Genomic DNA, 72,089 nt, shown 5'->3' on the forward strand with positions numbered 1-72,089 from the left:
GTGTAGACATGAAGAGACAACAGGTGGGTCATGTGTTTATTTCAATAAACCAAAGAATAAAAGCAGTAATGTGAGTCATTTTAATGGTGAAATAATGTAGATGCCTGACGTAGGTGGGGTCACGTAGGTCAAACTTATAAAGAAAAAATACATTTGGCCAAAAAAAGTATTTGTAAAAACATACTGAGTGGTCTTATATTTGCAATCTTGTAAATAAATAAATTATATTTACATTCAGTGTTACCGACCAAAACACATTGTGTTCTAACAAATGTGTTGAATGCATTTCCTTCCTCATAAAACATTTACAAAGTAGAGCTTTTAAATGTATTAAATCTACACCGTATTAACTTTCTGGCAGTTTTCTTCTTCACTGCCTTTGTTGGCACATTGCTGCACTTCTTGGTGCATTACCGCCACCGACTGTCCATCTGTGGAACAGCATGAAACAGCCAGATGTGCCTCTATAAGTTTACCTTTGATTTCATGCCAAACTGTGTGTCTTGACAGATCAATCACATGTGTTTGGGCATGTCAGTGTTTCATGTTTGCATGTACTGTGCACATGCTTGATGATTTCTGTGCACCAACATGTGTATCTAAATCAAATCATCTTCTGACATGTAATAATGTGAGAGTAAGTGTGATTCTGTCTTGTGTTGTGATCTGACAGCAGGCTGACGCTGTTCTCTGCGTGGAGGATTTTATTTTCTTCACTGTGGGACGCTTCTTTGTTCTTATATTCCCACAGAGAGCGAGTGATACCGAGGTGAGTGTGTTTGATTGAAAAGAAGCGTTGTACGAATCACCTCCTTTATTGGAAAATTATCTTTCAGCTCAGTATGATTCTGGAGATTTAGTTTGAGCTACGTTTCAAATAGAAAATTGACTTTTGGGTCTAACATTTTCATTTTCCAGCTTACTTATCTTGCTATGACTTAATAAACCGGTGACTCTGATCCTAGCTGTGCCTGGATCAGAGTCCAGGCCACATTCAGGCCTTTACTCTGAATATGAGAGCTCAAAATAATTCTACAATACCTGCAGATAGTCTGTGTGAGATTTATTTGATCTATCACCACATCTGCTCCTCACAGCTTTTCCCTCAGTGTGTCAGTGGTTCCCTGTTTGTCACTAAAACAAATGAAGGTTAATGGACGGCTTTCCTCCATACTGCTGTTTTTACATGTTTTAGCCCTTTACCTTCAAATTTTATTGCATCACTGCCAAACATTCCCCAAAGCATATATGCCTTTTATGATTTATTTATTATTTTCATGAGTTTTTAATTCATGGTGACTGCCTCTCAAATCTAAAATGAGCAAGCTTAAAAAGAGTGTGGGCTAAAGAAAGAGAGAAAATGCAGTTACGTAGGCAGGAAGCAGAAAGGTAGTAGGTGTAAGCAGAAAATTGACCTGAAAACATTCATCTTGAACTAGTTTGAGTACAAGAAACTATCAAATCTGGCCTTTTTAGTCTTGATTTTCCACCTCTGCACATCTCCTTTCCAAAGGTTGCAGCTGTAATATTTCTGGTAATTTAGGATGTTTAATAAGCTGAGGAGGATTTTACATTCTACAGTTATGCACATATTACACATTTTGTAAGAGTGATTGATACTTACGTTACACCAAATATCTTAAAATTATTTTTGAAGAGGAGACAGATTTACAGAAATTATAACTGAAGCGGTGGCTAAATGAAAAAATAAAATGTGAATAAATGTTTTAAACACTTTTTGGTGGCAAGTCAAATTTCTGATAAGGATGGGAATACACTGGGAGGACTTTTTTTTATTTATTATAAAAATCCTGGCTATGGTCCTGTTTCAAAGATGACAATGTTGTCTTGTTGTGTGCAATATTTTCATATTGAATGCTGGCACTTTCTAACCCATTAGATCTTCTTCATGGTTTTTCAGATGTGTTGGAAACGTGAATACAAATGGGCAAAAGGGACTTTAAAGCAAGACTATATCACTTTTGAAAGAAGAAATAACACAGCCTTTCACTTATAAATAAAAAGTTGAATTCTTAAGCAATAAAAACACACCCTTACTCGATTCAAGTTTTGCTGCTTTAGCCTTACTTGGTCTGGTATGACCACTAGTTTAAAGGTAGCTAACGTTAGCTAACATTAGCAAACTCTAAATGAATATTGCCATACTGTAAGTTACATTTTGAATCAATATGCTGACTTTGGGCTCCTTCTTATTAGATATGTTTTGGATTGACTTCAAAGTAGTGATACACAAGACAACTTTTGGCCAACTCCAATTAGCAACAACTCCAATTAGCGACAATACCCAGGAACCTGCATCCGCATATTCACATTCACTATGCTGCCATATTCATTCACCATATATATATATATATATATATATATATATATTTCTAACTTGCCTCACTTTCCCCTTATTAGCAGAGTCCATGCATTCACAATTCCCATTATTGGTAACAGAGTCTTTTTGTGTGTGTGTGCTAACGGGGCCCTTTCAATCCATTAAATCAAATGAAAACAAAACACCAGTAATGTCCAATCATTTGCCTGCCATCATTCATTCTCATTTTGGATCCCCAAACATACACACATGCTCACAGAAATAACCATTAATCCAACATTATGCGACCTGCAATCTGTTCCAACCTTTCTGAGGTCCAGACAGTTAAGAAACAAATCTCCAGACAGAAGCAGCTCAAAATAAATTGATTTTACAAATCCACAGTCGCTCATCGAGCACCTCTCCTCCAGCACTAACTAAAGTGACTCTTTGACAGCTTTTGTGAACTGAAAAGACGGGGATTATTTATTGCAAAACTACAAATTGGATCTCATGATGATTTTGAAACTGCATCTTCAACCCCAGCTTCAGACAGACGGTGGATCTTATTACAGAATACAAATGTGTGCCTTCTGGTCTTGGGCTCTCGTGGACTTCAATCATACTGTGAAGTGCTCACCACAATCACATCAAGTCCGCAAAGTCTGGTGGGCGGCAAGGGGATAAATTGTGCTTTGAAATGGGGTGTCTGACCTCAGTCATTGCCATGGATGTGAGCAATGCCTAGATGTTCATCCTGTAATCCTCTTGAATATTTTCCAGAACGGTTCTGAGTGGAAATCACGGAAACGTATTGGTAATCTGTAGTCATTTTTCTTCCTCGGCTTCTTCATTGTCCTCCTCTTCCCCACATCATCACTTTCATATTGGCTGTGAGCAATCTTCTGAACTAAGAGTAGTGAAGTCTGCACTCGGGACGGACTCTCAGGAAGTGCACAGAAAGTGAGTTTGAGCCCCTTATTGACGACTTTGATCCATTTGTGGACTTCAGGATTCGACTAGCAGATCGCCAGATAAGAACATCTGCAGTATATCGTCCAATGTCAATATTTTTCACAATTCTGCTTTCGTACCTGCATATGGCAACTATGTGGTAAAAGTTATGGAAAGATCAGGATTATGTAAAATAAACTACAGTGGCACCATTAAGGTTAGTCAACAAAAACACTTGGTTATTAAAATAACTTTACAATCAACACACAGCAGTTTTTATGCTTGTTTGCATTTTAGGAACTCTAAATTACTACAAAATTAATTTTTATGGTTCAAACAAAATTTGAATTTATTAAGTTAATGTAAAAAATAGTTGACTCTGCTAGAAAGTACATTAGAGTGTTATTAGTCTCAGTTATTGTGATAATATTGCAGACATTGTTATGCTAAATTATTACTTTTATAGTATTTGCCAACTTGTTTAGTGTTTTATATTGTCCCATCTAGGATACATTTTGGTCCTGTGGTTAACAGCATGAAGGGGAGAGCAGAATTATATTCAACTGGCACAATACACATTCCCTCCATGTATGTATATTCCAATTATAATTAGAAAACTTCCTGTTATAACCGAACACTGTTAGAGTTATTATGTAATGGTTGGGAGTTCTGCTTTTCCACAGTGGAAAAAAAAAGATGCCAAAATCTGATCTTTTAATTAGCTGAAAAACACTTTAATTTGTTCTTCCTGCTAGTTTCAGTGTTACTACATTTAGCTTTTTACCAATACATGAGGTTAATACCGCAGGGCTGCTAAGTACTTTGTACAGAGGGTGGTGGGTTGTGGTTCTCCAAGAATTCAAAACATGAAGTACTTTACTCCCACGACTCTTTACACAGAGCCAAAGATGGTATTAATTAACCAAGTATTAAATGCTCAAACCCATTGAGCAGCTATCTCTACATGTGGCCTGTGTTTGGTGCACTAAAGATGCTTTTGCAGCTGTATATATACACACACCACTGAAAAAATAGTTATGAATTAAAAAAGCCCTCTCCATTTTTTTAACAGCCATTTTTGGTAATTGGCTGTAAAATACTTGATACTGTTGTTGTTGGCAAATTAATTCTATTGTTGGAATGAATGCGGAAACAGAAATTGATTAATTATGTATTAAAGTAACGTACCTGTGACTGCTTCACTCATCTCCACACAGAAATAACAGTAGTATAAATTAATTTGGCCTCTACAAATCCTGACCCCTAGGGGCAAGTGTCCCATTAAAGTTTTATGGCTTTATTTAAGTCTCTCTGTCTTTCTCAGGCTCGTTTTTTTCCTATTTGGCAGTGCAGTTTTTACATCACATTTTAGGGATTAAATTGTGGGATTTCAGGATTGCGCTGATATTAACAAGACTAGGTCAAAACCTAGTATATGGCTGTACAGTGTATGGTTGATGTATTAAATTGTGGCCAGTTTGTTACAGGGATGCTCAGTGGTAGTGTGTATAATGTGAATTCCTGGATATTAAACATTCATCTGCAGTTTTCTGTAGTTGTCCCAGTAATATTTGTTGTTAAAGTGTACTGAAGTAGCATCACATGACATGGTTAAGCTAGTTTTTTTAATTTAAAAAAAAAGGTTATAAATGCAGTTGCAAGAACAAAACTTTCCACTCATATCTTAAGATGTTTGATTTGAAGGAGAATTTATTTTAATTCTAATTATAACTATTCTAATTATCTGTGCTCTTTCATCTCTTTCTGTCTTCAGATGTCTCTTGTTTTTCTCCATTGAGTATTTTGTCAGAGTGATGGTTATTTGTAGTGTTTTAACTGTGCGCTCTACCTCATGTCTCTATAGGCCTTTTTTCTGCCTCTTTCCCAGTCGATGATCATGGAGGCTGCGGTGGAAATTAATAAATTAAAGTTTTGACAGCATTTTGGGTGCAAATTCAGGAGGCTTATCTCCGCCTGGTCACCGCAGTTACAGTCAAATCAAGTGCACCTGCAGTTACCCCAAACTAAACTGATGTAACAGCTACATGAGTCGCATGTTTTAGCTGCAAGACTCATGTTTTAATGCTGTTGTTCATCGTTTGTGATGTGACAACGAAATAAAAAGCTTGCATCCTGGTATTAGTTCAGTTATAAAATCCAAACACGCAGCGTCTCTGGTTGAGACGCTGGTACGCATCTGTTTAAACAGGACTTTAGCCAACTTCACTGCATTTAACACTGCAGCTGAGAGCATCAGAGGTCGGAGCGGGAAATACAATCACTCTGCACTGTGCAGCTGTCCACCACTTCCATCATCTCGCACCTGTTCATATTGAAAGAGCAACGGCCGATGAGGAAACTCCAACGCTTGGCCGGTTGACAATGGTGGAACTTCATCAGTCAGTCAGTCACTCACTTAAGGACAACTGCGGTTAAAGGGCTGGTCCGTGGCTTCTCCAGCCAAAAATGATGATATCCATCTTACTATACCAGGAAAATTAATCTGGTGAGAAGAAGAGGGAAGAAATGAAGTCAGCATGAGTGTGTGTGAGTGAGTAAGAGTGCTGGGAAGTGATGAAGTGATTAGCTGTTAAGGCGCCAAAAAGACACTTAGCAGGGTCTCCAAAAAAAAAGTTGCAAATGGCTTCCCTCTTTCACACTGAACTGTTGAGACTGTGAGACTGTTACACACATATTTACACACTCATACATGCACAAGCGGATCAGCTTATCAGTTAATGGCTGAATATGAAATTATTATAACACTCATGTAAACAAATTATGTTCACAACCACTCAGGCAACTGTTACAACCTCATCACATTGTTTTTTATAGTCATTGTAAATTCATGAGTGTGCAAGTCGCCTTGTTTCCATTGTTCATATCGAAAATACTGTGTCCTTATTCTCCCCGGTGCAATTTTAGCACTACTCACTTGGTGTCTTGTTTGTGTTATTTCAGATAACAAATTTCCTGCTACATTATTGAGAGTGGGAATAGAAAATGGATTTTTAAGACATTTTATGGGTTTTTTTTAGTGCATTTCATGAGCCAGAGCAAGCACAGATAAAAACAACATCATTGATTATCAAACGGTAATAGAGTCTGGGACGTTGTTGTCTCTTAAGATGTGAAATTGAAGGAATGGAAATTGGCAAATATATTATAATAAAAACATAATATTGACTAGAGTTGAATTGAAAAGTCTGTCCTGTCCTGTGCAAAAATAAATGTCAGTCGGTCTTGACCCTTTGAGCATGAATTTGCTCAGTGAATATTATGGCAATTTGCCCCTTAGATCTGAAATGATCTTGAATGAAAAGTGAACACGTTGGCCTGAGATTGGTGCAAGAGGGAAGATTGTGGACTGGCTAGAACTGGAAAGGGTTCATCCTCAGGGGAGCATGAATATACTCGATTTCTTGCCTGGTGGAACCAAAAACATGAGGATACAGTCGCTGGGGAGTGTGGTCAAACGTTGACATTGCATAGAAATCAGAAGGGATCACCCAAAATATGAGAGTCATCCTCTTTGTGCCATAAATAGTCAATCTTAATGTCATGGAAGCAGATGTTGAGATGAGGTGCGACTGTAAAACTATTGTGATGTATTTTCAAAACAAAATGGAAATCCAGGAGCAAAACATTCAAACGCTGTACGTAAAGTTATAATCAATATTCTATATGAACCACAGATCAGTGAACATTGGACTCACATTCGTTAGTGACACAGAACTCCAAATGAATGCTAATGTTGCTCCGTCTGCTTGATGTTTAAATAAGTAACCAACACGTTCGCCATATAAAAAAAAGGTGATAATATGTCAATTTTCAGTTTTAAAGCTTGTTTCTGCTGCCCTCAAGTGGCCAAAAAGAGAAAAACAAACAAACAAAACAGTTAATGCAGGTCTAAAGCTCCACTAATACTCTCTAATGCTGTAATATCCACTCAAACCAGCAAACACTTAATCTAATCAGATGTTTGGGTTGGAAGAGATGTTTTTCTTTTGTTTGATTCACATTAGTTTTATGTTGCTCTTTGGATGTTTTGATGTGTTTTTTTAACCACTGTTTTCATTATTATTTGCATGAAACCCCTTTTGACACTTTTTGGTTAGTGTGACATTAACTACTCAACCAATTATCATCACTTTACTGTAAAAAGGCCCCCATGTCAAACAATGATTGGACATATTCAGACTCTTCATAATTTAGCTCAAGAAAGCAAATGCTAATTTTCTCAATTACTTTTTCTGGTTTAGACATTTTAAAATCAGCTCCTTTTTTTTTTAAACACTGCTCAGGTTAGGATGTCATGTTAAGTGCTGAAGGGATGTACAGTATGTATGTCACATGGTGAATTATACACAGGAATAGCGTCCCATTAAAAACAGACTGTTCTCATTAGTGAAGACCGTAGCTGTAGCAGCTTGAACTGTTCCCAGTACATGTCTCCCCTAAAGTTGAAATGAAAATTACACCCTGGCAAGACCGAGCGGAGCAAAACAGCAGGGGGTGCTCAGAGAAGCGCTGGCACTAAAATGATCAGAGAGAGGTGTACTGTATGCACCCGGGCCACGTCCAAATAAACGTTTGAAATAGTGTCTTGCGGTCTCCTAAGCGCCGGTTTGACTTGATCTTTGTAAAGCCTGTGAATCTATAGCTGATGGAGAAGAGGAAAGGTTAAAACACTCCTGAGTTGACAGCTGTGAGCTTGTATTATCCAGTTATTTCTACTTTTTTTTTTACCACTCTGAGTGGCATTCAGGCGCTGCCTTTCTCCTCTGTTTGACATTTTATCACTAAATTGTCTCAATTCATCCCAAGAGTCTAAACAAAAAGCTTAGATATTGTACAACACAGAGATTCAGGATTACAGTAATACAAAGTCAAGTCACTATTTCCAGCTGCAGAGCCCATAGATTTCCCTTTAAGGAGTTAAAATGTTCTTCTTCTGAATAATTTATTACTTCTTGCTACTTCCTGTTATAAAGAGTCCGGGCAGTAGTCAAGGCTACTGTGTAGAAAACTTCCAAGTATGGCTTCTGTAAATCACATTAAATCTCACAGTTATATCCCAGACGTCAGCGGTTTCAGCTGATTTATAATCTATAGGCTTTAGAAAGTCAGAGTTTATGGGTGCACTTATTGAATCACATGCATGAAATTTTAAGTTTTACGCGCATAAATAAAACGATTGGCAGAAGAGAGCAGAAGAAAAAATCTATTGCTTGCTCCCAACAGCACTGAGATCCTGTCATGTTTTCAATGCCCCAAACACTCAAATTTAAAACACGCAATATTTAAGATTTGAGCAAAAGATGTTCAAACATATTTCAGTGGAGGAGCCAAGGCCAGCGTGTCCCACAAGACACAATCAGCTGAAACTAAAACTAAGTATGTGTGGACTCGGTTACCCTGGGTGATTTTCTGAGGATATGAAAGAGCTCAGATGTTCTAAGCTACTATGCTTCCCTGCACAATGATGAAATTAATCCCATTTGTGTGCAAAAAGTTTTTTTTTATTTTTCAAAATGTAAGCTTCTTATTCATCGCTGTTGGAACAAGCCCAGAGAGATTCCTTCTGCCTGATCTGTGTACGTTCCCAGAGTGTATTCTGCATATTCAGGATATGAAAATACTCCTAATTACCTGAATATTAGTTCTATGCATGTAAACACAACATACCATACCCTCATTTTTTCCTTTTCTCATGTACAACCTCTATCAATATTCTCTGTATGAAAAACAAAAGCATAAAATTGCAGCTCACATTTATCATGGACCAATTATTTCATATTGTTCATGGTTTACGATGGCTACGTTCAAATCCACACCAGTTATTCAATCATGTGATTAAGGCTGCAGGAGAGGAAGTTGGATCCCAAATAATCACAATATTCTGATGATTATGGTATTTTTATCATGCGCAGGGCAGACAGAGTTCTGCATTTTAGTCATGTAAGTATCTTAATCAACATGTGAATTATGTCCATACTAGATGCATCTCACAAATTACGTCAGTGCCAGCGTTGGGTGCCAGTGCCAGAAGTAGTGCACCCTACTTGTAGTCATGCAGGAAGTCAGAGTGTGGAGGTCGGGGTGGTGGATGGGTATTTGGTGAGTCTGACTTTAATGCAAGAGAGCCAAGTTTGCGACCAGTCATAGACCTGGAATTAATGTTTGTCTTTTTATTAACTGTAAACACAATGTTCCCCTAATCTCAAGCTTATTGTTTCTATGTGCAGATATAGTAGAAAGCAAGAATTTTACAAAACCTCCCCTGTTATCCAAGGTTTTGCAGATTTGGCCAATAGCAATTTTCCTGTCTGGTGATACTCTGAAAAGACCTTTATACAGTATGTTGAAGGTAACACAAGCAGAATAAAGACAGAATGTGGTTTGGGTTTTAAAGGACCAGTGTGTAGAATTTAGTGGCATCTAGTGGAAGAGACTTGGCGGAAATAAGTATTTATTCATAAGTATGTTTTCATTAGAGTATAATCAACTCAAAATAAGAATCATTGTGTTTTCATTATGTTAGAACAAGCCCTTTATATCATAGAGAGCAGGTCCCCTTACATGGAGGCTGCCATGTTTCTACAGTAGCCCAGAACGGACAGTTTTGTGGCTAAAATGTGAGGTGAATGTTTGTAAAATTGACACTTTCAGGTCAAAAGCTAGGGATTCAGCCTGCTCTCAACCCTCCGTTTGCAATGGCACCTCTACTTCTCCACCGAACTGATGTCAGATCGTTCACACATGCCCACAAATGGCTGTCCGTTTCTAAATCTTTGTTGCAAAGGTTGTTCCACGAGTTGTTCATGTTGTATTTCTGATTGGATTTTGGCTCAAACATTGAAGAAGTTGACATTTTTGAGTAGAGAACAAGAGAAATAAGTGAAATCCAACTACTATTGTTTGAAGTCCGCTGATGGGCAGCTTCTGGAAACTAACCAATCAGAACAGAGTAGGCTTATCAGGAGGGCGGGCCTTAAAGAGACAGGAGCTAAAACGGCCTGTTTCAGACAGAGGCTGAACTGAGTGGCTGCATAAAGGACCAGAATAAGATAAAAAAATGATTCTTTTGAACTGTAAATCATGCAAAGATATTTCAGTAGAGCCCCAGAATATAAATATAGACCTGGAAATGTGCAGAATATGTCCTCTTTAATATTTGAAGAAACAGTGACATTGAAACTTGGACTTCAGGCATCAAATGGGCCATGCTCTGTATCATGGACACAGGAGTACAATTATAGAACTCAAGTACACATCATATATACATATATTTATGTGGATGTTAACGTAGCTACAAGACAACAACGCCTCTTCCAAAAATTATCTCATTTTTTATTTGTGTTTATAAAATCTGTTAATGCTTGTCTCATTCCTCAGTTCAATCCTCGGCTTAAAATGGCAATATATGGAAGATACTGTAATTTTATTTATACAGGTCTTACTTCAAGGGTGGAAGTAACTTATTCCATTTACTCCTGTGACATTTCTCAAAGCCTGTGATTTAATGGCACTTTTTTTTTACCATTTTCACCCTATGATATTGAAATCGCATCGATTAGTAAGCAGCTGTGGAGCTTTGGAGAAATGTAAATGCTGAAATGTTGAGGAGTGAAGAACTGGATGTGTTCCAGTTGGTATGTATGTATGCATCCATCCCAGTTTAACAGTTTTTTGGTTTTTATATATTTAAACAGAGGGCAGATGTGTGTGATAATAATGACGCACACACACAAACACACACACATGGATATCTGCGCTGTGACATCTGTGATGAGTGGGCAACTTCTTTAAACTTAACAAGCACAGGGGATTTCGTTTACCCCTTTGTCACAGTTTACCTTTGTGGTTCACTTTTCTCTTTCAGGGAAGTTTTGCTGAGTAAGGACAACGTAACTCTGTGATGCTCCGCTTCACATTCACACTGTCGGACTGATTCACATCTGTCAGCTGCTGTGTAAGTACAGTCTGTACCACACTCAGCAGATACAGTACAGAAGTTGAAAGTTGCCCGTCCTGCTCAAAGGCACCAACTTTTAGATATATTCTGTTTTATTTTCAAGGTAACACAAGGATCCCTAAAGCACTGGATTTTTTTTTTTTTTTTTGGCATAAGCTGATATTTCAGATGTGCCCTCCAGTGACTTTTACCATTTAGTTCTTCTCTTTAATCTGGTTTATAAGATTCAGCTCTGAGGGGAGAAGGAAGATGATATCTGTATTACAGGAGCCGCATTTTTTTCCCCAAATAAAAACCACTTTCTGACATCTGCTATTACAGCCTGTAACAGCAAATGTCATACCTGTAATTTACAGGTATAGGCTGAACACACAATCTGGCAAACTGAGAACCACCCTCAATAGTGTATACTGGGAATAGCAAAGTACAGCTGAGCAAGCAGGTGAACAAAATCAGGTGATCAACTTGTTTTTAACAGGCTACTAAAAATCTGACTTCAGGTGATGATTCTACAATTTTACCAGCTGCAGCATTAACCTAATCCATCACCAGATCTGCAAATCTTTAAAAAAGATGAATCTGGATGTTTATTTATGTTGCACAGCTGTAGATCGCAGCTGGAATAAACTAATAACTCTACAATAGTCTCTTTCTGCATGATAGAAACAACAGATAACGTAAAAAAAAAAAAAAAACGTGACAGAACAAAGAAGCAGATCATTTCCTTTCAAAATAACAGTTCATTTTCATTTGTATTGACCAGGAGACCTTAAATCACTGTCTTGCTTCTTATTCTCCACTCAGCCAAACACACGTTGAGACAGTAGGATCCCCAAATTCTAAAGTGTTCCTTTATTTACACGTTTAGTCAAAGATAGAAATGCAGCTGAGATCCATGATTGTGAAAAGTCAGTCATGATTTTACTTTATTTTACTCAAAACTGGGTTGATCCATATTTTTTTTGTCTGGGTCTGTTTTTCCTGGTTTATTCCTGGCTGTTTATTGGGATAGGTCTGTTAATTCCAGTTAAGGAAAACCAGTAGTACTACAGTGTACTTTGTGCTACCAACTTTGTGGCAAGAGTTTGAGGAAAGCCTTTTCCTGTTTCAATATGAAAATGTCTCTGTGCACCAATAAAGAAATGGTTTCTCCAGTTAGGTGTGAAGACCACTTGACTGACCTGCAAGGAGCCCTGACCTCGATCCCATCCAACACCTTTGGGATGAACTGGAATGCCTCATTACTGCTTTTGTGCCTGAGTGGGAGTAAATCAATGCAGCCATGACTCCCAAATCTTGTGAAAAACCTTCGCAGAGGAGTGGAAGCTGCTGTACCAGCAAGTTAATGCACATGGTTTTGGAATGAGATGTTTAACTATCACATATAGGTATAATATTCAGGTGTTTTTGTAGTTGTTCACATACTTTCGGCCATGTGTTGTAATCTTTACCTGCCCTATTTTGATTTTATACAAAAAGAAAATGAGAGTACAGGCCTTATAGAGGTTGTCATGGGTTTTTCTGGGATAGCACAGGGAAAACAGCAAGACATTTAACTTTGTGTGTGTGTGTGTGTTTATCAAATCAAAAACAAGGCCAAAAGATGAATACAATTCTGTTTAGTTGCTAGAGGCAATGATTTTCTTTTACATGATGAACAAAATGTCCCCAAACTGTGCTGAAACGCTTGAATGTTTAAATCTAGTGTGAATAATTGTGCAGCAAGAGATTAATTATTTCAAATCCTGTCATGTGTTTGTGACCATCAATGGAAATTAAAAAAGGAACAAAAAGAAGAATAAGAACTAACAATATTGGACAGGATCCTCACTCACTGACAGTATGGTTTTGATTCCTCTCTTCTGGTTTGTACAGTAGAAATCTGTCTATCCTGCAGGGTTTGTTAAATAACATGGGATGTATCGCTCTCTCAGTGATTACAGCTCTGCACTGAGATCTGGGCTGATAAGACAGGTGTATTTTTACATACGTTACAAAAAAAAAAAAATCTTGCCTGGAGCACATTTTAATTCAGTGCATGCAAATGAAACATCACAAGTGTGTGTCCGAGAGGAGGAGGAGAAGAGAGAGAGAGAGAGAGAGAGAGGTGAGTGATAGTGAGATGAGATGAGATGTGAAGGAGATACAGGTGCAGAAATGCCTCACTCTGATCTCTAATTCAGACACTCCAGTCCAAAAGCGGAGAGCATGCCAAGCTCGGGAGGAACAAAGCCCCAAAACTTGAGATGAATTTGCAGCCGTTTTACCTGCCAGATATGAAAACGGGACAGTTGCTCAAAGTCAAAGAAGTACCGGCTTGATATCAAAGCCGTGGCAGCAGGTGAAGAGAGAAATGTGTAAATAAGCTGAAAGATAAAATATGTTAAAACAGACTGACCATAATTACACATATGTACATTTACATAAGGATACAACATTTGGTGTACATTTTAACCGCTTTCAGCACCATAATTGTGCTGAAAGCTCATAATTGTGACTACAGACTGACTCTGGAAGGAATATTTATATCATAAAAATGAATTTATCACTAAAAAACAGTGGTAGGTTTGTGGAAATCACGAGACTCATCTTTCAAGTGAATCAATTAGTTCATCAATCAACTTTGCTGACATCACTTCATAATCAAAAGAACAGCTGTACATTTTATTCACTGTCTTGCTAAGTTAGATGAGAAGATTGATACCTTTCAGAGATACAGTACAGTTAGCAGCTGGTTAGCTTAGCTTAGCTTAGCTTAGCTTAGCACAATGACTGGAACCAGGAGGAAACAGCTAGCCTGGCTCTGTCTAAAGTCAAAAAATATGCCTCCCAGAATCTGTATGGCTCACCAAGCAACCCTTTTATATCTTGTTTTGTTGAATTTGAACAATGAAACCAATGCTTAACTCTCGCTTTTTTTACAAAAGAAACAAAGGAGATATAAATTGCTTATTAGTTTGCTTTAGTGTTTCCAGTCTTTACGCATTGCTGAGCTAACTTCTTAGCCTGTAGCTTCATTTAACATTGAACAGACAAACATGAAAGTGGGAATCTTCTAATTGAATTCTTGGCATGAAAACAAATAAGAGTAGTTCCTAAAATGTGGAACTATTCCTTAACTATGTAAGTCTTGAATACCCTTTGCACCATTAGTTGAATAAAGCAAGCAACATAAAGGCTTCACCTTGGGTTCTTGAACATTCTGGGCATTTTTTCTGACATTTTATAGTCTAGACATCTTTCCCATGCAACCTACACCCCTTAAAATAAATCAATTTCTGCTTGTTACCCGTCATCAGATAATAGCCTTGGACATGAGTTGCGAACAGTTCAACCAAAGTGATTTTTTCCGTCTCAGATTGTTTAGTTTGAAGGAAATTTAGAGACCCCAGATGTGAGTATTGACTATTTCACAGGCCAAGGTGACATACTTCATATACTTTTCAAATTATCTTGTTACATCTCGTCCTGACCTTCAGGTTGGGAAACACTGGTCTAATAGTGGACACATTAATCAAAAATGAAAATGGTCATTAGTTGCACTCTTTCTTCAGTGCATCCATATTCGTCGACCTTTCTGAGCATATGTGTCTTCAAAAGGTCTCAGGCAGAGGTCATGCAAGTATGTCGCTTCATAATTGGAGGCAGACGGTCTTTGGCACTGTGGAAAGCAGATTTTAGTCGGTCAAAAGGTTGGTAAATGAACTGCTGGGACGGTTTAAATCAGTCAGGTGCAGCTGGCTGAGGGAAGCAGGTGCGGAGGCTGATTGAGGCAGCAACTGAAGGTTATGAGAAATGTAGTTGCATATATGCGTATTATTTTGTTGTATATATACACCAGTGCACCATCTCTTTTCCCATATTGTCCAGATTTGATGCTGAATGTTTACATTTCAAATCCAGTGTTGAACCAAGATAATTAAAACTTTTTTTTTTCTTTTTTCACATCGTTTTGGTCTTACCATCCATCACTTGGCTGTTTTGGTTCAGTCTCGCCGCTCTCGTCGGCTCCGTTTTCAGTTGCAGCAGGCAGGTGTTTTCAGCTGATAAACCTACTTTACACTCTACCTGTTCAGCACCAAACAGCAAACAGACAAACTTACTGTCTGCTGGATGTGTAAATGAGCAACATTGCCATAGACATTTGTTAAGTGGTAATATGTCAACGATGTGTTTTGTTGCACTGCTCCCAAGTGGCCGAAAAAAAATCTATTAATGCAGGCTTAAAAATACAAAGTCTATACGACTTTAGTCAAGCTTGACAAATATTTTAATATAAAATAGGTTGTCCTGGACTCCTGGATCCCTTAAGGAGTTTCACAGAGAGTTTGATTCTATGCTTTGACTAATAATTTATGTCTGTTTGGTGTTTTTCCTCAGAAAAAAGGACAAATACCTTGTTTAAATCCTTAAAATTACATCTCCTTCTCCCTCAATAAAATCCAGAATCTATGAAAATGTAAACATTGTTCATTTCATTTTAACTGCTGGACACAAGATGCCTCCCTCTTCACTGTAATAGTCCACTCTCATTGTTTGTGCACAGGAGGCTTCAAGTTTCAACGCCACACTTGTGTAAATTGTATACTGGCCAATGATTGGCCACAAACTAGCTGTGATGTCACAAATCATGCTGGTAGATACATGTCTTGAACTCAGATTTAAGATGAGCACAGAGGAACTTTCTACTTGGGGAATGCCTTCTAGTGTCAAACTCTACACATACTGTATTGTACTGTATTTATTGGGACAATGTAGAGTTTTAAAACATAAATGTGAACATTTGATGCACTGCACCAGAGTGAGCTTGAAGCTAATTTCATCTGCAGTCTCTTACAATTACTGTACATCATTCTGCACAGTGAAGGAACATGAAGAAAAACACATCTTTGAGTGGAGGGAGACTTTAAAGCAAGACTATGTAACATCTGCTGAGCAGCAGCAACAGCGGCCTCTGCTGCCTCAAGTGGTAATTACAGGAAGCTGGTGCATTTAATTCTGTTGATAACAAGGAGACCAAAAATCTGTCAAGTGCGACTAAACATTTTTATTGGTCGCACTGATGCGCCTGAAATTTGCACTTTCAGATATCAGCCTTATTTTACTGTTTCCTGATCACTTTCAGCCGTATCAGATCTGTGTTAAATTACTGCTGATGAAAACATTTTTATGAGTACTTGTGGATGGGTCTTCAGCTAATAAGCAACGGCTGACTTGCCTGATGAGCCCACCAATATGTAACTACTGTATATCATTATCAACAGAATTAAGATACATACTAGCAGCCACCAGACTGTATTTTCCACAGTGTGTGGAGATGATGTGGATCATAATAACACAAGTCAGTCAGTATAACGCTAGCTACATTAGCAACTACATTTTAACACACAGCTGCTGTGGTTTCAGATGTTAACGATCACAGAAATAAGATCAGCCAGAAGCACAGCGAGGGATGTCACAACAGTAAGTGCTGAAGTCTGTTCCCCTTTCAATAGTGTTCCCTTGTGTAACAATAGAGTGGTACCCTCACTACAAGGTAAAATAAGTTGTTAAGGCTGTTGGAGATGTGCTGTTTGCTGAAGGTGTACTAAGAGCCTGTTGTCTGCAGCTCTTTATCAAACTGTGCCTGTTTCTACTTGTACTCTTCCTCTCTGTATTATTTCTAACTGCCACGCTGAACAAATAGCTCCAAATATCTCTAAATCTTGTTGTGTCGTCTTGTTTTTATTGAAGAATAGCACCACAAACTCAAGCGGTAAACACATTTCATGTCCTTTAAACTCTTCACAAGTTTAGTTTGTCAGTGGAAAGCTTTTAATATGAAGCGGCAGCAGCAGCAGGAACTGGGGACATGCAGGTAACTACTATTTATCCTGCTCAATCCAAGTCACGTAGTGCAAGATCAGGCGTTCGGGGTGCAGAGTGGGAATGAAAGAGCTGCCATTCTCCTAATTACATGTCAGCGTACCATTAAAATGATTTTAAAGCTGTTATTTTAATGTAAAATAGTTGCATAATGTTGCTTTAAGTTAAATAAACATTAATCTAGTTAGTTTTGACTAATTTTCAAATCCCTTTTTTCCATTTTCACAACATTCTTACAAGATTACCAAACTCTGCCTGTGAGGTAAGCTACTGGTGAATTCATGTCTCTGGTTTGCTCATAAATAGGCCACAAGAGGCTTTAAGGGACAAACCAGCAAAATGTAACAAGTTAAACTTTTCCATTTTGGTTTGAACTGAAGAAAACTGTAAGTGTGATTAGATCATTATTTTGTCTTTTTTTGTAGATCACAATGTTTCACAGTATCAGTGTGTGTGTTTTTTTTAGCTGTGGGTATTTTTTTATTTCTTTAGAGAATGTAATGGTTCAGCAGATAAACACGCATGTCAGATAGCTTATCGAAGCAAAAAACTCTGTCTACTGTAATTGAGATAAGCTCACCCCCCGCCGCAGATATTCCCTCCAGTCATACAAACCACCAAACACGCCTGAATGAAAACAGCTTGCAAGGGTGCACACAAAAGACATGCAGACATAAACACAAACACATATATACAGGGTTATGAAGCGGTTTTATACCACCCAGAGCGATTGTGGTCTGCAGTTGATTAAATGCAGCACTGAAGTGACTGGAGTGATTCCTGGCCCACTTAGCTCTATTTTAACGCCAGCAGCCATCTGTTTGTATGTGTGTGTGTGTGTGTGTGTGTGTGTGTGTGTGTGTGTGTGTGTGTTAAATGGCACAAGAAGAGAAAGGTATTAAAGATCCTCCAAGTGGAGTCCCCTGCTCCTGCCTGAGGGTGTTAAGGTGCATTGCCGTTCCTTGAGCTCTGCTGACAGAGTTTGCTTCGTTAATCCGTTAAAACAAAATCTTGAACCCTGAAGACAATGTGCTTTTTTTTAAAGTCATGGTAGAATAAGTACAAAAGCTCAGTTTTAAGCCCCTTTACACAGAGATTTTGGACTATCTTAGATAAAAGTTGATAATCATGTCTTGGGATCTTGGGTCCACCAATGGCGGATTTGGAGCTTTGACGACCAAAGACAGATTGTGACTGTTGCTACAAACCAACTTTTACAAACCAATCAATAAGAATACAACATGAAATAACCCAGAATACACTGGTGAGTACGCCTAATACCACTGCTAAAAAAATATTTACCTCAAACTTACTTTGCAAAAATCAGTATTTCATGTAGCCGTCTTCTCTGACTGCAAATTTCTTCACATTCTCCTTTTTTTAAGTTTTTCGAAGCCATAGCTGGTTCATTATTTCACTACATTTGCAGAAGATGAGAGTGGTGCAGCTGGATGACACTAGCTTATGATGTGTAAACATTTTATTGCAATAAATCAATAGGAGTTCATTATACCATCTGACACAGATTGGGACCAAGTCTTTATTAGACCTGTCTCGCAAGGCGTGACATGTAATGAACTTGTAAGATTGCTGATATCACACTATAGCCACCTAACGCTACGGTTAGACAGCAAATGACACAAACACACAAAGTTTTTGTTCAATAATCTCCTTTTGTGTCATCCACCATTGCTACTTCTTTGAAATTTTGGACATAACTAATAATACGGTAAAATGCTCTACATGTCTGCCAAGTTTCAACGCTGTTTCTTGGCCCAGATTCTACATCAAAAATGCTTTACATCCAGTTAAATGTTGGCACCAAATGTTTGAAGACATTGTAATCCAGAGTTTTGCACAATCGCTTAAAATAAACATTCTGTTTGGCAAGTTGTCTCCATTTGCCTGACAGAATTGTCAACTCGTTACAACTCAACTTGATGGAGTGGGTGGATTCAAAGGTCTGGACCCAGGCAAGATTTCCATCTCTGCATGCAAAACAGTTCCGCACAAATAAGTAAATCAGATCCAGTACTTTTGGAGGCACCCAACTGCGTTACTGCCAGCACTTCGCTTAGTAAGTACAGCCCTCTGTGTTGGATCAAAGCTAATGAAGTGCCAAAAAGTGATGTCTGATTTCATTCCAAGTGCTGGAAGCCAAAATCTTACAGTATCCATCAATCAGTGCACCCACCCATTCATGGTAAGTTTTTAATGGTAGGTATAAATAATTACAGAAGACATCATACAAGCATCCGTTTTCACTTTTTCCCAACTGAGTATTTCAAATTTTTCTTGGATTTCAGAGGTTTTGTCTCTCAACACCACAATACATTGGCATAATTTGATTATATTACCGCAAATACATTTTTTATCCAAAGCAACTGTAATTTGTCGCCAACATCAGGAGCCATCTGGCACTTAGTGGCTTGCTCACTGACATTTTGATGTATTGTCAAAAAAAAAAAAAAAGAGGTGGGCATCCATAAAACAACCCTTATGATTAATGGATGTCTCACTTTAGAAAATGACGTACAGCTGGTGACCGTTGAGACGCGGCTTTCACTTTCAAAGATCAGCTGTCAGTCCTAAACTAAATCACCAGCGCTGCATTCACAGCTCTCTGGTTTGTCAGCAATGTTCTGTATTGTTAAGTGTGCAATTTCTTCTTATCTGTTCTTATTTATGTAGATTTATTTGTCCACTTCATGTGGAAACCAGCAGCCGTTTTGCAAGAGTAGATGACCACCGAAATGGTGAATATTACAAGCTTATCTTTCTCTGCCTCGGTGTCTGTTGTTTCCCCAGCATCTCTATTCTTGAGTGTGTGTGTGTCAGTTCAAGCCATATCTAACAGTACCCATGGGGCAACATTGCTGCACACTGAAGGCAGCTAAAGGCATTTTCACCTTAAATCATTTAAGACATAAAAACAATTTCAAGTTTCCCTTGTCTGGTGTATCACCGGATCAACCGAGGTTGGTGATTTGGAGCAGAGAGAGAGAAAAAAGGGGGAAGTATGAAGGGTTAAAACATCTTAAAAACAGAGGGAAAGGAGGAGGGAAGCAGACAGACAGAAAGACAAAAGAAAGAAGGTAATACAGACAGCGATGGAGACGAGGGGAAAGCAAAAAGAGCAGAAAAATGAGGTTGGAGAGAGTGAGATGTTCTCAAAAAAAAAAAGGTAGAAAGAGAATGACTCAGACAGGGATGATTAGAGGGAGAGAGAGGAGAAAGAGGGAGAGCAGGAGGATGAGGGAGACGGGGGAGGAAGAGTGCGGAAAAACATCTTCCATGCCTGCTTTGTCTGTGTTTGAAAATGGGCATAGGATGTAAAATATAAAGTCTGAAATAACCATGAGAGCTGCAAAAAGGTAAAGTTTCTCCAACAGCAGGTCCACTTCACTTATTTAGTATGTTCTGGTGCTTTTAAGATCTATAATGTTAAAGGAAATGTTAAGATATTGTATAAAAGACTGAAGATAACAGCAGGAGAAAAAAAAAAAAGAAATTGCATTTTTTCAATTCCCAGCTCCTGTGATGTTGTAGCGATTAAAAAGGAAAACATGACACAAATAAAATTAATCATCACATCTCGCTGTCGACAAGAACATTAGGATTAACGCACCAAAATAAATTCTGAAGCTTATAATATCTTAAATCTATAAATCTTATCCTATAATAAAAAAAGATAATTCCAGTTTATCACAACTTGGGTCTAATTTCTGATAATTGAATGAGATCTGTGAGACATTGTAAAACAAATAGTAAGCACACTCTTTTTAATGATGTCACCTCATATGAGATATCATTGACAGCAGCTGTGAAAACTGTACAAATTGGACAAATGGTTCGCTGGCAGAATTACAGGACTATTTTTAAAAACACAGAGGAAGCCACAGACAACATCCACGAGTACACAGAGACTGTTAGTTCCTACATTAACTGGTGCACCTCCACGTTTGTACCCCTCAAGAACATCCGCGTGTTTCAAAACCAGAAGCCACAGCTCAACAAAGACATTCATAACAGGATCAAAGAACAGAACACAGCTTTCAGATCTGAGGATGAAAAAAAAAAAAAAAAAACAGTATAGCCTGGCCCGTTATGCACTACAGAAATCCTTCAAAGTAGCAAAACTTCTCTCAAGAACTGGGAAAGTGTTACCTTGGCAACAACACTCGCTGTATGTGGCAGGGTATCCAGGCTGTCACAAACAACAGAGGTAACCGGTCCCCATGCAACAAGATGGACACCAACCTCTTTTGCTGTTTACCTCACGCCCAAACAGGTCAGTGGACGACGCGGTGGCCCTCGTCCTCCACTATACCCTGGAACATTATATATATACACACACATATATGTATGTTTGTGTGTGTTAAACATGGTTAAAGTTCCAAAACTTGAGGTAAATGTATGTAAAAATGCTTCCTTCAAGTCAAAAGCCAGTGTTCAGCCTGCTCTGAACGCTCTGTTGGTAAGTTATCTCTACTTCCATGTCAAACTGACGTCAGATCGTTCACGCATGTCCACAAACGGCCGTCCGTTCCGTAGCCTTTGTTGCTGCCACCGGCCGTTGACGTCGTCCTCTTGCATATTTTGGATCTTATTCGGACTCAAACATGTATGGATGTTTGAGAAGTTTATATTTTGAGTAAAGAACAGGAAAAAGAAGCGATATCCGACTACGAGTTTGATTTTGAAGATTTTTCTAGGCTCCAGTATGGATGTATAAAGAGAACTGGATACAGCGTTGGAGGCGGGCCCCGTTCATTCCTATGAAAGTTGCTCAGAGGAGCATGAAGCAAAAAAAAAAAAAAAAAAAGACTTCCCGGTATGAAAGTACCCATAGAGCAAGCGCAGTAGTGACCTTCGCTGGCCGAGTCGGCTACTTCCGGTTTAGCCCTCCGTCTAACTTGAATGGGGATAAAACAATTCAATCAAGCGGCTCTTCTAGGCTTTTGAAATGTGATCGGACCAAACGGATTTAATTCTGATAGTGAGACAAGTCATTTTGCGGGGGTTGTGACGCTCAGAAAAATTTATTCGCTGATTTAAAGACGTCTCTTTCACAATGGAAGTCTTTAAGCCTGGCGCTCTTCCTGTATCCAGTTCCCTTTATACATCCATAGGCTCCAGAGGTGGCGGATGCCTGCTCAGAGGCAGCTTTCGGAAGCTAACCAATCAGAGCAGAGTGTGCTCATCTGGAGGCGGGCCTTGAAGAGACAGGAGCTAAAACATCCTGTTTCAGACAGATGCTGAACTGAGGGGCTGCATAAAGGACCAGTATGAGATAAATAAGGAGTTTTTTGAACTGAAAGTCATGCAAAGATATTCCAGTAGAGCCCCAGTATAAAAATACAGACCTGGAATTGTGCATATTATGTCCTCTTTTAGCACAAGCTCTGGCAACATTCATCTGATAAACAGCAGGAGCTGTAGGTTGCCTCCTGGTCACATTAGTACATAAATATGCCTAAAAATATAAAAACGGAGAGCTGGAGGAGGATTGTTTCAGGTAAAGCAGCAATAAGAGAGATGGAAAACATACAATCCTGCATCACTGTGAAACTGAGAGCGAGTGCAAGAGAGATATGAATCTTCCTTAGCTATCCGGAGCATCTGGCCTGAAAAAGGTTAATTTGATTTAGTCTGGCCATATTCATTGCAGAGAGGCATAAAAATGATTCATAACGATTTGGTCTAATATATCTGCAGTTACTTTATTATAATAGGTTTGATGAGAATGGAAAAGAGGGGAGAGAAAATGAGAAGAAGAGGGAGGAAAGTGGGGAAGAAAGAAGAGAAAGGGAAAGAATTTGAAGGAAAAACAAGGGAGAGAAAGTTGATTTGCTTGATATCTTGAAATTTAATTGAATAAAATGTCAGAAAAAGGTGAATATAGGCTTCTTTTAGTCAAATAAGACTCTACATTCACAAGGCACTTCCTCCTAATTTATCATAATATTTAAACCTTGCCAGACAAATCAAGAAGTGCCTGCAGAAATTGGTGATTATATTCAATTCTTTTATTCAAAGTAATGAGATATTCAAAACGATCATTTCTATGCAGCACAATACGCTCCTCAAGACTGAAAACTTTCCCATCAGATGACGATTTGAGGAACTGGCAGATAATCAATGTGCAATTTTTTTTTAATAACACCTCATATTGGGAGGTTTGTTGCCATGTTTTCGTGCCAGAAGACGTCAGAGCCTGAGAAAACGGTGAAAGACGGAGAGACTGAGGAGGAGCAGCGCTGTGCCAAAAGTTGTACAACTGGAACCGCTGCTGTGTTTGTGCGCCAAAAACTCGGAGTCTGAGGGAAGAGAGAGAGAGAGAGAGAGAAAGATGAGAGAAATTAACGTTACAATGGCTGCGGCTCCAACTTCAACTAGGGGTTTTCCAAACACAGTGTTTATAAAGGGTAATATGCTTTTCCTGGACACCAGTAATGTCTGAGTACTATGGATATCTGGAATATTTGTTTTATTTAAACCGCTTTATTTACTGTATTTAACCTTTATTTAACCAGGTAAGTCCTACTGAGGTCAGATACGTCTTTTATAAAGGGAGACCTGGCTGAATATGTAATAGAATAAACAGATTATCTCTCTTTATATCATACTGTGCATGCTGTTTTTTTTTTTTGTTTCTGCCAGATTTGCACCAACTTTTTTTGTTTCAATCACACAAACTGAGCGCCAAATCCTTCCAGCACAGACCAAAGTCACCCAAACACCACTTTGGCTTTCATTAATCTGCAGAACAGTCATTTCTTACACGATGTATTTTGTGTTTTTAAAGTTTCATATATCCATAAATAAGATATGAACACATCACAAGACGGCGGTTAAGGATTAAACATGGTTAATGCTAATATTTTTAGCTAAGGGCTTTTTTTTAATTATGGGATTAAAGAAAACATGTATTGTGTTTAATTAGCCATCCTCCTGTTAAGCACATATTAACAGCTTTTCCTTCGGTGAATACCTAATATGGCTCTGGGACTGAATATATACATTAACTTGAGAGTTAAAATATACTAGTGCTCAAAGGAGTTCATTAAAACAATTGCTGCTTCTCTCTGTTGTAAATGAAATATCTTTGTGTTTGCACTCATAGAAGTTTTTCACTATTCTCTGACAGTCCATAATGAAAGTAAATATCTTTTGTAACCCTAAAATGTATAAAAGGTTGCAAAAATATTACACTTTCCTCCATTCATAATGTCTAATTAATGTCTCTTGTACTCATTTCTGGGATGTTTCTAAAAGAATTAATGTGCAGCTGTTGATGACAGCTTAAAACCAACGGCATGAAGGGTATTTTAAGGTCTTGTTGATGTTGAAACTGCAACACTTTCATCCACTCTTCTTGCTTCAATGTCACTGTAACCAAATCCTTTCCCTAATTTTTCATGGTGGTTAGTTAGTGATCTGTATTAGAGATTATAACTATAATTATATGAGGCTGTTTTGACGTGAAAGGGACAAAGTACTTTTTTTTTTTTTTTATCTTGTAATCTGTCCAATTAGCTTTCATAGCATTATAATGAAAAGATAAAAGCATCATTAGCCCGTTCCACTCTATCACTTACCATTACTACATGGTATTTTTAGTGTTGCAACATGAAATATGCAGAGGACAATGAAACGCTTGGTCAACTCTGATCGCTGCTGCAGGTGAGGAAAGACAGGTAGAGATGCGGGGTAGAAAGACATTAGGGAGAGCAGGGATGTATATCGAATTAAGGGAGAGAAAATCAGGGAGCAGGGGGAAAAGAAACACAAGTGGAAAGACCTGGTAATGGATGAGACGGAGGGATGGAGCCGATAGAAAAAAGATACAGCATGGGAGTGGCTGGAGTCATTTCAGATATAAATAGTAGGACAGCTAAGTGGTTGGAGGCCGGGCAGCGATTTAATCCTGGACACACATGACAATGGAGGATGTTGCGATGCTGCCATAACGCCTCAGGAATCACACAGGCAAAAAAATGGTTTAAATGCTACAGTTTGCCCACGTTGAATTCTGGGTAATCTCTCAGGCACTGCTGATCAGAACGTAATTATTCTGGCATTTTAAAAAAAAAATGCAGTGTTTAGGAAGTGGCCTCAGTGCACATGCATTTTTTATATCAGCTTCATTTTCACATCAGTCCTCTAGGTGCAGGCTGGTGTATGTTCTATATTTATTATTATTATTATTATTATTATTATTATTATTATTATTATTATTATTATTATCATTATATGAAATCCAAAATGATTAAAAAAAAAAAAAATCAAGTTAAAACTATTCAGTACCCCAATTAAATGAAATCCAGCAATTAAAAAAGGTATAGAGGACAAAATAAAATAGAATCAAACACCCAAAATATAGTAAAATAAGATAAAACTGTGAAATTAAATGGTTAAAACACATAAAACACGTGGAACTGAAACATAAAACTTGCTGAGCTGAGATTAAAGAGGCTTTTTTCTTAAAAAAAAAAAGAAAAAAAAGGTAAGTTTTAAGAAGTGACATTGAACTCTTGCAGACTTTGAACACTATTTACTGACACTGTACACTATGTTCCTACTGTTTTTTCAATGTTTTTCAACACTTTCATACTGCCTGATTTATTTTGGCCTCTATTTTCAGAGCCTGGCTGATGTAACGTGCAGTTTCTCCTCTGGAATAAATAATCATCAGTCTGTCAGCTTGCCATTCACCCCAGCCAGCCTGGGAACGGGAACCTATAATCATCCTGTACAGAGCAGATGTTTTGTCACCTGGCTCAGCAGGCGTCACATGCTCGTCATTGAACTATTGGATGAATTGCCATTAAATTTGATGCACACGTTCACAGTCCCTTCAGAGTTAATTGCAATAACTTTGGTAATCTCCTGACTTAATAATGACATTCTCAGGTCAAAATTTGAATTTGTTCAATACTCTGGTTTATGACCAAATACCTGCAGTGCCAATTAGTGCTAAATACAAAAGTACAGCTGAGGATGATGGGCTCAGTTCAAATGTCAATTTCAAGGTGTAAAAAAAAAAAAAAATTACACGGTTTGATTTCAGATGAGGACAAAGTGACGCCTTCAATTAACGCTGCAGAGAAATAGCTTCACACTGAATCACCACTGTACTTTGTAACTCTTATTGATTTACTTTCCTCTTAATAACACAGTATTGTAAGAAGGGAACTGTCAGTATAAAAACCTGCTTTGTCATATGTTTCCTGTTTTCATACCTCTCTCCCCTTGTAACCTTCATCTTCTCATCTCTCGCTCTTTTCAGTCTCTTGGGGATCCGCCGACCAAAAGGTGAAAAAAAAAAAAAAAAGTCTTGTTTCTTGTCATGTTCAAACTTCTGTCAAAAACACTGGAGACAAGCAGCTCTCCGATGGCCAAATGTATGCATAATTTCTCTCCGTTTTGTGTTTCTCACACACTCTCGATCCCATTAGACATGCGGAACAACATGTCAAGAGGACTGCCATACGAAATGTCACCGCCTGCCAAGAAATAATCCCTTTCAGACTTCTTATATTCATGTTTGTATTGACCTGTCATTGTTGGGTGGTTGTGTGTATATATATTTCCTGTTCCTGTTAAAGAAACTATCCATCCATTTTTTTTGAATGACAGCAGAAAACAATGAAACGTCTTCCTCAGAGCTGCTAAGCCAAATAAAACAAGACACGTGTGTTCGTGTGCACATGCTTATCAATCTTGAACCCTAAAGGTCTGCTTTGCCTCCACTTGGCCCGTGCTATAATTGGTATTCAGTTTAGCCTCAGGCTAGTGCGTGCATGTGCAAGTATATTAAGTGCAAATTGTTGTGTTTCTATGTGAAAATCTGTGTGCATTCATATATCTTTTATGCATGTTATGGTATTAATATCTAGCAGGTCATAAGTGATTAAGATATATTAACGTGTGTGTTCGTGTGCACACACTTACCAATCTTGAATCCACTTGGCCTATGCAATGATTGGTATTCAGTTTAGCCTCAGGCTAGTGTGTGCATGTGCAAGTATATTAAGTGCAAATTGTTGTGTTTCTATGTGAAAATCTGTGTGCATTCATATGTCTTTCATGCATGTTATGGTATTAATATCTATAAGGTCACAAGTGATGAAGATATATTAACGTGTGCTGTATGTCGATGCAGTTATTAATGTTTTGTTTGTGCGTTCTCTGGGGTTTAATAACTACATGTGTTTATGAGCTGAGAGGGTTTGCATGATACTGAACTGTGCAGAAGCCACAATTTCCTTTGTAGGATTACTAGTTTTGTGAACAGATACTGTAGAGACTTTACAAACAGCGCTGAGCTGCTGGGATCAAAGCCCTCGCTGCAGGCAGCCCCCTTGATGTCCACGGGACAGGTACATGAGAGAACACATGTTGCTTATCTTGACAGTTCCATACTAATTTTAAACAACTTCAACTGCGGATTCATCTTTTTATTCTCTTCACAAGAGAAAACTGGTTGACTGCACAGCTCCACCTGCAGCTTCTAGGGATTTGAACTGAAATATCTCAACTACTATTGAATGAATCGCCATAAAATTTGGTACTGAACTGTAATAAATTCGGTAATCCTGTAATTTAAATAATCATAATGAGGTCACAAGTTTAATTTTTCCAATACTTTGGTTTAATACTTGTTAAACTAATGATATTCAGATACTCCCTTTTACTCACAATGCTGAAGCTAAATATCTGCAAATTCAATATGACTTTAAACGTCTACCACTGCTTTTACATTTAAAAAAAAAAAACATACATGGTAGCTTTTTACATAATCAATAGCTTAATGCAACAAATGAATGGAGCAGAACTGAAAACACTTGGCCTCCTACTGTTACAATGCCACAGGCAAATAGTGATAAATGAGGCAATATAACGCACGTGGGATTATTATAGAAACTGTGTACACAAGCATTGGATGTCTTACATATTAATTACTGTAAATATAGTGAAAATGTAATTATTCTTGACTAGTCAACTACAGCCCACGATGCCCACAAGTGGTTTCAGTGGTGGACTACATAATGAAACTCCAGCGTGCGCATATATATATTTATTTCTATTTATAAATGTGTCTCATTTGCATGCATATCGGTACCTGTTCGTGCATCTGTGATGCTCACCTTGTCTTGAACTTGTTGGAAATCTCTTACTCAAGTTATTTCAGGTTAATTATAATTGTTCTCCATTACCATCAGCGTGGCGAGAGATATAAGCAGATGCTGTCTCCTCGTCTATGAGCTTGATTGGATGTTTTTGCCTACAGGATAACCATGAAGTACACTTACTGAACTGTATCTACCAATTACGTCTCTCTCTCTCTCTTTACCTCTTCTTCTTCTATTATTATATATACTGTATACTCATATTTTCGGCTTCAGTTTCACTCTTTCATTTCAGTTTTGTCTCTCTCTTCCAGACACATACTGTATATCCCTTTTATCCTGTTTGGCTCAGCTCAGTTATCTCTCATGCAAATCCTACTCAGACACACACCAAAACATGCTCTTAGACATACATCTACACACATACACATCTCTCTCTCACCTCTGGTACTTTCACACTCATGTCCTCTTCTCATTTTCTAAACTGAATTAGCGTGGAAGTGAGGCCAGAGCAGGGCCCATTACCATAGCATAATTACATTCATTTAAGCTTCAGCTCTCTCCTCATGTCTCTCTCCTAACCCTGTGACTTTATCTTTTATACTTTTCCTTAACACTTGCCGTCTTGCTGTCCTTTGCATTAATTCAATTTTCAGCACCCCAGTGTTGTTGGCATGGACGTAATAATGGCAACATGTGAATGTCTGTTTGACAGCTTATAACATATAATAAGTTTACTAATGACACATGAAGTATTGTCATCCCAGACAATGGGAGTGCGATAAGCAAAAAAATTGTCAATGAGTTTTTAGAAAAGGCTTGTTGAACATGTGAAAGTTTTAAAATTGGCCACAAATATTCAACTCACAAGTACACAACTTGTCTAAAACCATGAAGGGGGATTAGACCAGAGACCATGAACACACTGCTCCAGTAGCAGCTTCAGGAAAAAAAAAAAAAAAAAAAAAAAGAATAGATTAAGAGTGGCAAAACATCAGCGGGTCCAGTGAATCACAGTTTCTGCCGGACATGGTTCAGTGAATCTGACTCTAACAGTTACTGCAGAGGGCTGTGGGCTGTTGGGATGAGATGTAACAGGGTGTTTGCAGCATCAGTGACCAGCTGAAATATCAACTAAGGAATATAATTAAGTTAGCATGGGTCTACTTGCATATGGAGTATCCAGACACTGTACTCCTAACCTAAAAAAAAAAAAAAACCTAAACAAAAATCAGTCATTTCAGCGAGTGCCCCAAAATGACATATGTTTACGTTCAAGTGCACAAAAGCCCTCTAGTGGCCATAGTTATTATGACAGGAGCAAAAGAGGAAAGGAGGTGACATTATAGAGCAACTAAGTCCACAAAAGGACAACAGGCTGGATGGATGGATCAACAAAATATCAGATGTTAGGACTGGAGATCACCGTTAACTGTTTAGAGTTAAGTTGTTTTTTTTTTTTTCCCCTTTTAACATGACCACAATGTTTCCAAAACCTTAACAAAGTAGTTATTTTAACTCAAACTGTGATCTTTCCCTAAACCTAACCAAACCTTAAAGCTGGAGTGCAGGACTTCTGGCAGTGAGAGTAATAACAAAAACAGTGTCATAATAATAATAATAATAATAATAATAATAATAATAATAATAATAGTTTTGAGCATCACAATGCCTGCGAAATGACTCGTTTCACTATCAGAATTTGATCCATTCGGTCTGATAACATTTGGAAAGTCTAGAAGAGCCGCAAGATTAAATTACTTTATCCCACGTTCAAGCTAGTAGAGGGACTAGAGAGACAAGAGACTTCTTTCATGTATACTGTGAAATACAGAGAGATTCACCTGCTGGTAATAGGCTTAATCAACATTGTGTGAACTTATTTGACAAGGGCTTGAATGTAACAGACGTTCATTTCTTGCCTCCCTTCATTGGCTTCCAGTAAAACACAGAAGTGACTTTAAAATTTTACTAATTATATACAAGGCCTTGTGTGTGCCTGGCTCCCTGCATATATAGCAGTTGTTGAGCCTACATTCTAGCCGTCGGCCACTCCGATCATCTGATGAAGGTCTTTTATCTATTCCCTGTTCCTATTTAAAATCCAGAGGTAACCTTGCCTTTACAGTTGTTTCTCCTAAACTTTGGAAAAGCCTTCCCCATCAGTTTGCCTTTGCTTATTTCTTGTCCATGTATATATATATATATATATATATATATATATATATATATATATATATATATATATACATATATATATATATACATATATATATATATACACACACACACACACACACACACACACACACACACACACACACCATAGTATTGTCACATCATGAAATATTGTTATTGTTCAACAGTAGTGATTTTAGAAGGTAGGAGGAAAACGCTTCCATGTGTCGTTGTTTAATTTGCTTAGTGTCCAGCACCTTGACAAAAGCCATTGTTGGAGGTAAAAAGGCATGTAGCCAAATTAGGTGCATTTGATAAAATGAGAATATAGGTCTCCCAGGCACTCAAGCACACAGTTTTCAAGTTAATTAAACCCCTTAACAGACAGTTTTCTACTTGTGTTTCCCCTTTTATCCAAAGTGCTTTTTACAATTTGCCTCCAATTTACTCAAACACCAATGGTGGCAAATTATCATGCAAAGCGCTGCCCTTACCGTTGGGAGCCATTGGGTTTCAGGGTCTTAGTCAAGGACGCTGACATATGAACAGGAGGAGCTTGTTCAGGGGTTAAGGACGGACAAGGAGGGAGGTGCTGCTGGCATTGTCCAATTGGAAGACTACTCTCGTGTAATGTACTTTGTACTACATTTTCAACCTACAGAACCTCTAAGGACTAAAACTTTGTTGATAAATGAGTGCCATTTACCAATAGTGTGTGTTATTCTTTAGTTCCTTGTCAGGCCAGGAGGGTCTTTTTTTGTCTGGGGTGCAAATATGCCAACTGGCAAATCAAACCTTTGGCTAAATGATAGTCGAAAAAAGGCAACATGAATGAAATAAAGACAGAAAGAACACCACACTTATAACACATCAATGCTGTTTGTCCCCTTCTTCTTCCTCTACAGGCCCTGATCTCTCCTCCCTGCCCACAGTGCCTTGTCCATACGGACTTTGCTGCCCTAATTGCCCTGTATACTGTACCATAAGCCCTATTCTAGTTTCTGTACTTGCCCCCATTTAGCCAAAACGTATCCTGCTTTGGTTAAGCAACCCAGGCACTTCATCTACGTACCTGATGAAGAAATCCTCCTAACTCCAAACTCTATAATTAACTGTCATTTAAACAAGGCACGAGATTAGAGCTTCAGGGACATAGATGCACACATTCACATGTGTCTGCAAAACCAGGATTTTTCTGTCGACAAACTGTCTGGTTAAATAAAGTTCAGAACAAAGTCGCTTTTCCTTTGCAAACATGTAGAGATATGGTCATTTTCCACATTTTCCAGCAGGCGTTATTCAGTATAATTCAGCTGTTGGAGTAAAATGACACACAGTAGAGCAAACTCTTGTGCAGTTATCCCACACAAATAGCTCCCCTCTTGTCGTTTTCACTGCATCCTACATGCTTCCACTCCACACCTCTCTTCCACCAGCTGTCCTCTCTCTGCTGTAAATAGCAAAGTTACCTTCAAGAGAGCAATTACACTAATTACCCAGAGAGGGTAAATTAGCACTATTTACTGATTCAGCTGCACCATATATCGTTAGGGTTAGAGTAGCTATTTATGGCGATCGCCAGATAGCAGGTGAAGGCTCAAGGACGATAATCTTTTATTACTTGAGTTTAAATTACATATGGTCATAAATGGTAGGACAGTGATTTAAGAAGTCTTCACGTCAATGAAGTACAAGTAGGAATACACAAAAATGTTGTATTACAAGAAAAAGTTTCAAATTTGCATTCGATTTTTTTTATTAAAAAGGAATAGTTTGACATTTTAGGAGACACTATTATAGTTTCTTGCCACTTAGATAAGATGATTGATACCATTCTCATGTTTGTACAGTAAATATGAAGCTACCGCTAGCAGCCAGTTAGCAAAGCTTAGCATGAAGACTGGAAACAGAGGGCTCTGTGAGAGTGGTATCAATCTTCTTGTCTAACTGGGCAAGAAAGCAACGAAAGTGTATTTTCCAAAATGTTGAACTATTTCTTTAAGTACATCAGAAACATGTCATTAAATGTCAAAATTAAAAAAAACTCATTTTACAGATATTTTTGGAAGAATATTACAGATGCTCCGATATGTTTTTGATGATTGTGATTGAGATAATTTTAAGTACTCTATATATTAGTTGGGCAATTAATCTATAACTCATACCATACTGTATTTTATAGGCTTATCATATGTTGTGGATGTAAAATCTTAATCTGTAGAGTAACTAGAACAAATACAGTTGTCAAATATGTAAATCTTTAATTTCTATTTGAAACATAATACGATAGACTAAAAGCACTGAAAATCTACATTAGAAAGAATTATGCAGCAACATGTCTTTCTGAAAAAATAGTGTCTACATTCTGTGGAAATCCACAGAAAAACATCAAATGTTGTTTTGACTATTTGTTTGGAAGAAAAGTAGTTCCAAAGAAAAAGTTAACAGCCAATTACATGGACTATCCAGAGTAATAAGAACGCCGTTTCTGTAAGGAGAATTTGCTACCGAATATTTTAAAATTTCAGTGCTTTGAGAAATGCCGTGACCGTACTCTGGTAGACATTTTAGAGATGATATCACAAAATCTGGGTTGAATCAACCCTTTACGTAGAATACCTAAAATCTGTTGAAATCTTCATGGCAATGTCAAGAAAAACACTTCTGCGGCTTTGAAGCTTTTCATACACAGTGCCTGGTTATCATGGAGGTGGGTAAACAAAACCTAGTCTATTCTACTTCCACCCCTGAAACAGTAAAGTGACAGACAGTGAAGCCTGAATGAAATATGTTTCCATTCACAAATATTCTGACATCTTAACAGATTTACAGTCTATTAGTGTTTGTGTGTGTGTGTGTATTACCTAAAGTTTGTGTTTTGTGAACTAGTGAGGTGTAATGTAAAACCATGCACTTCCAGTAAGTCACAGACCCATGTCCTCTCGGTCTCTCCGGGGCAATAAATCTTCTGCCTCTTACAAAAAGGTTACTGGGAACTCCAACTAATTCCATTACAGCAAAGCCAACAGGGAGATGACAACATCAGGCAGATGCACAAAAAGCACACAAAATAACACCAAACACTGATAAGTAAAATCCATATGGCTTCAAGAGAGAGATGGCAAATGAAGCTCAGGAAATGGTTGAGTCTGAGAGATAACGGCAGCATGTGAAAGCTGTTACACACATTCACTGGAGCCAAAATCATAGTGACATAAATCAAAAATAAAGAAAGACAAGAGAATCCAGACAAAAGAGCCATGATTACAACATTGACGTTATATCGGTTAAGCCATAAAATCTTTTAAACAGCTGGTATGCAATTTACCTCCTGAATGACAGCTATGAGCCAAACAGACCATAATTTCAGCTCTGGGAGGATTGCCATGACAACAACATCAGCGTCCCTTGCAAGTCATATTGGGGAGCATTATCAGAGTGGGAAAAAAATAAATCCATCATTGGTATCTTGTCTTTCCTATTTCTTTTACATTCATAGAAGAGTGGGGGTGCAATTCGTCGAGCTAAGACTCCTTTTTTTATGGGCGGCATCGAATTCTTTTGTCCTGGGTGACTCTTGACTTTATTTCGATTGGATAGCGTGAGAGGTATTAGTTGTCTGAACAGTCCCAAGAATCACCTCGGTGTGTCGGTCTGTTATTTTCTGGATGCTTAAGCAAGTTGTCATTCTGACTGCATGGCTAAGCTGCCCATCACAAGCACTGAATATTGATTGAGGAATGGCATTTGAGAAAAAGGACAGGCAAAAAAAAAAGGAAAGAAGAAGAGGACAGATGAGATAGAATCAGGGTTAAGTCACAACATGCTAAAATCCATTTGACCGATGTTGTGCGGTGATTTCCCCCCTGATAGGCCATGCCAATCAAAAGCTGATTAACCCTTAATGTAGTATACTTAAGGATTTACTACTGTTGTGCCCCTAAAATCTGCTGAAATCTTTGTTAATGCCAAGAAAACACTTTTTTATGGTTATATTTAGGGACTGGCAGCACTTGGTTAAAAGGTTAAGGGAATATGGTCTTGGTTTAATATAGAAAAGAGTCGGCAATGACTTGAAACGTACATCTTTACCAACCTTAACCAAAGTGCTTTTGTTGCTAAAATCTAACCACACGCAGGATGCAAACCTTGGTCTCCCTCTGACTTCAGAGCAATATATAAATGTGCTTCATTAACTCACAAAAACGTTGCCTGTGGACATAATCCAGGTAGTGATTAAAGTTGCCAACGCAATGTTACTGGGAAAACAGTTTAGTAATATATGAATATAAATTCTGGGAGACTGCGTTGGCTGATGGCGCTCAAACACACACCAGGGGTTCCTCCTGTGGGGGACGCAAATGTCTACCAAACTTCACGGCAATCCATCCAATGATTGTTGAGATATTTCAGTCTGGACCAAAGTGATGGACTGACAAACGAGCTGAGCCGTGTCGCTTTCATGGCTAAAAAACCTGACAATATGTCATGACAGTGTGTATTTAAAGAAGAACTATTTTAAACAGATGACATTGGCTGACAGGTCGCAGTGCCTGAAATGTCACAACCAAGTTTATTGAAGCTAAAACTGGTTAAGCTTAAGACAAAGTGCAGTTAATGCCATATTAATGAACTTCTAGCCAAATTAGCCAAGCAGGTCACCTCAGGTCGAAATAACACTAAAATACTGCTGTCAAGATAAAGTCATTAGTTGTCATTTACTGTATATTTTCTATTTGCTTTTGACCAGAGTCCCTTTTGCCTGTCAAGTTTGCTAATTAGCTAACTTGTGCTCCAAATATCTATCCACTGGATATTAATTAAACATTTACACCTACATGTTTCTGCCTTTAGAGCAGCTCTCGTTCAATTTAGCAGCAGAGATTAAGACACCGAGAGATGACAGATACATAGGGGGGTTACTGTGACATGATTAGAAAAGAAAAAGTTAAGTTGAATAGGACATGAAGCAGATCCAGCAAAGGACACAAGAAAGATCTCAGAGCAACATGAGGAGGAAGAGCAGGGTTGGATGTCAAGCTTTCAGCTGGGTCCTCTGCGCCCCGATTCCCTGAGGGCCACTCACGCTTTGTCAGTCGAATTAAATTAAAAAAGACACACAGAAAGAGAAGCCCACAAATCAAGCCTTTGAGAAGACATAAAAATGACCTAAGGTTTAGGGTTTGCCGAGTCAGAATCACACCACACATCACAGCTGCTGTATATCAAGTCAAGTCAATTTTATTTATAAAGCACCGAATTACATCAGAAGTTATCTCAGGGCACTTTTCACATAGAGCAGGTCTAGACTGTACTCTTTATTTTACAGAAACCCCCCCCCCATATGAGCAAGCACTTGGCCACAGCAGCAGGGAGACTCAAGTCAGCATGATTCAAGCTGTTCATGAATGTCCAGACTGGTTCAATTCACTCTGTTAAGGTTGAGCGGAGCAGGTAGACCCAAAGGCAAAAGACTTCAAGCTGAGCGAGGCTGAAGATTAAATTCTTTATAAAGGCTTGAGTGCAAGCAGAACAAACCGGCCAGACGGAAGAAACTAAACACAGGATCCAACAAAGACTGAACTGACAACCGGGACTTAAATACAAACAGAACTAATGAGGAAATGGGGGACAGGTGACTAGACAAGGAACAGGCAAGGAGCTGATAGGCTGAGGGGAAACACTGGGAGCAGAGCATGACTAATGAGACTGAATGCAGGGCAGGTGTGGAGGGAAAAGCAGGCTGAGGAAAACAAGACAAAACACGAAAGGCAATAGCTGCTCTGGGCTGAAGACACGTCAAAAACAGAACTTCATCTATAAGCCAAAGTCCACAATAAAGCCATCCAAAATCCTGTCTTTGAATTACATGAATATACCTTAAATATGTGCACATATCACACTTAAAACACAGGAAATAAACTTCTATCAAGCAGAGTAGTCTGTATATTAAAAGCTGCATGAAACAACATAAACTGAACTAAAAGACACTTTCACTTTAGTTTCTATGAGAGCCGATGTTGCATGCGACAGTATCTCAAGTGGTCCTTAAATATAATCTGCAACCTCTTATCTGTCCTTCTTCCTTCTCAGTCCAGTCTTAAACAGACAGAAAAAGCCTGAGGGCATCTGGTGGAGGGACATAAAGCCAGACTGGGACAGAAAATTATAAACACACTCATTGTTCTGTCATTCAAAAGCTTCTGAGTATTCATCAAATCCAAAAGACAAAGCGTGAGCAGTGACACAAAAGTAACAAAGCTGAAGCGTAAACCTGCATACAATGGTAACATGAGGTCACTTTTGTTCTAAGAGATAAATAATGGAGGTAGTTCTGGTTTTGAGACTGGAGACTGAACCATATATGAACTAAATGTTACAGTAAGTTTAGGGTTAGAAGGTTATTTTCCCAAATCTGTATTAATATTTTTGAAATATAAGAAACAGTCAAAAGTTTGGATACACTTATCATTCAAGTGGACGGAAAGGTGTGTCCAAACTTTTGACTGTTACTGTACTTTTGAGTTTAATCTTCTCCTAATGGCTGAGAAAATAATTTGTTATAATTAGGCCACAGCCGGATTTGGATCCGTATCTGCAAAGCCTAAACTCTGAGAAGGAAATCCGAAAAATCAAACCCAATAAACACACACATCGTTCTCATCAAAACATAATGTAAAAACGGTGGCTTGTTTTCATGCTGCTGTTTATTCATCAGTCTACAAAGTGAGATTTTTCCCCCACATAATTGGGAAAAAAGCATGCAAAAACAGCAACATGCTGCTTTGATAATGTAAAAGTTGCATAAAAGAAAAAGAGGATATTATGAATTTGCCTTTTAACTACCTCGAATTTACACTGCTCGCCCCTAGCTCATTTTAGTCAAACAACAGATGTCTCCTCAGAAATGATATCCATGTTTAATTTTCCAATTTGATTCTATTCTAATTTACAGTAAATCTCAGAAGATAGACATAATTTCTATAACTTTCATAAGGTGTTTAAGTGTTGATTCAAATTCTTTGTTAAGTTTGCATGAAAAGTTTCTCTTAAAGTCATTCATGCACTGTACTGTAGCACAGTGGTGCTTTAAGCTAAATGCTACCATCAATATGCTAACATGATGATGTCTACCATGTATAATTTGCAATGTTCACCATTTTATTAGCAAGTTAGCATGCTAACATTTAGTAGAAAACACAAAGTGCAGAGACTGATGGGAATGTTAGTCTTGCAGGTATTTGGTCAAATTGAAGTTAAATTTTGACCAGAGGGTGGCACTAGAAGAAAAGTTGGCGGATCACCAAAGTTATGACAGTTCACCACGTAGGCCTGAATATCTGCTCCATAAAACTTTCCATAATATTTGGTATTATATCCCATAGTTATCGAGGATTCATCTCCTAGGAACCCTGAATGTTTGTACTACGTGTTGAGACAATTAATTAAAACCAAACAGGACGACCTCATGGTGGCACTAAAGGAAAAATCAGTGGATCACCAAAAACTGTAGGATTTATCTTCTGGGACCAAAGTAGTGGTCCCACTGACGGAAAAGAGCCACATTGCTAGAGTGGCCAAAAACAGTAAATATGATCACTAGTGCTTTAAGGATTCTCTGTCTGCCTTCTGTTATGGGACTCCTAAACCCCCAATTCCCTTGCTGAGTTTTTAAAAACACCAACAGTGGGATTTTGGGGTTTTGGGCTCTATAACCAAATCAGTAAATGTCAGAAGACATTGTCTAGAAGCAGTTTTGAATGCAGTATCAAGTTGACTTCTTTTATGCCCCTTTGCTCCCTCCATCATGAAGGTATTTCGCTGTCCTAAATGAACAATAAGAAAACGGCTGCAGTCAGCATCGATCCTGCTTAGTCGGTTTCAGAAAGGTAATTACCAGCAGAGCCTTGGAGTGCAACATTATCCAAAACATTCAACCTCTCTCCGTGCAGTCTCGAGAGGAGAGCGAATCAGATTCAAAGTACTCACACAAGCACTCGGAGGATACGCACGGCAAAAGGTAGGTCCACAGCTGTAATTATTCTTGAACCCTCTTTTAAAGAGTGCTGATGAGACGCAGCAGCTGGGACTGGACTCAGCACTCCCCCCGTGCCCCCATGTTCACGTCATGAGACCCGCACTGTTGTTGCGAATACAGAGCTTTGTCAAGGTCAGACTCAGTGGAGTGATGAAAACTGTGCATACCAGTTATGTATGTTATGTATGCGGCTTTATTACAAAACTTGAAGACAAAAACAAGGAAATCTTTTTCTCTCAATTCAAGGTTTTAGCCATGAGTAATGAGATCTCATGTTTGATTAAAAAGCTGTTTTAACGGATTCTTTTTAGAAATTAAAATGTGTTTGTAAGAGATTAATGACAGCAAGTGTAATAAATACTTCTCAACTCGTTTTTTCCTCTTTAAAACCTAATTTAAAAAGCTTATCTGAAGGTCTTATCACTAATTTGATTTAATCTAGCGAGCATTTTGACAGCCCCAGAAATGAAAACTATGTTTGCAAATCAAAAGCAATAAGAAATGATAAATCAAACAAGTGTCCCACTTCGGGAACAGTATTCGATTATATGTTGCTGGAGTCTGAAGGATCTATTAATCTCTTCAAAACTAGCAGATAAATATGTAACAGTGGACACAGCTGCAACTTCATGCAAATAGACTCTAAAACAAGTACTCAACTTAAATTAAGAGTTGCCATGTTGCATTAAAGATATTCTTGATATGGTGCATTCACCCTGAAAGAAACAAAATTAAGTGTAATCAAAGATGTCAGTAATGGAGGAGCTGCTCACAGCTGGAAGAAAATACAGTACATCCAAAGACACGAACATCTTAGAAAACAAAAAGTTAAGTCTTTGAAGAGTGTTTTTAAGTAAATTAAATTCTTGCATACTAATCGCCAAAATACTATAATGAGAGAAAATAGTGTATATTTTATAATTTCAGTATGTAGTGTGCAACTGAGGTACAGCAAAGGTCTAATTTCTGGCATCAGATGTTCACACAGGTGAAATAAATCCACAGTTTTCTCTGTGACAGAAGTAAGATGTATCTACTTATTGATGGAAACCGGCCTGCTGTTCCTCAACATTGATTTTAGAGCAAAAAAACAAACAAACAAGAGTGTTCGCAAGACATATTTCTGTACTGAGACAGGACTTTTAATTTGATTACAGCCTCCCTGATTCATAAGCAAACTTGAAAGAGCAAACGCCAAATTGCCTTCAGAGGTAGGTTCCATTTTAATTCTGTATTTACTCAGTACTTGGCAAAGAGAGTAAGTAAATCCAGAGATCATGTCTTTGAAGTCCACTTTTGTGTGGATAAATGTGCAAACTTTAGAGTGTGGTGTAAATGAAGATTAAGCCCACGTTGTAAGCCCGCCGGGACAGACTGGTCCCCTCTGTCTGCCAACTAGTCCGCTGATACAGATAGCACACGGATAAAGAGACAAACAGGAAACTATTTTGTGCATAAGAGGATAAGAGCTTCTGTCCTATTTTGCTGAAATGGGAAAGCTATTTGGCACTTAAGAGCTCTGCACTGTAATGCAGTAGATTGCAACAACAATTTCTGCTAAATTCAAAAGCGTAACCATATCTATATCTGGATAACTAGAGTAGATGATTGCACAAAATTAAATGTTGTGAGGGCTTTTCATAACTGAATATGTTACTGATGAAAATAATAGGTCCAGGTATAGGAACTGCAGAGGTAAAGAGTAAAAAGTTCAGTTGTTGTGGAGAAAGTGCTACAAAAGTTAGATGTCAATTACATAGCAGGATCTGTCAGCTATACAAGAAGTCCAGCAATCAGCTCTTTGACATCTCTAAAAACTCACTTATCAGAAAGTAAACAAAGTTCCAGAGATGCCAACTAGGTCCCATACTGACTGTATTTTAAAATTGGACCCAAAGAGACTGCAGCAGGTGAAAAGGTTAAAGGAAACTTTATTTAAGAGTCACTTAAAGAGGTGGCTGGAGGTAAACTGAGAAGGTCAGGAGGCACCAGAGGAGGATGCAAAGGAGACCAGAAGGAGTTTGTTGAGGGAAGACTGAAGGCAGCTGAAGAGTAACGATTGGAGATGGACGAATACAGACAGTTTGTAGACAACAGGTGATGCATGTGAAGAAAGCTGAGAGGTAGGCATGAGCAGGATGCCAACACAGTACAACGTGTGAACTGGAGAGTAACAAACGATCAGGGGCAAACGATCAGGGGAAATAAGCAAACCTGCCTTAAATAATCAAGATCAACGGGATGCAGGTGGGGAGTAATCAAAAAAAAAATGTGTAGATCAGCTACTGATAAATTTAGAAACTGCCCAGCAATGAAAACACCCACAATTTAAGAGTAAATCAATTTCACTGGAATCGCCATGATCATCAGAATTGTGAGTTCAACCTCGGTGAACTTTAAGCATGCATATTTGTTCTGTCGACCAGTAGAAAGGGAACTTTTGAGGAAACAGAGGAGCCTTACCGTGTCCTCAAACTGCTACAAAGGAAAGTACAAACTGCTCTGCAAAGGAAACATGGTTTGCCAACAATTATTAAATTGCATTAAGCCGGCTAGCTTAAAGAGCTTTTGTGACTAATAAACATGTTTCTGGTTTGTTAGCATTTTAGCCGTTAGCTCACCAGCTACAGTGGTTTGCCATCTACCCCTGTGAGTCACCCAGATGAACTTGCTGTGCCCCTTTAGGAACGAGACACAAGGGAAAACCTCCCGTTAATTCTGATTTGGGAGCATTTATGTAATATTCCAAGATGGCTACCTCCATTTCCTTGTAAGTAAGCAGATAAATGTTAATTTAATTAAATGAGCCTTTTTCATTGTGTTACATATTTGTAGCAGCAGCAGATACAAACAAAACCTTTTTAATTAGCGGACTTCATTTGGATTTTATTTACACTGCCAGCTATGGTGGCTTGCAGCCATTTTACCAGCCGTTTGTTTTTTGTTCTTCTCACTCACTGGAAGATATTGTGTATATAATTTCCACACATGTAATTACAACTCGAGGAAGCTGATATGAACATTTTCCCCCCCAACTGAGCATAAACGCCATAAACCATGACGCCAGGAAACAGACATATGAGAAAAACATTACTCAGAATCCCGATGGGAACAAAATCATCGGAGCATTCGCCAAAAACAATGACATAATGTTTTGAAAATAGGAGCAAAAGTCAAAAGTGTAAGCTAGTATGAAACCACCTTTGCAACAATGCAGTGGTACAATATCTTCTATTCAATAAAATCTTTTTATTGACCTACATATATTTACTGCCTGTATGTAATTCTGTTCCATCTGCAGGTGAATGTGAAGATTCAGCATAATGTTGCAGCTTTATGGTACTTTGCTGCATCACAATTTATTGGGATGACAACAGCGATGAGAAATTCACAACAGAGCGTGGTTATAAAGTTGTAATCAGCCCGGTGTCTGCATGTAACAGTTGTGTCATCTTTATGACCGAGACAGTTGTGCAGAGAAAGGGTCATAAAACAGCAAGACAACAGAATAAAGGTGATTAAATCACCACCACTCTGAAATGAAGCAGCGACCACATCAAAAAATGTGTTATCAACCCCTGAGAAAATGATTGCTGGCATCAAAAGTCTTTATCAGGTGTTATATAATCTTCTACGTTTTCAGAAGTTTAATCAAATGTGTTTTTTATTTTTTTCAGATAGACACCAAACTGCTTTGAAACCTGTTTCCCCAAGTGGTTAGACAGCAATCAGGCTTTTGTACTAAAATGTGTTGGATTCTTTGTCATAGCTCAATTTCACACATTGCAGCTTTAAGCCATTCAATTTCTTTTATTGCCATGGAGAGTGTATGATGAGGGAGAGAAGTTGAACTGAGCTGTACAGAGGCCTATTAGAGTAAGACTGTTCTGTTTAGTTTGCAGTATGAGTTTAATGGAGCCCTCGGTGTGTAATAACGTCTTGTGTGGCTCTATATTGCCAAATGATTTCAGGGATAAAAGAGAGGAGAACGAGGGAGAGAATGACACTGAGAAAATAAGAAGGGGATCAGAAAAAAATGGGAGAATATTAGATTTTAGTGGAGTATCTTGTTTATTAGCCTCACAACCCTCAGCAGCCATTCGCTTTGGACACAAGTAAATTCATTTGGGATCTATAATAGATGATGGACAGTTCTTTCCCTTGTTTTGACATCAGCATGAACTCTTCTCACATCTAATTGGATGAACAAAAACACTCACGACGTTGTCATTAGTAGTCCAAATTATAAATAGAAGAAAAACAACCACTGAGGGCATCACCCCATACACTGGTCACCACAATCCTGGCAATTTTTAAAGGGGACAATCATGCACATTTCCATGTCTATATTTATATTCTGGGGCTCTACTGGAATATCTTTGCATGATTTACAGTTCAAAAAACTCCTTATTTATCATATACCGGCCCTTTATGCAGCTCCTCAGTTCAGCCTCTGCCTGAAACAGGCTGTTTTTGCTCCTGTCTCTTTAAAGCCCCTCTCCCAATGAGCCCACTCTGTTCTGATTGGTTGGCTTAGTTAATTGGTTAGGCTACGTAAACAAACAATAGAAGTAGGATTTAACTTCTTTTTCTTGTTCTTTACTTGAAAAGGAAACTTCTCAAATACATCCTTACATATCGAGCCTGAATCCGAAATAAATCCTCCAAAATCTGCAACGCAATCGCCAGAACAAAACGTTGGCATTGTACGTTTCTGCAAATCACGGATATGTTGAATGTCTACATTTCAGTGTTGGCCATTATCCATTGAATAATTATGTGACGACGCTGCGGTTAAGGTTTGGTAAGGTTTAGGCACAAAAACCACTTAGTTAGGGTTAGAGAAAGATGATTTGGGTTAAATTAAAATAAAAAATAAAATAAAAACAGCTGCAAATCTCCCGACGTCTCACTAAAAACACCCGGTTTTGTCGGTTGAAATGGGAAGTGGTCATTTGTTTCAAGGTGGTCTCGAACCATGCTCTCTGCTGATTTCCAACTCTCTGCGCCAAGAAACTTTCTAACCATCCAACACCCTCTCCTCCTCCTAATAAGAAAGTCACTTTAGAAATGTTGATGTGTACCTTTTGTTGAAATGTTAATATGCTACGTATTACACCTGTTGAAACGTAGATATTCAATGTATCTGTGGTTTGCAGAAACGTACAACGCTGACGTTTTATTCTGGCGACCAGGCTAAAATATGTGAGTGGACAACGGAAACAACCAATGGAACAACCATAGCAACAACCTTAGTAACAAAGGCTTTATTCATCAGTATGTAATTGCAAAATCATGCTTCGTCTGGAACGAAGTAACGTCTGGATTTAAGGTTGGTATTAACAAAGTTTGGGTTTGTTGGAAGGCATCAAGTCAGGTCAAGTCAACTAAACGCTACCCATCATTGTTCACCGACTGGTCCGTTATCTGTCTGGTGGTAAATCTCTGTTGATAGTCTTCAGACTTTAATCTCATCACAAAAACTGAATTTGCACAGTGTCGTCTGGCTTCATATAATCTGGATTAAAAAGACAATGTAGCTTTGACATTCTGCTAATGTATTACAACTTGTCATGAACAATATCTCAAAAGATGGTTATAATTAGATATTTAGCTACACTAGCTTCTGTGACTCATTTAGCATCTTTCATTGGTCTTTCTGATACAATAAATGTGATCCTGGGATTTAATTTCCATATTCAAGGACAAATTTGTATTCAGTACAGCACTTGCTTTCATTGGTTTAAAACTCCAGGATCTTAATAAAGTTTAACGATAAAATGATACATTTCTTAGCATATAAAAAATTACAGCTGCCATAAAAATGTACTGGCACAGCAGTAAGGGTTTTTACATCATCGTAATTTATTTTTGTCCGTGTAGTATTAAAAGTCAATTTTTTTATACCTGCTGTCTGAAAACTAGTATCTGAATTCATCGCAGTCCCTTGTCTTGCCAATGGCCTCCTTTACTGAACCGTGACATGTGAACCACGATAGTCTAAGGATTATTGGAAATGGAGTTTGCCAGTGGGCGCTGAATAAAGAACTATTGAATAAACAATATTAGATTGTTTTTAAAAATAATTACAATCCTCCTCGAAACATGGAGTAAACAACAAAACATACTGTTGAGAAAGGCTGCATTCATGGCTGGATTTTTAGTTATTTTCATTTTTACAAATGTCAAATGAGGTTTCCCGTGTTTCGCTCTTAATTCACTTTCCTTTTAGCTCTATTTTTTCTCTCCAACAACCACCAACTCCTGAGAAAAAACAGGTGTACACGTACACAGTGAGACTGAACCAAAACAAAAAAGTTGCAGGATGTAAACCCAAAACAGTGAGCTGAAAGACATTAAAACGCTTCAGAGTCTGGTGGGTTTGTCACTATGAGCAGTGACTATTTCTTTACATGGCGTAGTAGTCTGATCTGTTTTCAATATAAAAAAAACTATTGATTAGTGCAGCTTTAAACAAGCAGCTACTTTTGTATAAAAGGGTAATTAAGCAACAACTACTGTATAAAGTCCTGCAATCTCTCTAAGATATTATAGATAAGATAGTTATGCTTAGCTGACATTATTTAGGTACATATGTATAGGTGGCACAATGATCATTTCCAAGTACAAAGCAGCACAGAGATTGAGTTGAGGCGGCCATGAGAAAGAGAGAGACAGAGCATTAGATTTTAATGAAGCTCTCAGTGCATCAAACAGTCTGATAAGGTGACACCTGTGAAACAATGAGACAGAGGGAGGGTTAGAGAGAGCGAGAGAGAGAGAGAGAGAGAGAGAGCGAGAGAGAGAGCGAGAGAGAGAGAGAGCGAGAGAGAGAGCGAGAGAGAGAGCGAGAGAGAGAGCGAGAGAGAGAGAGAGAGAGAGAGAGAGAGAGAGAGAGAGAGAGACAGAGAGAGATGTAACGTGCACCCCGGGCTTCATGTTGCTCGTACATTCTCGCTGCCCAACAACCTCTACGCCACCGCAGTGCAGGTATTCCAGTCACTCACATGCAAGCCGCTGCTGCAAATATGACCCTGAGGGTGTGTGTGTGTCTGAATATGTGTTTGTGAGAATGTCTCTCTCTCTGTGTGTGTCTTCAAAACTGATTAAGATTCATGATTAAAAGCTGACTCGGGGAAAGGGCGTGTGACTGATGGTCTGACCAGGAGGCAACACTCGCATAAACACTGCAGATCTTTGCCAAATAATTAGGAATCAAATAGTAAGGAAGACAGAGACAGAATAGAAGGAAACCAACATGGAAAGAATGGGACCTGCATCTAATGGAGGAAAAGATATTGCTTGAGTCACCTTTCATTTTATAATTTTGTCTTGTTGCTATGGCTTGATGTTGGCTGTTTGAACGAGAGTGGAACGATGCAACATTAGTTTTGTTTTTAGCGGAATAGAAATTATTTTCTCATCACTTAAACTTAAAGACACCAGTATTATATATTCTGTAGCTGACTCTCCATTTCTAAATTACAACTTTGCAATTTCCTTTTTGAAGAAAGTGAAGTGGACTGTGTTGCTCGGGATTGTCTGGTCTTCAGGAGAGTCTTGATCAGCAGTCTGGGATTCAGAATTTACAAATGTAATAGATGATACAAAGGCTATGAAATAGAAGTCTGGGTTATTTACATAACAGTAGGTTAGCTTAAATTGGAAACTTTTTCTTTCTCTTTGGCCATCTACTAAATGTTACCACCCTATTTCTCTAAAATAGGTTCGTAATGACTCAGTAGCATCACAAAGGATAACTCATTTTAGAAGGTATTTTTTTCTGCTTGCTAAATGGGTATTTCTTTTTGCCACACAGTGATAAGCCACATAATTCAGCACAAGTAGCTGCTGTATGCTCCAAAAAAGTGATGAAAGAAAGTTTTAAAAAGGTAATTCGAAGTTTAACTTTTGCACAGTTTTAACACAGTAATGGTAGCATTTTGACAGGACTCTATAGTTGAGGAGCTTTAATATAAAGTTCTATGATGTTCAAACCAGCATAGTGTAACAGGATGTCTATAGATGATTCCCAATCTGAGACACCATTTAGAGAACTGTGATTAATGGCACACTAATAAACTAATGGTCATGATGGTCTTACAAATGGATGAAAATGGATCTGAATTACAATAAATAACACTCTTTCCATTCTGAACTGATTTCCATGAAGTCAAAGTTTCTATCCATCCTGTCAAAGTCTGGTTATATATAATAAATGATACAGTAAGATGCAGCAGATGTGAAGAAAAATGTGTGTTTTATTTGATCTTCCGGTAAAACTGAAGGGAAAAGGTTTTGTTCTTTTGAACTTGCACTTTTAAGGTAAATTGCCAAACAGTAAAGTTAAATTTAAAGACACTGATATGGTCCTATTAAGACTTCAAGAAGAAACACTCTTATCATATAAAAATGTGCATGAAGAAACACTTATCATATAAAAATGTGCATGTGTTACTGTGAATTGATGCAAACAAAACGTAATGATAGGCAGACATTTTAAACATCTTATTAGCAACTGTCACACGTCAAATGACAATGTTGCTTAGCTCCTTCGTATAATAACAACAAACCAAAAATACATTTTATCTGTCACCACTGTCTTTTGCAAACAAGTAAATGTGGGCAATAAGATTTTCATGATTTGACAGTTAGCATAAAAGAACCCGCTCTCATACATTGATGGGCTGTCTCTGAATTGTGTTCAGAAAATTGCGGGTGATGCCTTGACTTGCGTAGAAAGTGGAAGAGTGGAGGGTATGTTGAATCCTGAGTCACCATGTTTGACAGCAGCGTCATTAGAAAAGTAACAGGAGGGGAGGCTGTTAAATGCACTGCGTTGAAACTATTAAGGGTGCAGAGATATAATGGCGAGACTCACGGGGAGACGAGAGACCATTTGAGGGAAGGAGCGGTGACAAGACGGAGACAAAAAAAGGGATTTGACAGTGACGTGCGCCAATAACTCTGCAAGAGTTGACAAACATGTAGACACATAATGTATGCAGATTCAGGATGTCAACACACACATACGTGCCAATCACTTCACATTCGACATGCTAGGCAGGGAACCGTCAATGCTGTGTCTACAAACAGTGAAAACGATAAAAAAAAAAAGAGGCAAAATTGAAAATGAGAAATAGTGCGATTTTGCTACTTTGTAATGAAGAGATACCTACCTCGATGCACTTGTTGTTGTGCTTGTGTGGTTAAAAAAATGTACAAAGAGACAGAAAACCTCTTGCAAAACACACACATACACACACACACACACACACACACACACACACACACACATATACATAATGTACCTCATTACAACCTAATGTGTATAAACAGCAGGAGTCATGCCTTGGAGAGGAAACAGAAAAAAAAAAAAACATATTTCTTATTCTCTATTGACTCTCAAATGGCATCTTCCACACATAATAATGAATAATTTCATTAAAAAACATCAGCATCTGCAGTAAACTCTCAGCTTGTCCACAGTGCAGGATATTTGGTGGATTATTGAGTTCAGAACTTTATCTCGGCCCAATGGGAGGAAACTTCTGCAGAAGGGAAACGGAGCAGAGCTCCACGTAATGAAGGGCAATATGGTAAGTTTGACATTTAGCCTAAATGGCTAAATGTAGGAGAGTCAAACCCCTTGGTAGAGTAAAGCTAGGCATGAATCTCCGCCTATTGCACTTGGAGACTTGAACTTTAGGTTTCATTTAGTTTGTTGTTATTCAGTTATTAATGCATGTGTGTGTGTGTGTTGACATTAAGCATTTTTTTTTTTTGTCAGATCAGAACTTATTCTTTCCCTCAGCTACATTTACATCATTCACACAAAAACATACACACACACACACTTTTTTGACTTTGTGAGTGATTAATCTGTAGCCAGATTGTCACCAGAAGAGCGTTAAATGGCAAGGATGTGTTCTTGAGCTGAGTTTCACTTTAGCTGACAAGAAACAGGACAATCGTTTAGGACGGCACCCATCTGATAATTCCACACACACAAACATTCCTACATTACTAACAGGGGACTATCACTCTACTTGGACCAAGTGTGGACCTCTTGTTTTTGGTCATTTTAAAAAGACCAAAAATAGAATAGAAAATTCACTTTTAAGGTTTTTTCCTATAATATTACTGTAAATGTGCTTTTGAAGTTTTGTTGTTTTTTTTTTTTGCACCAAATTGCGAAGAGGGGAGTTGCATCCTTGAGCAAGTCTACTGTGATGTATTTTCATTGAAAGTCATGGTGTGCTAACAGACAATATTAAGCTATGCAGAGTGATTCATAAACATTATAATTAATAGCCTGTTAAAATCTTATTGATGATGTATCTGTAATCTCATAAATCACATTTAATCACGATATAAGTATAGAAGCATGGTAAAAGAAATCATAATCATACACTGGATAAATTTGAGTGTGTTTGTATTACATGTCACTTTGCTTGGGTATGCATTAAAGTCTTCACCTTTTTTTAAAAATACACTTTGGAGAAGATCAAGAAATAAGGGTGTAAAGTGGCCAGAATAACTTAAAAATGGACATAACTAGATAGAACTGAATATGCCAGTACATATCCACGTCAGCTCAAAACCTATCTTGAAGAGTTTTGACCAACAACGAGTGACGAAGATAAAAATATAATGGTGTAATTGGCCAAAGATAAAGAGGACAGACAATAGGTATGACCTATGCTGACCCAAGGGTATAAAAACTATGCCCTGAAGGCAAGAACCTTCAGAGTGAACTGGTACATCTTGTATGCACTGATTGCTCTCCTTTTTTGCCGGCATTAAAGAACACTGTTTGGACCTCTGACTCCTGATTTTTTATCATCAAAGAGCAGTTTTTGGATCTGATGTTTTTTTTAACTGTCATCCATCGATCTGACACGATACTACCTAGCAAAGAGGGGACTTCCATATACTGCAGTGGACTTCTCTGTACCCATTCTTTCACCTAATGAGTATTTGTTTTGTGAGCGTTAAATGGCAAGGATGTGTTCTTGAGCTGACAGTTTCTTTTTAGCTATCGACTGACAGGAAACAGGACAATCGTTTAGGGCGGCACCCATCTGATGATGCCACACACCAACACACACACACATTCCTACATTACTAACAGGGGACAATCACTCTACATGGACCAAGTGTAGACCTCTTGTTTTTGGTCATTTTAAAAGACCAAAAATCCCATAATATTACTGTAAATGTGCTTTTGAAGTTTTTTTTTTTGTTTTTTTTTTACCAAATTGCCAAGAGGGGAGTTGCATCCTTGAGCGGGTTAACCTATCAAAGAGGGGACCTCCATATACTGCAGTGGAACTGTCTGTACCCATTCTTTCACCTGATGAGTATTTGTTTACCGCAGTGACTTAGACACACTTATTTCCTTTGTGTGTGATAAATCTGTAGCCAGATTGTCACTGGGAGGAGCGTTAAATGGCAAGGATGTGTTCTTGAGCTGACAGTTTCACTTTAGCTATCGACTGACAAGAAAGAGGATCGTTTAGGGCACCACCCATCTGATAAATACACACACACACACACACACAGAGGCTGAAATATACACATTCACACACAAACTCTCTGAAAAGGCCATGTCAGCCAACATATGGTACATCATCCATCTGCATTGTGTGTGTGTGTTCATGGATTTGACGCACACATCACATTTACAGCACTGTGAGCCATATGGCGCGGATAATCATGACACCTGAAGTCATGAAGGAGACGTCGAGGGAAGGGGAAAAACATTTTGAGAAAGAGAGGGTGATAATGTGATAATTGGCCATTTGTATGAGAGGGTGAAGGGAGAGTATCGACCCTTAGCCATACATCAGGTGTAATGACGTCTGGGAGGAGGCGCGAGGAGGTGTGGAGCAGGAGGGAGCGTGGGATAATGGATGGAGGAAATGTGAAACGGGGAAAGCATATAGAAGTAGACATTATCTCTCAGGGATGCACGGATATGGTTTGTGTGCGCATGTATGAATGAGAAGCCTATTGTTGTATTTTTCTACCAGCTGAGACCAAATGTCTTGAAAGTTGGAAAGCAAAGAAAAGAAAGCTCCTGTATCGGCATGAGGGCTAGATTCCATGTTCATATTAGATTTTGGATAATTTTTGAAAGTGAAGTAATAGAAAAAGTTGAGTTTTTGGAACATTAGACCACTTTTACAGGCAGAACCAGTGACTAAACCCGTTCAGAACCCAATTATGTTCACAAAAATGGTAGATTTCGACTGAAGCCTCTTAACATCCACCCTTTTTTTGGAATTTTTGTCTATTTGGCAAATGGAAAAGCTTGTAACACAATAACTGTGAGGCCAAAATGCATTTATCAGGCTTCATTTGAAAAGGTAATATGTTCTAGTTTCTGGAAATGTGCTTGTTTAGCTTGTGGCTAAAACACAACCACATCAGTTCAAATATGGCTCAAAAAAGTGTTTTTGGTCCTTGTCTGTCAGGTGGGGAAGCAGGAGTGTACCCAAATGCAGAGGCCAGAATGCAGATTAGATGAAAAAAAATCTCCTTTAATCGTGGATGGTAATGAACAGGCAAACAGAGCTGAACAGAACAAGACGAAACAAACAAAACGATCCAACAAGGACTGAACAGAAAACCAGAACTTAAAAAGAAACTGAACTAATGAGGAGATGAGGTGCAGTTGGGGAGATGGGTGGAGAACTCAAGAGAGGGGAGTGAACATACAGGGAGCTGATTGGCTGAGGAAACACAGGGAGCAGGGCAGGGCTGACGAGGCTAACACAGGGCAGGTGTGGGGAAAACAGAGCAGGGCAGGGCTAACGAGTCCAAATGCAGGGCAGGTGTGGAGGAGTACATGAACACACACGGGAAACGGAACAGAACAGAAAACAAAAACCCAGAAAACAAACTCAATGCCACCTACACTAACCCATCCAAAACCAACCACGAACACAAACCCAAGTACAAAACCCAATAAACTAATGATGCAGTCCTCTAAACCCACCACCCAAATCATAAACACAACCATATGACCAGAAGGACTGACAACCGGAGTGCAAACCCGGAGACCCCAAAGAACACAAGAACATAAAAAGACCAAAAAACACACAAAGTCCAGGCAGGGTGTGACATTGTCTATAATGAGTCATATTTTGAATTACAATAACTAGGACATGCTTTATTCCAGAAATATACAAATCACCACATACCTTCCACATCTTGTCAAGCACACCTGTATAAAATTCCAGACCTCTAGGCCTAATCTTTTTAGTTTGTGGTGTCATTGGTGTCCCCAAACCTCTCCAAAACGTCTCCAAGTGGCCAAAGTGTGCCAATTGCTTTTACTGCGTGATGCTAAGCCACTTAAAACTGGCTTAAGCGGGTCGCCGGCGACCCAGTGGATGTTAAGAGACTAAATGCACTCATAAATCATTGGCAATCAAAAAAAAAAAAAAAGATTAAAATACTTTATAATGTTTTATTTTTTCTGTCCATTCCAATTAAGGGAGAATCTGAACGCGAGAAACCACCCAATAGTAAAAACGACAATAAATAGTCTTAAGAGACCTTTTTTCAACAAAAAACATGAGTTAATTTATTGCTCATGAATGGTTATCTCATATTAATGAATAAAGTGATGCTTTACAACACATTGCATATATATTTTGTATTAGTTTAAGTTATTGATAAAAAAAACAATGGGTCAGTCCAGAGTGGTTTGTTCAGTTCATTGGGTTGATGGGTGGAGTTGAATATTCTGTACACATAAACAAGAGGATGCATTATAAGCTGATCATATCATTATAAAATCAAATCAGAACAGTCAGAATAAATCAAAACAGTATTTCATTTTATTCTGTTAATTTCCCTTCTGGTGATATTCAGATCCCCCGACCTTTCCAATGGATGAATCTCTGTAAAAAAATCCTGAGTAAAAGCTCTAAATCTTTCATATATTTTGAAATGAATAAGTAATATAACATTTCATGTTTACTTTAAACACAGTTTAAACACAAATGATGTACTTTAACAATATGATTAATAGATTAAAACGTGCCAAACATTTCTTCCTTGCCTCACAGTCGGCCATGTTTGCTGAAAAAGGGGGTGTGGCTCTACTGGAGTCCGTCTTAAGATGATGTGGAACACTGTGATTGGCTTATAGACATCCAATTAAATAAGTTTGATTAGCATCTGAAAGTAATCTTCATGGAATGCAAGAGACAGATAATATCTACAAACAAAATGTGTTCTTTATCTTTCTTGTCCCTTTTGTTTTTTTTAAATGACTATAAATTTTATTTGGAATTATTTACAGTCTGTAGTTCATAGAAATTAAGTTTATTTCTGTTTTGCCATATGTCTGTCTGTCAATCTACTATAAATATTTATATTGAATTCAATATAATAAATTCTTCTACACTCTAGAAATACACATTAAAGGTAGCTTAACCACACAAAATTATATGATTTTCATCAGTCAAATGTTGAGATGTTAGTTACTGCTTCTCTGCTGAGCTGCTTTCCATTTTAATATCTATTATGACTAATTGGACATTAGGTATAAAATAAAAGTCTTACTAAGTTGTTAAGCCAATAACACATGAAAAGGGTGTTTTTGTCAGTGGATGAAATACAGAAAGACTTTATGCAAAAATATTGACATCTTAAAAGCAGACTGTCAGCAGTCGAGCTGACATTTCTGTATATAATTACACTGTGGGGTGCTCAGCGTATAATTATTTCCTGCATGACATGAGAGCAGGAATTGAGGCCAAAACCATCATGTTTGTTTCTTAAATAGACAGGAAACGTAGATCCTGGCAGTTCTAGTCACTACTCTAGATATCATACTTCACATTTACAGTAGTGTAAATTTCCTATTGTTAAAATAGCTGCATGTTTCATTTTTATTCATTTTTATAGCTGATTTCTTGTTGATGATTTACAGGTCAAAAGCCATCTGGAAATCTGGGCTATATTAGTTCAAAAACTGATAGAAATGTAGATTAAATACAACCGTTTCAAAATGTGTATAACTATATTTCGTCCTGGAGCAGTTTTATACTTCACATTTAAATATAATCATTGAAAAGCTGTTGGACCATTTGTTATGTGCGACCTAGGCATCTAAAAAAAAACCTTAAACATTATAATCAAATTGAGCCATTTTAACTCATGTACTCAAGACAACATTTTTCTTATGGACCTTTTCCCACCCCCGACACTCAAGACGAATATTTAGTCACTTCAGCCCACCTTATCAAAACACATATTTTTTGCATGTCATAAGATTAGCATAATATTCACTTCACAGTTAGATGAAAACACGACTACAGTGTCTCTTCTACAGCTTATGTGTGTATGTGATGTGCGTGTGTGTGTGTGTGTGGGCGGATGAGTGTTCAACACTTACAGAAGAAAACATGGTTTTTGAAAGGCTAAACAGGATTGACGTGTGTGTTTGTAATGAGAGTGTAAAGGAGACTGCACTTCGCTGCCTCACGCTGTCTCTATATTTAGGTAACTGACACCGGCGATGTCGGCGCACACAGGTTGAGCACGGTAGGGGGGCACTTCCACACAGAGAGATAAGATGTGTGTGTTTGTGTGTGTGGCTCTATTTTTTTCTGGAAGCAGTTCGCTCAACATGTGGTCTGTTTTTCAGCATATTAGTGGGGTCGCACTCACTCTATAGTAGACCAGTAATTTGTGGAAAGATTGACTTGTTCAGTGGTTCTTCAAAAGCAAATAAATTTTAATGAGGGTGCAAATCAGTCAAATCATTTAAATTTCAAAGACAAGTTACATATTTCGTCCAAATTTGTATTTTTATAAACTAACTACAACATTGCTGTAACATTTTGGAGGGTTCAAGGCAGGATAATCCAATATTACTGTATTGTAAAGATCATATTATCCTTCTACAATGTTTTTCTTGTTATTTTACACTGTTTTACAATATTTTTCTTGGCCAAAATCAATGAATTCAAGCTTAAACCTTATATGTGAAAAAACTATATATATATATATATATATATATATATATATATATATATATATATATATATATATATATACTGTATATGTGTGATATAGTGTAGGCTATGAGTGTGGTTCACAATTCCACTGCAATTCATTGCATTAAACATCCTTTCATTATTTTAAAAGCTGATATTTATCAATGTCAGAGCTATATCATAGATCAGTCAGAACAAAATTGGAGGTCTATGGCCACGCTAGCAGCTCCAAGAGACAGTATGTAACTATAAGCTAAATGCTAACGTCAGTATGCCAACATGCTAACAATGACAACGCCTATATGCTGATGTTCAGCAGCTATAATGTTTACCATGTTCACAATTTTAGTTTAACATGTTAGCATGCAAACATTAGCAAATTACCACTAAACACAAAATACAGCTGAGGCTTTTGGACAAATAAAGAAGTGACAAAGTCAGAAGATCACCGAGGTCATCAGGATTGGCACCAAATCCATCCGATAGTTGTTTTCCACAAACATTTCACAAAAAACCACAAGTGTCAACTTTATGATGGTGCTATAGAGGAAAAGTCACAGGATCACCAAAATCATTAAGATACATCATCTGGGAGCCATGAATGTCGGTGCAAAAGTTTGTGCCAATCTATGTAGAGGATCTTGAGATACTTTTCACAGTATATCTTTGAACTTTGGGAAGAAACCTGAACACCTGGACGAAACCAATGCAGGCATGGGGACAATGTGTAAAAATCCCACATAGAAAGGCCCCAGTCAGCTAGCCCGGGAACCAGACCAATCTGCAAGCTCATGTTTTATTTGCTCTGGCAGTTGTATCTGGCCCCCTTCCCATTCAAACAGATTTCTAGTCGACATGGCCCGGGTTGGCTAATCACAACCATTTTTCTAATATGGGGCGGGTCTGATACGATGACTTTGAGTTGACTCACTACTGTGTCCCAGGTAAGAAAAGATGAATTTCTTGAACAAATGTAGGAAGAGAAAGAACGGGAATGATGAGCGAGTCCAGGTTTGAGAAACGAAGATGCGTGTGACCATGTTTTTCCTTATTTTAAAGCTGTCTCTTGTCAGTATCCCTCATCTTTTCTCCTCTTGTCCTCTGCTCTTTTTTTTTTTTGCCTCCTCTTCAGCTATTTCCCAGCCCACACAAACAAAAGAGCTGTGTTGGTATTCACAACAGGATTCCTCTCTATTGTTTTATTTGCTCTGTAAACCAATTTGTGACAAATGTGCTCTGTTACAATCGCTCTCTCCTCTCTTGTGTCTGTCTCCACTCCCTCTGGGTGACACCAGATGCCTGAGTGTGAATTCAAATTATTTTCAGACCATTTACTTGTCATAGAACTCAGGTTCGGAGCTGAAGTGAGGGATCAAAGTCTTCATGAAGGAATCCCACAGTTAGAATAGCTTAAGCCTCTTCGTCTCCTCCTCCTACTCTCTCCTCGCTTCTCCTCTTTGCTGTCCTTCATTACTCTGATCCCATCTGACTGATGGCTGCAGCACTCACATAACCTCAACTGCTTTCTCCAGTTTGCATCACATGAGGGAAAATGGACCGAAGAGGACAGGATGCACAAACACGGACACACAATCTGCAACCTCAAACCTTAAAATCTCAGTCTTTCTGAATAAGCTCTACCTAAACAACTTAACACCAGATTTACATACTTTCATTAAATTTTGAATCATAAACATTGTGAAATCACTTTGTGATTTCCTGAGGCAGCAGCTAATTACACTGTGAGTGACTGGAACGACTCCAAATGCTGGTTGAGCAAGCTGAATAGCCAAGTAAGGAGGAAGCTATAAAGGGCCAGCTGAAAGATCCGCAAGCTCGGAAAACAAATCGAAAATGTAGATGCACTGATTCATTAACAAGATTGATAAGATTCCCAAACATTTACCAAAGCTATAGCAGAACTCCATTTAAGCAGAATTGCTCATGATAATTAAAATGATCTATTTATAAAATTAATGCAATAGCAGTTGACTAATAAATAATAGAGAGCTGTAGAAAAGGAAAGATTACTTATTGAAAAGCGGCAGACTTGTATCAGATCATCACAGGAAAGCAAGCTGACCCAGAGGGAACGATGGTGCAACAGACGCTCAGAATATAGATTGTGTTGAAATGACTCATGTCTCGCTGGAATCACAACATACTGTAACTGAAGCCTCTAGATGCAGCCTGGAAATGCCTTCTCAGAAGATTTCAATCACCGCATCACATTAGCAATTCAGTGAAAGAAAGTTCAAGGTTAACGAGCACAAAACTGCAACTGCTTGTCACTTCTTTAGTCATCTATCCTCTCAATAATGTGCAGTAATTAAGTTTAAAGGGGACGTATCACACACATTTCCAGGTCTATATTTATATTCTGGGGCTCTACTGGAATATCTTTGCATGATTTACAGTTCAAAAAACTCCTTATTTGTCTTATACTGGCCCTTTATGCAGCCCCTCAGTTCAGCCTTTGTCTGAAACAGGCCGTTTTAGCTCCTGTCACTTTAAGGCCCGCCTCCCATTAATCCCACTCTGTTTGGATTGGTCAGCTTCCAGAAGCTGCGTTTCGGCCGACTTCTGGTGGGTTAGGAGGCTCACTTCTTTTTCTTGTTCTTTAACTAGCATTGAAACTTATCAAATACATTCGTAATACATTCAAATTCGATCCAAAGTGGACAAACGTGAAAAAGAACCTTAGCAACAAAGGTTACAGGACAGATGGCCGTTTGTTGGCATGTGCGAACAATCCGTCATGAGGAGGAAGTAGAGGTGCTTTTATCTTATAGGGAGCATTTTTACATATGTTCACCTCAAGTTTTGGACTTCTAACCAAGTTTCATACAGACATCTGACATCATAACAGTATAAAAACGACAGAAAATCACAAAAAGCATGATATGTCCCTTTTAACACAAAAGAAGACACTAGCAGTCGTCCTCCTGTCAAGAAGAAGACACCATCAAGAAAGGTTTAGGTGTATTAAGCCTTTTTGTCCATTATGGGTTGCTTTTAGGTTACATGTCTTTGGTGATGCAACGGCAGGTCACTGACAAACAAGGTCGAAGTAACTGAACGCTGAGCTCAGCTGCGAGGTGTAAATCCAAGCAGCACGCAAAGGTTAAGGTTGCTGTAAGGTTTAGCAATTTCACTCTCTCAAAGGAAAACATGCAAGGACTCACACAGCGCAAACTGCAACAGAGAGCCTCAAGCTGTCTTCAGACAGAATGTGAAGTGAATTTTTAGACACAAAGTTGTATTCAAAGTCAAAGGAAAAGACACAAGTGGGCAGAAATGGACAGAAAATCACACTAGGTGAGTTTTATGATTAATATTGAACATCTGAGGCAGCTGTGCAAGTTGAAAATGTTTCAATTTGAGCAAAAACTTTGCACTTAACCTAAGAGTTTATGAATCAACTTAAGAGGAAATAACAGAAGGAAATAGAGTTCCTGGTGAGTTCAGAGATCTGTCAGCTGCACAGTGTCTGCACAGACACACACCTGCATGGTTGGTGTGTATGTTGCTAGCTAGCTACAGCTAATGTTTGTTCATTTGGTATATTGGCTGTTTAAAGCATAGGAGCATCATGCAATTAATTACTTTGAAAGGGCACAGTTTCAAAATGCATACTGCATAATAATGTTTACACCAAACCAAGTTGTTACCAGTAATATCTGCTTTGGCTTCTATATTTATGGCCATATGTACAGTATGAAGCTCCCCTGCAGCTCCCCTGTTAGCGTAATTTACATTTTCTCTTCTTCATGATGTTAGGTGGAGAGATTTTCAAGTTGTACATATGAATGCATGAACCACATTTATTTATATTCCTCTCTGAAATACAGCATTAGTGGCTTTTAGTTGCATAGTTTTAGCTTCTCAGATGTATTTTTTACAGTTGGCTAACTAGCTAAATTTTAAAGTAGCACTAACATGAATCTTTTCTATTTAGTTCTGGTAGGATGTCTATGATCTCAAGAAGTGAAACCCCTTTAGGATAGAATTCAATATTTATATAACAAGTCACATCTGCTTCTACTGCGTCTTCTTCAGCTTCACGTATGAATCTGTGTCCTGAATCATATCTGTTTTCACATGCTTATTTTTATTTTATTTTTTTTTGTCTCTGTGGAGCTTACATGGCGCAATACCCAGCATGCTTCACCAACACTGAGCTCTGTGTGGTTGAAAGGCATGTCTTTGGAAAATTGCTTTGGTCACCCAGGGAGAGGAGGACAAGAGAGAGAGAGAGGAAGAGGAGGAGTGCAGGATGTTCACTGGTTTCTGAGTGCTGTGAAAGGCATACAAACACACTCAGACACGCTCTTGTAGCAGACACACACACACACACAGCCAGATTCTCACAAACAGCCTTTTCTTGCCAGACTTGCTACTTCTGTGACAGACATCACAAAAAAATATATACACACTCTCACACTCAGTGCTGCCCATGCCCACTCACATTCAAGCACAGATAGAAAGCTGAATATGCCCATGCCTCTTCCAAAACAAACACATACAAGCACTCAGAGTGAATAGCGTGTGTGGGCAGTGACAGCCGTGCTGTAGCACACTGGGACGAAGCGAAGGAAAGGAAAGGGGTGTATTCCAAAAGCCAATGAGAGCTGACAAGTTCCCCCACAGGCTTGCAGCAACCAAACCAACCCAACACAGCAGTCTGCTCAGAGTGTGTGTGTGTGTGTGTGTGTGTGTTTGTACAGGGTGTGATTTGCCGGGGGGGGGATGGTTGGGATCCCCCCCTCCGCTCTGTATATCCCTGCCTCTGCTGTGTTATTTTTAGCCCCAGTGGGTACAAAATTGTATCCCCCCTCATAGTGAGGGGGAAAAAATCTTAAGGGCTGCACCATCAGAACAATCGTTAGTGCAAACAATAATAAAATCAGAAATGGACTTGACAATGACATGACACTGCGTCTAGGCTACGTGATGACGCAGTAAAAGGACCAGGGGTTGGCTATTTCCCTGCTCAGAGATTTTCCAGAGATGTGGGTAAAAGAGGGGCGACGCACCGCGGATGACTCCTCCACAGGAAAGCAGAAAAAGAAGCCAGAAGTCTGTCATCAAAGCAGACAGTTTTCTTAGTCTGACTGTAGCCAATTTATTTTTATGATGACAGCATGTTGTGCTATTGCATGTTGTGATTATTTTCTAGTCAATATTGAAGTTTGCTGCATTGTGAGGAGCTGCATGTAGAGCTGAATTGAACAGTGACTTGCAAGAAGAAGTTTTTTAGCATGTCTGGCTGAGTGGTGCTATCCACAGTACTGAAAGGAGCGTTGGGGGATATAAAGGACCAGTGTGTAGGATTTAGAGGCATCTAGGTTGCAGATTGCAACCAACTGAACCTCTCCCTCTCCCCTTCCAAGTGTATAGGAGAACCTATGGTGAAACTCATGAAAAACATGAAAGGCCCTCTCTTGATCCAGTGTTTAGTTTGTCTGTTCTGGGCTACTGTAGAAACATGGCGGGCTCCGTGGAAGAGGACCCGCTCCCTATGTAGATATAAAGGGCTCATTCTAAGGTAACAAAAACACGATTCTTAGTTTCAGGTGATCATACACTAATTAAAACATACTTCCACTAGATGCCACTAAATTCTACACACTGCACCTTTAATTCTGGCATGTTAAATTAGCATTTAACCTTGTTGTTTTGTTGTATATGATCACGTCCCCATTGTGTCCGGATGAGGAAAGGACAAGGCATGAACTAGACATCATATCGCTGTGACTGAAAATATTGTGCTACTTGATTAATTAAATTTTTTAAATATGGTTTAAAATATCCCTGTAAATGCAATGGTCAAGTTCAAATGTTGTTATTATTTTATTAAAGTTCAAGTTACTATAATAACTGCAAGAAATAACCTAATAGGTTTCATAGTCTACAGGCCCATTGTGGTTCTGATTTATTTTCATGAATAAAAATGTTTCAAAAACATACCCTCTCTGAGTTTTTTCACAAATCACAACCTGTGTATGTGTGTGTGTGTGTGTGTGTGTGTGTGTGTGTGTGCGTGTAAGCTTGTCAGAGAGAAACAAAGACAGAAACATAGATGCAAAAGAAAGAGGAAGAGCAGAGAAACTGGGTGTTAGACAGAGAGAGGAGATTGTCAGTTTCAGGAAAAATAAAAGTGAGAAGCAGCACTGGAAATAAAGACTGACCTTCAAACGGTGCTTCTTAAGAAAACTGTGTAGAGATATCTGAATGAATCAAGTCAGTCAGTGAAGAAACAACTGCATGTGCACATGCATGTGGTGCACAAAATCAATTTAGGGTCAGGAAGTCTTCATGTGCATGAAGAAATAAAGGTGAAATTCAAGAGACTTGCATGTTTGGGAGCTGTCATGATTTGATATCATAATGTATGATGAATAATTCTGCTCTTGCATCCTTTACTTACTCATGTGTGTTACATCACACTAACTGCTACATCTGATTCATATCTTCTCCGTGTACTTAAACCTAAAGCTCAAGTCTTCAAAAATAAGCAAAATGTACAGTCATCTTATGAAAATATGCTCTCGTTGCTCCCTCAATGAATCCAAGAGGCGTGTGTGAGATTCTGCAGGGATTCCAATAAAAACCTACCAAGACATATCATTCTATAAATATAACACATAGCGGCAGAAGACCAGACGTATTTCAGAAGTTGCTTTTCTCTACATCCAGTGTATAAACTAAATAGTAACAGGAGGAGGCAGCGGTGCTTCAGGGAGTCTGCATTGACCTCCGTCACCAGCAGCAGTGCCATGAATGATCAGAGTATGAACTTTAAGATTTCAAAAAATGCACCATTTTGGGTTTATTGAATGTGATTGTTGTCAATAACTGTCTATATTATCTAAACCAGAACAAAGGTCAACATTAAAACTTCGACCCAAACGTCCGTTGTAAATCTAGAAAAGAAGATTTTGTGTTTTTTTAAATACAAAGACAAACACAAGTCAAACATTAAAGGGCAATCTTGCTCTGGACTCATCTGTTTCATAGAATAGATGTATTTTTTATTTCTTCAAGTCTATCAATGCACACAAAATCATACAAAATCCCCTAAATTTTTGTGCATCCGCAGAGTTCATTCAGTTATTCAAATCACATCAATCTCCCACTTTCTATATATTGCGAATATGTTCACTGTGTCTATAATGATCAATTAAAGGTGCTCTGTGGAGTTTTCTTGCAACGAGATGAAAGTTATGTTTACATTCAGTGTTTGTTTTTTTTTGTTCTTTACCAAAAGTCAGTTATTGGCACCAACTATCAATAAGCAGAAATGTGTGTCACGTGTTGCCTGTGAGCTCCCGTGTTACAAACAAAACAGGTACCCACACATAAAAACATCGCTCCATAGTGCTACTAGTGGTCAAAAACTTCACAGGTTCCCTTTACTAGATTATTCATTCTGTGGGCATATAGAGCTTCAATGGGCACGGAAATAAAGTAAATGTATGAATACTAAAAACAAAGCAATTTTCCTCCTCCATACTTTTAATGGATCCTTCCTGAAATCTACTGATACCCACTGAATTTCTCATATTAGTCTGCCGGAGCTGTCCTTTCAGCACCAAGGACATCTCATTCTGGTTCTGCTTCACTAGAAAGGAAAAGCAAACTATGATATATTACAACTTGGGGTTTATTTACGTCGCTCCAGCCAATCAGCTCTATTCGTTATGATAAAATTGTACCCATCAAAGTAATTGCTGAGGCCTCCGAACATGTTGACATCATTAAAAATACAGACAGATAAACCAGATGTTGTAATTTTACTGTTCGACTTTGTTTGTTCTTCCAAATAACTTTGACTAACCTGCATGGGATCTTATCTATAATAGATTTCAAACTCTTCTCCTGCAATTTACACGTTAAATATGTTCATCTCTGTTGGATTGTTTATAAATCTCAGTATGATGTGACAGATTTCACCGGTTCTCTGTAATCCCTTCTGGCTAAACCGACAGTCTGATCAAACAGCTTTCTGTGTGTGTGTGTGTCCAAGAATTTGGTCCAACTCTACTTTGTGTATTGTTTTCTCTCTCACACTGTCTATTTCTATTTCTGCTCTTTTTGCTCTCACTCTCCTAATTACCGTCCTTTTCCACGGGTGTGTTGTCCATTATTTATGAGGATATCTTCCCTTTCCCCTCTCATGCTCACACACACACACATTCACAGAGACACATCTGTCTCTAACCCTCGTTTGCTGCTTCCATCTGCCTCTGCCTGTAGCTTGGCTGATGGCTTAGACACACACACACACACACACACACACACACACACCTATTTATTTATATTCATGTTTGTCTCAATTAAGACGCAGAACTTTGATGTGTCTTTGTACCAGCCTGATCTGAACCAGCACTGATCTAAAACTGTGACTCCTCTGTTCTGCTGCTGTTATTTTTAGCCAAAATCATCCCAAACATCCACATATTAACTCCCCTAAAATGACAGAAATGTTATGTTTACTTTCATTAAATAATTGCTGACATGAGAGCGAATCAAAGTTGCACAAAGTGGAATTATAGTCCAGATGGTGACGCATGTATTAATAACTCTACAGCACTGTTCAGGTTGTTTTAGAGTATGTCTAAAAAGATTTAAGAAGAAGTTTGACCAAACTGCACTTTCTGTCATTCAATAATTTATCACCATACAGTGCCATTTTAAGAAAAGACAAAGATATAATAAAACTTTAATGATTGACGAGGAGGATATGGATTATCACAGAATAGGAGAAATATACAGCGAGGGGTTTAATATTGCATGTAAAGGTGTTGTTTGAATATAGTGATACATGTTACAATTGTGACATACGTGTTTAAATCCAAAGATAAATATCCTTTTGTGTTATAAATGGGCTCTTTCCCAAAACAGTTTTGCTGCAATAAAATTCATTTGAGTGCACAGGCACAGAATAACACTTATATTAATCGTAACTCAACTTATCCATAACTTAAATTCACTGAAAGGTTGTGTAGAGAAGTGTGAAATTAAATGTTTGAATACGATCAATATAGAACTGGGCCTGAAGACTCACAGTGAGCGGTTGTAAAAGCTGTAAAAGTACAGCATAAAAAAAAAGAAGATAATTAAAGATACTAGCCAGATTAAAGCAGCATTAATATATATATTTTTGGGCCACCTGGAGGCAGAACTTCACAACAACTGTAGTCAGCATGTAGGCATTTATTTAGAATCTCATTTCTGGCCGTTAAATGAATGTAAGTCTTCCTTTTTATCTCTATTTTGACTCCTGGGTAAAATATCTGACTCTTTAGCTGCTAAATACTCCATTATGTTCATCCACAGCTGGTCGCTAACACTGTCTGTCCTTTCTTTTTTAGCTTTTTCTCTGAAAACAGCTGCCTACTGCTGGTTAATAAGCTGATAAGAGCAGCGAGAGTGAACCAAAACTGTAAAGTTGTGGGCTGTAAAACCAAAACAATGAGCTGAAAGATGCTAAAAAAGCTCCCTAGAGCTGTGCGAACTGCAGAGTCTGGTGACAATTCTCATGACGGGCGACCCACATTTCACATTACATGTAGTCATTTGATCCATTGTTCATGTAAAAATATTGATTAATGTAGTTTTAACGCTGATAAAGCTGCATTAATGAGTAAAATTATTGATTAATGTAGTTTTAACGCTGATAAAGCTGCATTAATGAGTGAAATTATTGATTAATGCAGCTTTAACCCTGATAAAACTGCATTATTACAAACATTTAATCATCTTTCAGTCTTAAAAAATAAAAACCTACTTGAAGTTTATCAATAGAGTATCCAATTTTTGGAAAAAGTCTTCAAGTGTGTCTGTTTTTATCTGAATACAGATGTACCTCAGTAGGTCAGTCTTAGACAGCTGAATTCATGCATTTTTATAAATTTAGAGACCCCATCCTCTGAATTGAATCACTGTCTGTCATCAAGCTGAAATAACCATGATAAACTATTTTTCACTCAGCCATACCCACTGTAATTTTCCCCATCACTGACTCCGGCCTCACAAACACTATAATCATCCTTCAGCAGGATGGAAGAACGCTGTAACTCATTTACTGTAGATTACTATCACTTGGATAATGTCATACAGCGAGATATCACACAAGAGAGTACAAGTCCTGGCATTCTGACTAATGAAGGTAATTGTCATTGTGGTTTTCATTCATATTCTGAGAATGATTGGGTCCGCTTTGGAATGGCTTCACGTCTCGATCAGATAATCATAACGGTGAATTACAAGAGATGAGACGACCGCTTCGCCACCGCTGAGCCAGGATCGTGACTCATACGGGTTCAAGATTTGGCGTCTGGATGTCGGATTTTGATTGATGATTGTCTCGTTTCCTCATTTATCAGAATTGGAAACTGTCTGTAGCTGGTCAGAGGTTTTTGATTTAAGCAACGTCAACCGTCAGCGGTCAGTATTGGATTCGCAGCAAATATTTGAAATCCTGTTATCAGCACACGATGCTCTGTTAAGTTTTCTCACAGGCACTACTGTAACAATGACCCCAAGCTTATAAAGCATACCAGTACAGTCTGTCTTCGTCTAGAGGAATGCATTTAATTAAGGACTAATTTACACCTGAGATGTCAAATGATTGCAATTAACTATCTGCTGACGAGTTTGCATGTCATATTTAAATGGTGTGTACACATAAAATGGTGTTTAGAACATGTGAACACTCTTGTCATGCAGAAAATATAGTTTATAATAAAAAAGGCATATGATGTCTGTGGAGAAAATCTGAATTTGCAGCTCCAATGGCAAAGCAGTGAAACCTTCCTGATAGTTTTGGTCCTTGGAGTTCATTATTCACCTTTGGGTACAGTATATGTAACAAATAATCCAATGTCCAATGCCCACTTACTACTTCAACCAGCTCCATTTGGTGACTGAAGACAATGAGATACAGTTTAAATCTCTGAAAACTAGTAAGTGGACCCAGTAAGTGGCTTAGATTTTTTTGTTACACTTCTAAATGGTGTTTCAACTTTATGTTCAATTGGTTCAGTTTTTAAAAGGTCACACTTTTCACAAAACGAGATCAACATCCTTTTTTGCTAATATGTTGTTTTGGTCTAAAATGCGTCCAATTTTTGCAAAAAGCAACTTCCTCTTTGCACGGAAAGTTCATGAAGGGCAGACGGTGGTTGTTAAATTGTTCGCTACTAGATGCAGCTTGTAAATAAGATGTGTTATTGAAGCTTCTCAGTCATAAGATATCTAGAAGTGCTAATTAGATAAATAGATAATAAGTCCATGCTTTCACAGTGTGTGCTAAGCTAGGCTAAACATGTTCTAGATTTATATTTATACTGAATGAAACTCTTTGCACTACACACTGTGCTGCAGTATTTCCCATTATGTCAGAGTATTGCTATGAGCTATTCTCAAGGTGTTAAGCAAGCATCTTAAAACCTTGAGAATATTGTCACAAAGGCAATAAAAAGGGCTCGAAGTGATAGTGTGCAATGATTGCAATGCAGTCATGCACCGAGCTGTATTATGTGGTTTACGAAGAAAAACCTGTCCTGCTGCCTCGAGCGCTGTATCAGCCTCAGGCGCTGGGTACTCAACGCCTTCCCCCACCTACACGGCTGAAATGAGAGATGCATCAACAACATTTTACATTCAGGCGCTCTCACTCATAAACTGTGCACCTGTGCTACTGAATGGCCGATTCAGGGAATGTTTTGAGCTGCAGACAACTCATACAAACAGACTTCCTTTTACCTGCTGGCATTAGGCCTCACGGTCCTGACCCTGATACCTAGCAAATAAATAAAGTAAACACAGCTGATGTTGGTCCTGCACAAATAAATATCTCCCTTGCTAGGAACGACAGATTAAGGTATCTGGATTTGGGATTAAGAGGTGCCTGAGAGGTGAAATTCAGGGCAAAGAAGCCCTTTATTGCTTCACCATGGTCATATTAAGGGGTGCATGATTTTTTTCTTATCAATACAGTAAACTTTTTAATAGAAAATTGTATTTTTGGCAGTTTTAAAAGTCTAAAAAGCTGCATTTATAACCATATTTTGTTTCTTTTGGTTGGTTGGAAGGTTTTGAGATATCTGCCTCTAAGATTTCTGATTCCACCCCAATTATTCTTTCTTTTCTAACCTTTAAAGTTGGTCAATTCTTGTACTTTTCTGTCTGTGAAAAGCTTTCTGAGTTAGGATCACTCTATCACTGTATTCCCATTGGTGCAACCGCCATCAATCAAGCGTGTTCAGCTCAACTATCGGAAAACAATGTGGTGAAGTGGCTGTTAACACTGTGAACACAAAGACTTGAAGACAAATCCTCCTAGGACCCTGCAGAGATTTACTGCAGTAAAAAGAGGTTTTCTACCTCATTAAATCGATCCATTGTTGACTGTGTGAGAGAGACAGCGAGTCAAGAGCATTTTCTTTGTGCACTTTCATGTACAAGTGTGTACGTATCGGCGGAAGTGTGTATCTGTGCTTCACTGTGTGGGCTGCTGAGCTAGTGGCGCCACTCGGCTCAGGTGGGTATTCGGTCTTCTGCTGACAGTGTAATTAAAATCTGCTGTTTCTATGAAGGCAAAAAAATCCTTCTTGTATTAAGAGAAGGGATGAAACAAACTATTAGCACAACAATTCATTGGTGAGTCGATAAAAAGGTCCTTATTGCCTTTAATGAGTTTAGGTAGAGTCCTTGAAAGAACACTGAAGAGATTTATTGACCTGTGGCTCAAACTTTCAGAGGGTCAGAAAGAGAGAAAAAGAAGAGATAAGAAGAGGAGAGAAGGGAGGAAAACAGACAGAAAATACAAGGACGGGAGAAAGGAGGAAAGTAAACTAGATTTGGAACGTCTTGGTTGCCATCAGCCCACATTTTGGAGATCATGAGTCCGAATTCCTTCAGTACAAACTCTTCCCCACTAAGACACATCTGTTCATTCATTCATCTGATCAATGATATTCATGTTTTGTCTCTGAATATGATTGTCTAATTGCTGTTTCACAGCGTTAATCAAACTAAAGGATATATGGCACAGCTGTAGGTGGAAAAGAGAAAGTGTCAGTAAAAATGAACATGGTATATCTTGTTTGTTTAAACTGTAAAAGAGGCTACGTCTAGCTGTCTTTATGGTAAGCGTATTTTCCAAAATGTTGAACTATTCCTTTAATCGGATGGTTCAATCCCCACCTGTCCTGCCACGTGTCCATTAAAAAGACATTCAACCCCAAATTGAATAATTGTGGTGGAGAACTGCTAAATTGTTTCATTTTATCTCAATTTACCTTTATTTTTTAATAACAACTGAAAAGAGAAAGACTCTAAAGAATGTCGGAATTAGCTTTAAAAACCCCGCTATGTGTAATTTCTCTATAATTGTAGAATTTAAATTCCTCTGCAGGTTGTTAAAATCCCCAAACTCCCTGAAATAATACTGAGGAATACATTGCCCTCAAAGGTAGCTGCAGGCTTTTATCTGTATAAGTAACAGAATGGATAGAGTATTCATATTATTAAAACAAATCAATTTACTTTTTTTTTTTTTTAATTACAAATATTTTTGAACAGGTTCAGAATTGATGTCGTGCATTTCAGAAAAATAAATATGTATCTTTCAATACACTGAAAAGCTTGTTTCCTGGGTCTCGTCCATTAAACACTTCATTTACACATCAAATGTGAAGTGCTACATTATTATTCCTGCTTTTAAAAAAAAAAGGACAATTAAAACCAACAAAACAATAATAACATAAAAGGCTGAGGCCATTTAAAGGCAATAAAAACAATAATAAAACAACAGTTGAATTAAATACATGATTAAAATGACAATAAAAGCAGGCAGCAACAATAGCAGGACGGCTCTGCTGCGTGTGTATGTGTATGTGTGTGGGTCGACTGTTTCTGACCACCTGAGGGTAAACGCCGTCTCTGGAGCGCCTGGTCTGGTTTCTGATGCTTTTTCCATTACTTTCATGATGAAAGAACTGAGAATAACCAGTCACAGGAATGACTGGAGCGCCGAGCGCCGTTCACAGCGTTTCACAACACTTAGAGAGAGACTTATGAAGCTGGTTTTTCAACGCAGATGATCTTTGATGCCGATGGTTATTCAGTGATCATAAAAAACGCTGTGATGCCTCCTGTGGGGATATCCTTCAACAAATAGTTTTGGTGAGTAAGAAAAGTATGTCAGAGAGTCAACAATGACACGCTAAAGCATTGTTTTATCAGACACACTGGTGCTACAGCAGTAAGATAACACTGTGAGATATGTGTTTGTTCAACAAGCTGCTTTTTCTCCAAAAAAGTTTCTGATGTCAGTAAAGACTGATGATAGAGAGGACAACATTAGGAGGATGAAAAAAAGCTCAGTCATCTTTTTCCTTTTCAGTAACTCACACATCTAGCAAAGCAACTTCCACCGCAAACCTTCTGCTTGCGGTGAACGCTGCTCTCTTTCACTGTGGATGAAAGTTCGTAAACATGGTGACTGCTGATCCCTCTCCAATTTCATAATGAGAAAAAGGTTAGCTGGATGTAACTCCAGTTGTATAAGTATGTTGGTAGCTCACTATCACTCATGTCAAAAAGCAAATCTAAGAGTAAACACAGCACAATTCATGTGCGATACATGCATCTAAATCTGACACTTACTGTAAATGTGCATCAAAATCTACTTAACCCTGCTCGTCAAGTATAAATCCAGCTGCACTGCCAGTGGTGTTGCATTTTTTTAGCCCACATCCCTTACATTTAACATCCCAACTCATCATTTTGCAAACTCTGTCGTAGTATTTGTATTTTGTCATATGTATCAGGCATCCATTGATTCCTGTTCTTTTTCCCATGATTTTAAAATGTAGTAGCACACTCTCGTAAGTAACTTGAGTGCTGGAATTACAGTGAACAGCAAGTATGCCTTCAATTCTTGTCAGTTACATTGTTGTGACCAAGCGGGTAGTTACAGAGTCTGAAAAGTGAAGCCAATGCGGAAATGCCTTAAACCTGCATTCTCTCTAACGTCCAGAAGGGGGCGACTCCACTGGCTCTAAAAAGAAGTCTGTTTGTATAGAAGTCTACGGTGAAAATGACTCTACTCCTCACTTGATTTATTATGTCAGTAAACACTTCTGGTTCCAAAAAAACAAGATGACATCAGTCAAAATGCCAAACTCGAGGCTTCAAACCAACAGGTGACATCATGGTGGCTACATCCATTATTTTTATACAGTCTACGGTTGCGACCAAACAGCGACCACCACGGCTTGAGGCTGAAGTGCAAAGCCATCGACAGCTGCCAGACGCTGACTCCAATTGTCTCTCATTCTAAAATGCTTCTCTTTAGAAATACTAAGACATAATGTTTTTTCAATAAGACATTATAGTCTCAGTTGCTCAATTCAGACCCTCTAATAAATGTTCTGGAAGTCAATTTGGAAAATATTGCGACGTTAGAAAGATTTGAAGACTTACAGTTGCTGCCATGTGGGCGTTGACTGACAACTGTGATTGACAGTTCACTCCCCTGCTGCTCTCCCCCGACTCCAGGACTCACACTGACTCAGACTATTGCCATAATATTTCAGTGAGTTTAAAAAAAAAAAAAGTAATATATAGATGATTTGTGGAGCTATGACTTCAAAATACGGTTCTTAAAAAGGCCATCATCATTGCCATTTTGTTCATGTTTTTTGCTCCGGGTTTCTTCAGGTTTGCCAGTTAGTTTCTTTAGCTTTTCCCCGTGAGATTGAGATTGATTTTCAACCTTTCAGTCCCTCTGGCTCCTGAACAGACTCTGCATGGCTTGAAAGACAAGTGTTTGGATATATAAGACTATAATGCTGTGGGTGTAAGGCAGAAGGGAGCGAAAGGAGGAAAGGAGGGTACGGAGAGGGCAGAAAGGGAAAGTTGAGAGAAAGGAGAAAAGGTAAGAGGAAATAAAAGTGATTCATTCATTCTTTTGGAATAGGTGATCGATAGATGATTGGATCGAGGGGAAAGACAGAGCGGTACCACAGAGGAGGTGAACGAGGAAGGCAACACACACCTTCAGGGGCATTGATTGGTACACCGTAAGTGGCTCTCAGCATGTGATTGGTCCCCGCTGTGCAAGAGGTCCCCCCCCCTCTTTTACCTTGAAAAAAGTGTGTGCGGGTGTTCGAGCATGTGTCCGTGTGTGGTTGCAAACACTTAACAGTGTTGTTGGGGCGCGCTGTGTGTGCAGATAGCAGCTAAAGCTTGATAAGCACCCGGCGAGGGAGAGCGCCGCAGAGCAATTATTCTGAATGACTCAAAGGCGAGACAGAGAGGAGGAGGAAGGAGGAGAAACAGAGGAGAGTAGGATAGATGAAAAAAAAAGTAAAGAGAGAGGAAGAGGGCGGGATCGGAGAGGGATGAAGGTGAGACAGAAAGAAAATGAGCAAGAGAGGAGAAAGAGAAAATGTAGCGGAAAGTGGAAGAGACATGGAATAGATGGCTATGGAAAGAGGAAGAGGGTGGGCGAAGGAGGACGAGGGAGAGTAAAACAGATAGAAACCATGTCTGACAAAGAGAAAAGACATTAGTATGCCTTGTCACTTAAAATGATGAACTCTCGCTCTCTCCGTTTCCCCTCTACTCTCCAGATCTCCCCGTGTCTTCATCTCGTCTCTCCTTCTTAGTGTCTCTCTCTCTTCTTCCCTCCATCTGTTGTCTTCCGCTAATGTCTTCGGTCGGGCCCTCTCCATCATTCTCTCTCTCTTTCTCTCTCTCTCCCTCTCCCTTCTGCCCTCTGTCAGTCCTCCTGATATGGAGGGGAATCAGACTGTGAAGACGGCAGCGTGAAAAAAAAAGCCGGGATCTAAACTTCAGGGGAAACTCGATACTTTCTTGTATTTCCCCAAATTGAAACTGCCAAGATCGAAAGTGTCAGGAGAGTGTGTGTGAGGATGATGAGAATATTTCATAGCACTTACGATGCCTTCGAGCCTCTACTGGAATTGTTTTTTTACACGATTCTTCTGTCAGATGTATTTTAGATATGATCTGAAATGATCTACACAGGATTTTAAGTATTTAAAGTAACCCTAGAAAAGTGGTTTATGCAAATCAGTTGTGCTGAAACAACAGGGTGAATATAATTTATTCGAAAGACAGAAAATTAAAAAACAGTAATTAATTAAGCAAAAATGCCAAAGTTTTACTTGTTCAAGCATCTTAAATTTGAAGAATTGTTGCTTTTCATCATTCATCTTATTGTTAATCAAATATCTTTGAGACTGTTGAGAAATCTTTGATCAAGGGGAGCTGTGATATTTTATAAACAAATAAGTCCAAAAACAAATTGATCAGTAATGAAAGTAGTGGTTAGTTATAGCCCAATAAATCAATGTGATTGTTTCATTTTAAAAGTGATTAAAAGATTGTGCCTATTCAGTAGTATTTAATTTTGTTTGAGGTGACTGACGAGTGACAAAACGAAATGAAGTGACTAAATGAACTGCAGCAAAACGATTTTTAATTATTTTTTTTAATTACCAACCAGTTAAACGTTAAAATTTAGACCCAGCAACACGTGAATGATTTCTGAAGTAATAGT

General features: G+C 38.4%; 2 long non-coding RNA genes across 3 annotated transcripts; one reads left to right on the forward strand and one right to left on the reverse strand.

The window, feature by feature from the left end:
• Positions 1 to 676: 676 nt before the first annotated feature.
• LOC122974398 lies at positions 677 to 13,438 on the forward strand. 2 transcript variants are annotated; one of them, XR_006400376.1, is made up of 3 exons: positions 677 to 769; positions 11,160 to 11,249; positions 12,408 to 13,438. It is a non-coding gene; the product is annotated as an uncharacterized LOC122974398 (long non-coding RNA). The 2 variants fall into 2 exon arrangements; XR_006400375.1 differs by lacking the exon at positions 677 to 769 and adding an exon at positions 10,420 to 10,929.
• A 2,419-nt stretch (positions 13,439 to 15,857) lies between these two features.
• Positions 15,858 to 37,091, reverse strand: LOC122974401. Its single transcript, XR_006400382.1, has 4 exons — positions 37,082 to 37,091; positions 22,682 to 22,688; positions 21,058 to 21,062; positions 15,858 to 15,933 (listed from the first exon to the last, which is right to left on the reverse strand). It is a non-coding gene; the product is annotated as an uncharacterized LOC122974401 (long non-coding RNA).
• Between the last annotated feature and the right edge of the window lie 34,998 nt (positions 37,092 to 72,089).

The sequence above is a fragment of the Thunnus albacares genome, chromosome 22 (assembly GCF_914725855.1).
Source record: "Thunnus albacares chromosome 22, fThuAlb1.1, whole genome shotgun sequence".
NCBI classification, from domain to species: Eukaryota; Metazoa; Chordata; class Actinopteri; order Scombriformes; family Scombridae; genus Thunnus; species Thunnus albacares.